A 72089-nucleotide genomic window follows, 5' to 3' on the forward strand; every position below is an offset into this window, starting at 1 on the left:
ACACACACACACACACACACACACACACACACACACCACAGCCATACTTTCACATTTTTTAGCAATCACACTCTAATAGTGTGATGAAATGCTTTGCGTGAATCTCTTATATCTAGGGTAGGACTTACTTCCACAGTACACATACTGAGAGGGGTGATGAGTTATGAAGCCTTTATTAATAGATTATTTTCACATGTTAGTCTTTCGTACCAATATAATTCTCACTTCTCGTTTATTTCTTCCCATTCTGAACTGGCTGGGAAGATTTGCCTAACATATTTGTGTTATTAATGAAATGCATTGTAGAAGATTCTCTCTCTCTCTCTCTCTCTCTCTCTCTCTCTCTCTCTCTCTCTCTCTCTCTCAAAATTTACAGCTTCCTTCTGTCATCCTTTTTTTCTTCGTAGCAACGGATTGTCTGTTCCATCTTGCTTAAAGGAGAAAATACCACTTGCGTGGTTAACAAACCTTTGTTATTCTCACATGTTTGTTCATCCTCTCATTACCTCATCTCATCCGATTTCTCAACTACATTTTTCTCCGTGCATCATTATCATCATCTTTTAATCAACTTGATACCAGCAGCACCAGTCTTCCTTGCTCTCCTCTTTCCTACCTTCAATTTTGTGCTTATACTTTCATTCCCTTCTTCCTGTCATTTGTTAACATTAAATTCTTTTCTCATGTCTCCCTCTCTTCCTTCATATGGTACCTGTTGTCACTCTGTGGTTATGTATCTTTTTTTTAAATTAATTTTTCTTCTTCTTCGGATATTAGCGTTTGTTCTTACGTCTGTATTTCATTTATTATCTAATAATTTCCTGGTTCACTTTCTGCCAGGCCATAGCTTATTGTTCCTCCCCTCACTCTTAATACCTGTACATTAGTCCTCTTTAGTTTAAAATATCATACGTGTGACGAGATTGGAATTAAAATAACTCTCTCAGTCCCAATGCAAAAATAATTTTCAAAATCATAAAGCATTTTTCCTAATTAAAACTGGCCATTCCTATTCCTAATATTCCCTTGTACTGATTTCACCATCCACCATCATCTGTGCATCATATATTCTCATAATTTATCTTTCCACTTCCCTACCTATATATTTCTTCAGAGTCCCTATATAATATTGTATGCATTTTACTTGGGCCTTAATAACGTGTACATCATCTTTACTCTTTACATCGTCTCTGCCATTCACCTTCTTCCTTATCCTCTTGTTATCTATGTCCTCCCTCACTGGGCCTTAGAGGTGCTGGAGGTAAGAGCTCTCATTATCCAAATTTGCACAGATATTACCAGGAAAATTAATGCCTTGGTTCCACTGTCACCATCCTACTTACCCTCTCCACCCTTCCTGCCTCTCTTCTTTAGTGTAAATTTCTCACATCTCTGGCTTTTAGGTATCCATTCTTTCATTCATGAATCCATTCTCTCTCTCTCTCTCTCTCTCTCTCTCTCTGTCTCTTGTTTGGGAGATAACCGTATTTTAATTTTTTAGAGGCAGAACTAAGAGAAAAGAGGAGTATGATGAAAATGGAGGGGCGGTTAACGTGGCTGGAAAGGCTGCAGGAGAGACTGTGAACACGGTGATAAAGGGGAAAGGGAGAGATGGAAATTTATAAATAACATGAAGTTCGAGGGAAGATATGACGCAGAGAGAGAGAGAGAGAGAAAGAGAGAGGACATAGAAATACATAGGAAGTATATGTCTCAGAAGGCTTGTTGGTCCATGATGAGAGAATCCACTGGAAAAAAAGGCTAATTCTACTAAGATGTAACCAGAGTGTGCGAGAAAAGGATAGAAAATATAAAGGTTCTCCCCTATCCACTACAGTCTCTGGTAAACCATCAGAAAACAAATAAAATCAAACACCATGCTTGTTCGAAAGAACAAGCATGGAAATTTTATAGGAGAGGCAGAATTGGAACGACTATGAACTAAGTAATATCTGTTCTACAGATCTGTAAAAGAAAAGGAAATACAATCGTCGAATGTTCTCGTTATTAAGCTAACGTCCCACAATCGTCTGCATCACTTCAAATTGGGAATATATTAAGTTAGTTATAGTCTGTAGTCTCAAAATACTTGTCTGGTCGAATTTTATACGTATCAATAGTTTGTGCACTAACTAATGTTGCTGGTAGCCCAGTCCATTGATCCACTACGTGAATATTAAAGCAATTTTCCCTGTATTAGCGCTGCATATCGTGCTTTTGAATTTCACTCATTGTTTTTCTCCTCACAGCATCATTCTTTATTTCGAACAGATAGTCATATCGAACATTTTCAAATTTAAGAATTTAAGATATTTATACTGAATCTCATCTAAATAGTCGATTTTGTGGCTCTGTCTTCATCAGTAATGATTTGGGGTCATTGCTGCACAATGTTCAAGGTGTAGTCTAACTAATGATGTATAAAGCTGATAAATTATGATGAAATAATGAAATTCCTTGCAATTAAGCCGACCATTTTGTTTGCTCTGTTACTGGCTACTGTACACTGTTTTCTGTTTTTGATGTCACTGACAATAATTCCTAAATCCTTCTCGTCCTTTCCTTCCGACATTGGGGTATCGAACTTGCAGTGTTCATATTTCATGTTTTTGTCGTCATTTATCTACATCAAATGTCATCTGACATTTTCACTTTAGTTTATTAACTTGTCCAGGTCATTGTCTATAGACTCATAGTTTGCATTCGGAAATACCTTGTCTCCAGTTTTCGTGTCACCTGACATTTCGCTACCTTAAAAACGAATCCATTTTCTAGAACAGTGATATAAAAAGTGAAAAGACGTGGTCCTAAAACTGGCCATTGAGAAACTTTACATGTTACTTTTAGTCAGTCTGATGATTCGCAGTTTATTGCTAAATGCTGTTCGCAGTATGTTATCCAGTCATCAATCCATTAGCCTTATTTGCTTGAGAGGCCATGGGCATTTAGATTTTCTTGTAGTCTTAGGCAGGAGGCGTTATCAAACTCTTTTTGGAAATCTAGGTAAATGACATACGAGGGTATTTTGGTATCCCAGATATCGTGTATGCTTGTAAAAAAACTGAAGGAGACATGTGAGGACCGATCCGTTTGCAAGATTATAGTTAATAAGGAACCCGGTAAATTTATCTCTGACACTTTTTTCCCCAACATTTTACATAGTAACAACGTTAGGCTTGCTGGTCGGTAATCTAAGACGCGATTTTTAACATCCTTTTAGAAGTCGGTGATACATTAGTAAGCTACCATTGATTAGGCACTCTACACTCTACGATTTATTGAATATTTTAGATATAGGAAAGGGTAACTGTCTGAGGCATTCACGAAGTATGCGAGGAGATATTTGGTCCAGGCATGGTGATTTATTTCGTTCGATTACCTGAAGAGAATCTAACACTTAGTGCCCTTTTACGTCTTTGATAACTTATTGAGGGATGAGAATGTTTCCAATATTTCCTTTCGTGAAAACACTGTGAAATGAATCGTTTTGTATTGTTGCTATTGCCTGGTTATCATGGACAAGATTGCCTTCCGTGCTTAGTAGATCATCTGTGCTATTTTTTTTAATTTTTTTTATTTTTCTTACTCCTCACATAATAAAAAATTAGGTATGGATTTGATTTTGCTTTACGAGAAACTTTCGCCTTGTAGCCCTGTTTAGCTTTCCAAGTAACTTTCATCCGTTGCCGATGTAATTTACAATAATCGGTACTGTCGTCGTACTTTCGTGTACGTTTATATTCTCTATATGCTCTTCTCTTGCAATCAACGATTTCTTCAGTAATCTTCGACATCTTGGTCGGTTTATTATGGTGATAATTTCTTCCGGTAGTTCTCTGTAAATTTTTTCGTTCGATAGACATCAATCGATTAGTGAATATTTCCCACATTACTTCGAAGTTATTCACTTCCAGTAACTTCATCCAGCTGGTGTTGGAAATTTCCATTCTCATACTGCTGAAGTTAGCTTTGTTAGGAACTAAAAGACCTTGTATTTTGGTCCCACAGGTGATGTAACTTCAAGCCTAATTATATTATGTTCGCAACACACACCAAGTAAATTCGTTAGAACATCATCTGTTGTTTGGAGGAGGTCGAGAATAATCTTACCACACATCGGTGTTTTCACTGCCAGGCATATAATTGCATCGTCTGTCAGTTGTAACAACCTGTTCCTCTCTTTGCCTACACACAAATATTTCCAGTCAATATTCGGATTATTAAAGTCCTAAGTAATGCAGTATTTGTTTTCTACTATTGATTTGATTTCGTCTACAGTATTATAAAATGTTCCTTGTTTAACATGGGTGTCTGTATATTACCTGTGCATTAAAAAGAATGAGATTATTATTTTCTGTGGAAAGTTCATGATACAAAGAATGGTATGCTTCAGCATCCATTTTACTTACATGTATTGCACTATATGGTTCTTAGTGTACCTTAGGATTCCCCCGCCGATTATGTGCAGTCACGATTTTTCAAATATAATTATAGTTTCGTTAAGATACACAAGGGTTTAAACATGATTCTGTAATCAAATTATGTCGGGATTTTCAACAGTTGCATAAGTAATTAATTCGTCTCGCACTGAAATTAAATTTCTTCCATTCATATACATTCTGTTCATGATATGGTTGATCTAGTAGGCATGTGAGACACCAAAATTATCCCTGTTTGATTGTTTAAATTCTAAGTCGATATGGCAATACTCCTACAGGCAGCTGACGTAGCACTGTCTCCTTCCCCACTAAGCCCCTGACGGGTTACCTCCACGTGAGGTGAAGTCAGATCCATGTGACTGTCCTGGTGAGGTGAGCTGACCCCACCTCATTTACCCTAGCCACATGGACCTCAGGGAAGGACTATCAACAGTTACACCATTAACTCTCTCTCTTCCCACCTCTGTATCACTACCTAAACCATGTATCTCACTGTCATCTAGAATCCTACCTAACCTAGCCGTTCCTAACCTAGTGAGGTGAAAGCTGCCTCTGCCATACAAACTACTGGCATGACAAATTGTCCCAAACATCAACTGACATCACACCATCCTTCTCACACAGACGCTTTAGCTTACAGCTGACTACTACCATTCTTCTGAGAACTATAGAACCAACGTCAAATCTTGGTAACAAGCCACATACAACTAACTTCCCAATAAGGTTCCCATCTCCTCTGACTTGCTTGAAGCGACACCATTAGTCCCTGCCACAGAAACAAAGACTAAGCCCCCTGAGGTGTTGCCATGTCATCATTTCTCTGTCAAGTCCTGTATCCTACATCCAGGAAAGCAAAATGCTTCCCCCAAGAACCTTTAGCATAAAACTCCTTCTGGTGGCTAATCAACGAATCCCCGACATGTATGAGGTTAGAATCATCCTGCACTTCACCTTCTAGAACATGAAACCAATTCCTTATAATTACACCTCCATCAACGTTTCTTAAGTTAACCAAGTGTCCTCCCTTTACTGACTGGAAGCCATCACTATTATCTTGCCTGGTCTCAGCTCTAACTGGCCAAGTTTCTAAGTTACCTACCTTCCGTAACACATCTGCTTCCACTTCGTCTACATGCACTGCCCCAGCACTACATTCCAGCCTCATTCTCCCAACAGTTGAACCTGGCACTGAACAAGTCAGATGCTTTCAGTGTTTATCCTAATTTCAAAAATAATCCTACTAGCTAACTCACACACACACTCACACACACACACAAAAAAAAACACATACACACACACACTCACGCATACTCAGCTTCATCTTTCACAATGAAGTCTCCGATAAACTCCTTTGAACGTACACTGCAGGAGAATCGATAGGCGGGCGCAATTATAACTTGGGCTTGGGAGAGCTCCAAGCACATCTCCTGGGCTGGTCAGAGAGAGAGAGAGAGAGAGAGAGAATGTGTGTGTGCAAATTAATTTCCATAGTTTTGATCTGATGTGTACCAAACTTGATGGATGAAATTGATGTGACCTGTTGTTATCAGAGTAATAGTCGAAGACGGTGAAGAAAACCCACACTTGTAGACGGAGAATATATTTACCAAACAGTTTCGGTGGACGCTGCCACTATCTTCAGTGGTCAAGACGGAGAGAAGGAATTGGTCATTCCTTCTCTCTCTCTCTTAACCACTGAAATTGGTGGCAGTGTCCACCGAAACAGGTAAATATATTCTCCGTCTTCAAGTGTGGGTTTTATTCACTGTCTTTGATTATCACGCCAGAATGATTCATCCAGACATAGTAGTCGAAGGTTACAGCCTTCCTATGATCTCCATACTTTCAAACGCAGTTTGTCCAGGCATCTCGAAATGAACGGATCTTGAATTTGGCTCTCTTTTGTATTGTTTTTGCTTTTTCTTGGAAGGAACGGTTTGCGGGCTCCTGGCCTTTGGTTCCATCTTTCTTATAAAAAAAAAAAAAAAAAAAAAAAAGGCCACTTGACAAGGGCAACTTAATATTTTTATGTGATTCAGGTCAGTCAAAGGCCAGTGTCACAGGCAAGATCAAAGCTTCGACAGTGAAACACAAGTAGCTTTGATTCAATTTGTACCAATTTTGGTGGAAGAGTTTAAGTTCAGGCATCGATGAAATAGTAAAATTTAATTTGATTTTATTTCGGTTTTGGTACAAGTCCGTCGCAAGCCAAGGTCACAGGGAAAAGTTAAATGTTCGTTCTTTAGGCCAGCTGTAAGACGCAGGTTTTGGAATCTCTTGAGTATTCGTTCACTTTATTATTATTACTGTTGACAGAGTCACCATCATCCGTATTTTAATATTCGTTTTCCTAACTGATGAAGCTAGTGTAATTCGAGTACACGTAGTTCAGTGGATCGCAGATTAGGTACTGGGTGGATGATAGGCTAATTTGACACAGTGTTGGAGACTTGGGTGTGATGAGAATGAGGGCTTCAAAGGTTTACCCTTTACATCCTCGCAACCACTGTTGTATCCTAAGCTGAGTGAAACCTGGCGGTGACAATTATACGTTACGGACATCGTACGGAAGAGGTTATCACCCTCACAGTAAGTCCGCCTTAATCAGATTAAATCTGGGGGGAGGAAGAAAGAATTCACCCCTTTCCGCGGTGATTGTTAGAGAATTTTTACTACAGTCAGACAGTTATATTCAGTTTTAAAGATTTTTCGTGGTGAAGGAATTGGAAAATCTTCGTCAACCCTCTCATGACAAATGTCTCTCCCAAAGCTCATAGTAATACTTCTTCGGTAGCAAAAATAAAGTTTAAGAGACACCACAGTATTGAAGGAATTTTGGTCACTTGTTTCTTGAACTTTTCTTTTACTTTGATTGTAATTCATTTTTCGTTGCTTTCCTCAGTTATCCATTTTTTTTTATTACGCTTTCCGTAAACTGTACATATTATTTACCCGCCGTTTTCTCCCACTGACTGGATATCACTCCTTCAGCCTTTGTTACCCTTCATCAGTAACAACATTCTTTTTTCTGTTTCCACGTTCCTTTTGTCCTGTCCTCCCAACATGCAGTTCATGTCCTTCCTTTCATTCAGTGTTTTTATCTCCTCAGTGTCTTTTTCCAAGTGCAGTCAGTCTCTCTTTTACCTTTATTCCTTTTCCTCTCCTCGAATTACTCTCTCGTCTCTGTTTATTTCTCATTAATTAACATGTATCTCTTTTTTTTTTTTCTCCTCTAATCCTCCTTTCATTAAACATCACCTTCTGTTTTGTCATAGTTCCTCTGCCCCTTCACCTACTTTTTTTCATTTTTTTTTTTTTTGGTACATATTATTCTCCATTTCCATATTCACACATTTTCCTCTTTCCATTACTTACCTTTTCCTCTATATGTTACATTCTCCCTATCTTTACAGATCTCCTTCATCGTTTATAAACATATTGGATGCATGTTTTGTTGTTCTTCTTTTCCCTCACATTTCAGTTCCTGTTCTCAAATTGTGACTACTGTCTCGCTTATCTTATTCATCAAAAAAAGTTCCATGGTTATATTTCTCGTAACTCTTTTCCAGTGTGTTTTTCTCCGTTCATTCCTTTCTCTTATTTACTAATTTTAGACAAACACTCGCCCAAATGTTACCAGATCCTGTTCATTCTCGCCTCATTACTCTGTTCCTTCAGTTTCTCAATATCCTTTCATCTCTGAATGTCTCGGCCCTGCAGTCTCCCCTCTCCGTTCTCTTGAACTTATTTTCTTATCCATTTACTCCCTCATTAAATGTGTACCTAATCTCTTCCTTTCATATTTCCCTCCCTCCTCCCTTACTTCCTCCTGTCTTTTGTTTCCTCCAGAGTCCTTGCCTCGTCCCTCTGCATCGCCCCCAAAGGTCACAAATGAATCGTGGGAGTGGAGGCAAGTTTGAGTGTGTGTGTGTGTGTGTGTGTGTGTGTGTGTGTGTGTGTGTGTGTGTGTGTGTGTGTGTGTGTGTGTGTGTGTGTGTGTGTGTGTGTGTGTGTGTGTGTGTGTGTGCAGGTCATTTCTTCCGCATTTATCAGATCAGGTGAAATCACCTGAACAAAGAAAGCATTGGGTCACCAAAATAGCACCATCTGCTGCACTAGACAGTTCAGTATCATCCCTGCAACTTGATGTGGCTAAAGCATAGATAAACATCTACTGTCATTAGAGAAACAACGTTAAAGGGTTTTGTTTCAAATCTTCAGCCTGTACTGTGAACGTGGTGCTCGCAGGGGTGAGGAGTAACTGTCACATCATTAGTCTGTCCACCATCCTGCCACCGAGCCATATATTAAGTAACAAAATGCAATTTTTCACGCCCCAGAAGCTGTGTCGAGTGAGACAGTGATCCAATACGCCATTTGGGTTTCGGGAAATCCTATTCAAACGTTTCTGGCTGTTATTTAAATACCGTGTCCCTAATTAAGCCTAAGACATGGTTGATTCAGTGTGATTCAGTCTGCTGTATACTGTCCTCTGGTCAGGGATTGAAACCTAGTATGTCGTGACCTAAGTTGTCGGTGTTCACCGAAACGGAGGGTGTAAGTTGCTGCCCTACATCATGACCACCAGACGTCATCCGAAGACGAGATAAAAATAAGTGGGAGGTTAACCTGGGTGATTACTGAGAGAGAGAGAGAGAGAGATTGTTCTGATGGGTGAAGTGATGGAGGTAAATATAATTATCATGAAAATTTAAGTATCTCTGAGATTCGGTGTGATTAGGTAAGCAGGCAGCACTGTAATAAAGCACTTCTACTTCAAAATCTATCACCCATAACGGAAGGTTAATTTTATAAAGTATTGTTACCAGGTCTTTTTCCTTTTCCAAGGAGGTTCCGTTTTCGAATGAGCTTTTTGTCTGTCTACTAATATATTTGTCTGTCTGTCGGTCGGTCTTTCTATTAGCAACATTATGCAAATAATATGCAATAGAATTCCATCAATTTGGAATTATGACCGAGGGCCTTAGAGGAAGAAGCAATAAAAAAATGCTAGGAAAACAGTAATAGGTGAAAGTCAGAGACATAAAAAAAATGGGGAATGTTGTTCCTTGGAGGTGGCACGATATCTCCGAGTGCTCTGATCTGTGATACATATTGGCCAGGCGTCCAGGGATGGTGGTGGAGTGGCTTTGGGTGGGAGGAGCTAGATCTGTACAATCCCACTCTCCACAGTTCCACTCCTTTCGTTTCAAGCTTTCCTAATAATCAAGTAACCATCATATCAAATGCAATGTACTGAAGGGAAATGTGTGGGATACACTGGAAGAGAAGGAAGGGAATGCACCAGACGGATGAGGTATTATTTTTAGTAGTGGTAGTAGGGGCGCCCACCATCCACCCATTTAGTGTAATGGTACTCTGTTTTTAGGGCAGCTCTACACTGAACGGCAAGACAAATGATTTCCTGTAAACCAGAAAATCATTTACAACGCTGGCTGGTAACCTATTAACTAACCAACGCGTGTTCCCTACTTGACTACAAGTGGATTGGCGGAGGGTTAGTGCCTCTCCCCGGAAAACAACAGACTAAAAATTCGAACAAGAAGCCTCGGACCTTGACTAACCAACAGGTGACGACTAAGGACCGAAAAAAGGACATCATGCAAGCAGAGTGAAAGAAGAGTTCTGGACAAACATGGAAGCGTGCATGGAAAAGTTTGAAAGGAATGAGAGAGTGTTTTTCTTTGGAGATATGAATGGAAGAATAGGGAATGTGAAGGTGGATGGAGTAGTCGGTGAGTGGGGTGTGCTTGCAGAAGTGGATGAGAATGGCAGTGTTCTAGTGGACATTTTTACCAGGAGGGGGTTGGTGATTGCCAATACCCATTTCGGACACAACATGATCCAAAAGTATATATGACGAGTGATGAGAAGGGTGTGTGGTGCACTGGATGAATAGAAGGCAATGATTGATTATGTGTGTGTGGATGATAGAATGAGAAGCCGTGTAATGGATGCAGGAGCATATAAAAGTTGGAGGAGTGGACTTTCTGACCACCACTTGGTGGTCGTGAAGGTCAAGGTTGAAATGAAGTGGATGAATAGAGGAAAGGAAGGACAGGAGGAAGTAGTTCTTACAAGGCGGGTGGAAAGGTTACAAGAGGATGAAGAAAAGGCAGAATATAGGAAGGAAGTGGAGGGGCGATTGGGTAAATATGAGTTGGAGCAGATGGGAGACGTGGAAGGTGTGTGCAAGATATTCATGGAAGAAGCCTGTGCAGCATGTGAGGTGGTGTGTGGGGTGAAGAGAAGATGAAAAAGGGTGCAAGGAACAGCATGGTGGAAAGGAGAGGTGAGACAAGCTGTGGCACAAAAGAAGAAAGCATATAGTGAGTGGATAGAAAAAGGGGTGTGGAGGAAGTTGAGAGAGAGAAGAGAGAGTTATCTGTAGACGGAAGAGAGAGGTGAAAATATTAGAAAGAGAGAGTAAGAAGAGAGTGGATGAGGAATTTCGAAGGAAGTTGAGTGGAAAGTGGAAAGAATGTAAGGAAATGTTCTGGAAAGAGGTAAAGAGAGAGTTAGACAGGGTATTGAAGAAGCTAGTCGGGGATTGAAAGATAAAAATGGTAGATTACTAGTGGAGAAGGGAGAAAAAACGAGCAGATGGAGAGAACACTTTAAGGAATTGTTGAACATATAAAATTTAAGTAATACGAGTATAAGTGAATGGGGAATGGCTTGGAGAAGGGGGGATGTGGGAAGAGAGGAAGAAATCAGTGTGATGCAAGTTGTGGGAACAATGAAGAAAGTCAAAATGGGATAAGCCCCAGGAATTGATGGACTGTGTGCTAGAATGGATGTGGAAGATGTGCAGATTGGCCTGGGAGGAAGGTAAAGTCCCCGAGGATTGGAAGTCAGGTATAATCATTCCCCTGTACAAAGGAAAAGGGGAAAAGAAGTGTGTTGTAATCATAGACGCATTTGTCTTCTTAGTGTAATAGGAAAAGTATATACAATAGTAGGATACTTATTAACAGAGGTAGGGGAATAACAGAGGAATTAGTTGGAGAAGAAGAGGGAGGTTTTAGGAAGGGAAGAGGATGTGTATATCAGATATTCATTCTTAGCTCTTTAGGGGAAAAGTTTCCAGAGAAGGGAGAGAAGTTGTATGCGGCCTTCAAGCATTTAGAGAAAGCATGGATAGACAAGGACTGTGGAAAGTATTAAGAACATATGGAGTAAATGGGAAGTTGTTGAATGCCGTGAAGAGTATGTATGAGGGTGCTAAGGCTGCAGTGCGTGTGGACAGTGAACTGAGAGAATTTCTTCCATTTGAAGGTTGGATTGAAATAAGGATGTGTCATGTCTCCAATGCTGTTCCTTCTGTATATGGATGGGGTTATAAAAGAGATAGAAGGTAGGACAGCGGATGTTGGAATGGCCCTAATGAGAGAGGGCAATGTGTGGAAACTCTCTGCACTGTTGTTTGCAGATGATACTGTGTTGTTAAGTGAAGACGAAGGGGAGCTGCAAGGCTTGGTGAATGAGTGTGGGAGAGTGTGTAAGAAACGGAATCTAACGGTGAATTTAGGGAAGAGTAAGGTTATGGTCTTCGAGAGAAATGAAGTCACTGAGACTCTACTGATCTACCAGAAGACCCGCCCATATGTCGTAAAAATACCCCCGCTAATACCAATACACCAGTCCTGTATGAGACAACCCTAGCGTGTATTCAATATCGACGGTGGATGTTGGGGCAGAAGTGGTGACATGTAGAGGTGTATGGTATGTAGGAGGACTACCGGGCCGTGGGAGCAGGCTGTGAAGCCTTTGCCCAGAGTTGGACACATAAACAAAAATAATAATAATATAAAGTGAGGTTCGATGAGGAGGAAAAGGAAAATGTGAGTGCGTTTAAGTATTTGAGTAGTGTGATGAGTAAAGATGGAAATTTAGAGGATGAAGTGCTTGAAAAGGTATAACAAGGAAGAAGGGTTGCTGGTTCTTTGAAAGCAGTGATAAAAAACAGGGAAGTGAGCATGGAAGTGAAAAAGTTACTGCATGTCAGTATTGTGATAACAACTCTAACGTATGGAATTGAAATTTGGACCCTGTTGGAGGGACACGAGTCACGAGTGAGGGCAGTGGAAATGAGTTATTTGAGAGGAACATGTGGAATCACATGGAAGGAGAGACTGACAAATGAGGAAGTGAAGGAGCGTTGTGGTGTGGATGTCGATGTGATAGGAAGCGTTAGGAGAAACACAGTGAGGTGATTTGGTCATGTGGAGAGCGAGAGACTGACGAGGAGAATGTATGCGAGTGAGGTGGAGGGGGGAAGAGGAAGAGGGAGGCCAAGCAAAAGATGAAGGAATGGAGTGGAGAGGTATATGAGAGATGGGGGTGTGAGCTGGGAGCAGGGCAGTGAAATGGCAGGGAACAGGGCGACATGGAGGCGATTAGTTTGTTGCCACCCCCTACGGGATTAAGGCGTCTGGCAATGGAAATAGGGTGAGTGATGACTGACTGGGACAAATGAAGGAGAGGAGGAAGCTACTGTACAGCGCACAGGAAGAGGATGATAGAAGTATTAGCCGATGTAGATAATAAAAAAGAAAACAAAGAAAAGATAGGGCATGAGAAGATAGATGGGATAGGGAAAGTTTGAGAAGATTTATGAGGCATATAGAGAATGAAAAAATATCAGGGGTATATAAAGCATGGGAATTTGGGTGGGATATATAGACTTTCTGAAGACATGTTGAGTATATAGGCTATGGGAAAATGGTGCGATATATATTCAAGAAAAGATAGGTGGAGGTTTATAGACTTTGAGAAAGTAGGTGAAGTGCATAAAATATGAGAAGATGGATAGGGTATATCGAGCAAAGGAAGATACGTGGGGGTAAGGGGGGTTTTCAAGAATACTCCCCCAGTATCCCTGCTTGTCGTAAAAGGCGACTAAAAGGGTTGGCGGAGGGTTAGTGCCCCTCCCCGGAAAACAACTAACTAAAAAAACAAACAATAAGCCTCGGACAAGGACTGACCAAATGATAACGACCAAGGACCGGACAAAGGACATGGTAATTGGAACTTGGAATGTAAGGGGAGCGAATGATGAGGTGAAAGAGACAGAGATTGTCCAGGTGCTTGAGGGTGCGAAAGTGGATGTATGTGGAATAACTGAAACAAAATGGAGAGGAGAAAATGTGAGAGAATGGGAGTATGGATGGGGTATATGTGCAGGAGTAGGTGAGAATGAGAGGGCAAAGGAAGGAGTATGTATAGTTGTGAGTAAAAGATGGAAAAGGAGCCTAAGACAGTATGGATCCGTTGGGTCAAGGATTGTGTGGGTAAAGTTGAAAGTTGGAATACAAATGTGGGCGATTGTGTGTGTGTATGCGCCAATGCAAGATCGTACTAGAAGAGTGAGAGAAGAGTTCTGGCCAAATGTAGAAGTATGCATGGAAAAGTTTGGAAGGAATGAGAGAGTGTTTTTGATTGGGGATATGAATGGTAAAGTTGGGAATGTGAAGGTGGATGGAATAGTTGGTGAGTGGGGTGTGCCTGCTGAGATAGATGAGAATGGGAGTGCGTTAGTGGACATTTGTGCTGGGAGGGGGTTGGTGATAGCCAATACCCTCTTCAGGCATAAAATGATCCACAGGTACACATGGCGAGTGATGAGAAGGGTGGATGGTGAACTGAATGAAAGGAAGGCAATGATTGATTATGTGTGTGTGGATGAAAGGATGGGAAGTTGTGTAATGGACGCAAGAGTGGACTTTCTGACCACTACTTGGTGGTGGCCAGAATTAGAATTCAAGTAAGATGGAGGAATAGAAGAAGGGAAAGACGAGAGGAAGGAGTAGTTGCAAGGAGAGTGGAAAGATTACAAGAGGATGAGAAAAAGGCAGAGTATAAGAGAGAAGTGGAGGAATGATTGTGCAAATATGAACTGGAGCAGATGGGAGACGTGGAAGGTGTGTGTAGGTTATTTACAGAAGAAATATGTGCAGCATGTGATGTGGTGTGTGGAAGGAAGAGAAGACAGAGGGGGGTGCAAGGAACAGCGTGGTGGACTGAAGAGGTGAAACAGGCTGTGGCACAAAAGAAGAAAGCATACAATGAATGGATGAGAAATAGGGGCGTGGAAGAAGCTGAGAGGCGGAAGAGAGAGTTATATGTAGAAAGAAAGAGAGAGGTGAAAAGATTAGTAAGAGAGAGTAAGAAGAGAGTGGATGAGGAATTTGGAAGGAATTTGATTGTAAAGTGGAGGGACTGTAAGAAAATGTTCTGGAAAGAGATCAAAAGAGTAAGACAGGGTGGAAGTGAAGTTAGCAGGGGAGTGATAGATAAAAATGGTAGATTACTAGTGGAGAAGGGAGAAAAGTGAGCAGATGGAGAGAACACTTTAAGGAATTGTTGAACGTAGAGGATGGAAGTAGTGCGAGTATAAGTGGCTGGGGAATGGTTGGGAGAAGGAGGGAGGTGAGAAGACAGGAAGAAATCAGTAGGATAGAAGTTGTGGAAGCAATGAAGAAAGTTTAATCGGGGAAAGCCCCAGGAATTGATGGAGTGTGTGGTGAAATGCTGAAGCATGGGGGAGAGATAGTAGTAGAATGGATGTGGAAGATGTGCGGATTGGCCTGGGAGGAAGGTAGAGTCCCGGAGGATTGGAAGTCAGGTATAATTATTCCCTTGTACAAAGGAAAAGGGGAAAAAGAAGTGTGCGGTAATCATAGGGGCATTTGTCTTCTTAGTATAATAGGAAAAGTGTATGGTAGGATACTTATTAACAGAGTTAGAGAAAGAACAGAGAAATTGGTTGGAGAAGAACAGCGAGGCTTTAGGAAGGGAAGAGGTTGTGTAGATCAGATATTCATTCTTAGATATTTAGTGGAAAAGTTTCTAGAGAAGGGAAAGAAGTTGTATGCGGCTTTCATGGATTTGGAGAAAGCATATGACAGGGTGGATAGACAAGGATTATGGAAAGTGTTAAGAATATATGGAGTAGATGGGAAGTTGTTGAATGCTGTGAAGAGTATGTACGATGGTGCGAAGGCTGCAGTGCATGTGGTTGGTGAACTAAGTGAATTTTTCTCTTTGAAAGTTGGGTTGAAACAGGGATGTGTCGTGTCTCCATGGTTGTTCATTCTTTACATGGATGGGGTAATAAAAGAGATACAAGGTAGGGTAGTGGATGTTGGAGTGGCCCTGGTGAGAGAGGATAGTGTTTGGAAACTCCCTGTACTGTTGTTTGCAGATGATACTGTGTTGTTGAGTGAAGACGAAGTGAAGCTGCATGGCTTGGTGGATGAGTTTGGGAGAGTGTGTAAGAAACGGAATCTAAAGGTGAATGTAGGGAAGAGTAAAGTGATGGTCTTTGAGAGGGGTGAAGTCAGTGAATGTACAGCGAGGTTGGATGGTGAGGAACTGGAAAATGTGAGTACGTTTAAGTAGTTGGGTAGTGTGATGAGTAAGGATGGAGGTTAGGAGGGTGAAGTGCTTCAAAGGGTACAACAGGGAAGAAAGGTTGCTGGTTCTTTGAAAGCAGTGATAAGAAACAGGGAAGTGAGCATGGAAGTGAAAAAGTTACTACATGACAGTATTGTTATACCAACTCTAACGTACGGAAGTGAAGCTTGGACGTTGTTGGAAGGACACAAGTCAAGAGTGAGAGCAGTGGAAATGAGTTATTTAAGAGAAACCTGTGGATTCACATGGAGAGACAGGCTGGCGAATGAGGATATAAAGGAGCGTTGTGGTGTTGATGTGGATGTGATAAGAAGCGTTATGAGGAATACACTGAGATGGTTTGGCCATGTGGAGAGGATGGAGGGTGAAAGACTGACGAAGAGAGTGTATGTGAGTGAGGTGGAGGGTGGAAGAGAGAGGGGGAGGCCGAGGATGAGATGGAGGGATGGGGTGGAGAGGTATATGAGAGAGGGGGGTGTGAGTTGGGAGCAGGGCAGTGAAAGGGCGGGTGACAGGGCGACTTGGAGGCGATTTGTTTGTGGCCACCCCAAACGAGATTGAGGCGTCTGGCAATAGATAAATAGATAGATAGATCAGATTTTTTTTTTTTTTTTTTTTTTTTTTTTTTTTTTTGCCTATCGACCATTGAGGCCGAAGCCTCTGGTCATTAAGGCAAATATATATATATGTATATATATACATATAGATCAGAGGATAGATGAACGGTAATGAGAATGTAAAGATAAGTGGGATTCAAGAGCTGGGATATATAAAGGAAAAGAATGCTAAGGATACGTGGGCTGGTATACTATGTGATAAAAAAGAGGGACAGTTAAAATGAATGTTTGAAAGGGATATGAAAAAGGAAAGAATAATGAGGTTTGAACTGGACGATATAAAAATGTGAATGTCTGACTGGAAATGATAAAATCAGAGAGAGAGAGAGAGAGAGAGAGAGAGAGAAGATCAGGGTGTAGGGAGGTGTTAGAGGAGGGTGTGAAGGTAATCGTGATGTTTAAAGTCACAGAAGCCTGCAAACATAGCACAAGACCTCTTTGACCCTCACACTTCATAATGTATGATGATTTACACACAGCAAAAAAACTATCGTTACAGGGGGGTCCGATGTGTTTCATACTGAACAACCTGGCTGTCTCGCTAGGGTTGGTAAGCCTGACAGTGGGTGAGTTGCCAAATAGAACGAGGTAGAAATATGCATGGGAGAAGCAATGGATATAGCTTATAATAAATATGCAACAAACACACGCAGGGATACCAATGGAGGAGGCTGTTATCAAAAAACCTTCATTCGTGTGTCATTTTATGTCGCGCAGAAGGTGTAACGATAGTTTTTTTGTTGTGTGTACGCGGCTGCTTGTACGGAAGGGTAGTGGAAGAGGGAAAAAAAGAGTACTTTGGTGGTGGTAATGATGGGGATAATATAGTTTAAATTTGTGATATCGTTGGTTCTTGTAGAGCTTAGGAAGTAAGAATACTGGTGATAGTATTGTGGTCCTTTAAGTGGTGACTTGTGATGCAGTTAAAGTTTGAGGTAGCGGTGCTACTTGTGAAGGTTATAGAATAATAATAGTGGTGATAGTTATTGTTTTGTTATACTGATGATAGTGTTGATATAATGGAATGCAGTACAGCAGTAGTTTTCCTTATTTTAGATTTTATTAACTTTTGGTGTTGAATTTGCTTTCATTACTTTGGTAAATATATTTAATGCTCTAGGCGTCCATTTTATTACGATGGAGAACTTGTGATAAAAATATTTATTTTGCAGCTACAGAGTTTGAGTGACGACGGCGTATAGGGCTGCATGTGCATCAGGTGTGTGTGTGTGTGTGTGTGTGTGTGTGTGTGTGTGTGTGTGTCAACTCTTGCACCCCTGCATATGTACCCTCGTGTCATACTAGGATCAATAATTTGTTCTCTGCCTCCACTTACAGTTTGAAGGGCATTTGACATAGATGTTTTAGGTGTTTTTGAGTGTTGTGTTATATTTATTTGCAATACTGAAGTCAGAGTATTTACTTCTTTTTCCTCTCATTTTCTGAATTAGCCAGTATTTAACGGTTGTCTCTAGTACATCCTTAGTAGTGCTGTATCATAGCACGATTCTTTGAAGAACTCCCTGCGGGTTTCCTTTCCTTACTACATGTAACATCACATCCACTTTTTTTTTTTTCCTCCATGCATCACCATCCTCATCTCTTGATCAAGCTCACTGCCATCAACACCAGTCTTCTTAGTTCCCAGTCTTCCAGGCACTGTTATCGCCCACCTTTAGATGGCGGAGCGATATTGATTTTCCCTGCCTCTGTGTGTGTGTGTGTGTGTGTGTGTGTGTGTGTTCCCATCTCATGAACAGCTTGAGCTATCGACATGAGGCCTTCAGGGTATCAAGATATGGCCAAAATCTTGGCCAAGTTTTAAAATGGGCACTCGGGTTTCAGGTCAAGGTCACTTAAATGGCTGCCAAGGGTCAACTAGCTTTTATCGCCCGCCTTTAGCACCATTATCTCTCATGAACGGCTTCAGCTATCAACATGAAACCTTCGGGGTATCAAGATATGACCTAAATTTTGGACTTGGCCAACAGTATATTCTGGTGGGCGATTACCCTTCGGCTCCCGAATGCTTTTCTTGCATTTTTAATGTTTCTTCCCCCTTGTCCACCATTTCTTCATAACCTTCATCTCCCCTCTCATGTGTTTCCTATCTACTTTCTGTTATTAATAATTTCTCTCGATAGTTTTTCTGGTCATTTTTTTCCTAATTTTTCTTCCAGTATCAACATTTTTGCATCTCTCTCTCTCTCTCTCTCTCTCTAAGGGTGGTTAACAACACATAGGTAAAAAATAAAAGCCTAAAAAGTACTACTCCATGAGGCTGCCCCAGTTCCATTTGGCAACTAGATATCACAGGAAAAATTTTAGCAAATCTTCACAAATTTTAGAAGTTGCACCAAAGTCAGATTCTGTGTTATATATATGAAATTTTGAGTGTGCGGTTATTTGGGTAGCCTACTAAAGTATTAGCTTAGATGTTATGACTTTTTTACTAGATCTGTTTTAACCCGCCCCGTCCCGACGACGTATGGGTACGTCACCACGATTTGCATTTGCCAGTCCCGGCGACGTACCAGTACGTCGTGCAATTGCAAGGTACTTAATTTGCACAATTTTCAATTTTCGCACGTGATTTTTCGTATGTATACACGGGACACCTTCCTCTATTCCTGTACAAGATACCAAGCAGGGACAATGCCTTACACTGCATAACCTCCCCCCTCCCCCCCTCACGCCATTGTCTTGGCAAAGGACCTGTTACCAGTGACCTGGCTAGTAAAGTTATTCAGGGCCAGAGTGATTCCCCAATCGATGACAATGTGGAGGACAATGTTTACATAGCATTAGAAGAAGAAACAGCCAGAAATAATGATCAGGTAGTGTGGCAAAAATAGGTCAGGTATGGTGATTAGTTAGTGAGTGAAACAATGCTTATAATGCCTTTATTACTGCTTGAAAACCAATATACTGTCATACTACATATACATTCGTACCAAGTAAATAAATAAATACCGTTTATGAGTGGATAAAATAGTTACCCTCCCATAGAACTCGTTTTCTTTGGTGCCAGCATGTTAGAAAACCCACTCAGGTAAGGAGGAACTCCTACCTGGATTGGGCACTTTAAACCTCAGGTGAGCGATTTCTCTATGAATTTTCGATGTTTCTCACCAAAAGCGAAGGTTTTAGCCAAAAAAAAAAAAAAATCGAAAATACCTCGGGACTGGGGGATGTCGGAGGTGCGGAAAACCTCGGGACGTGACGGGTTAATGATTTTAAACTAAACCTCTGCACATGCAGCGTTAAGCTGCCAACTGTCCAGCTGCAGCTGTTAGGCTGCTTTTGTGATCTATGCATCACGCTCTGAAATTCTTTAAACTGGAGTTCAGCTGTGAATAATCATCAGGATCATTTAACCCGTCACGTCCCGAGGTTTTCCGCACCTCCGACATCCCCCAGTCCCGAGGTATTTTCGAATTTTTTTTTTTTTGGCTAAAACCTTCGCTTTTGGTGAGAAACATCGAAAATTCATAGAGAAATCGCTCACCTGAGGTTTAAAGTGCCCAATCCAGGTAGGAGTTCCTCCTTACCTGAGTGGGTTTTCTAACATGCTGGCACCAAAGAAAACGAGTTCTATGGGAGGGTAACTATTTTATCCACTCATAAACGGTATTTATTTATTTACTTGGTAAGAATGTATATGTAGTATGACAGTATATTGGTTTTCAAGCAGTAATAAAGACCATTATAAGCATTGTTTCACTCACTAACTAATCACTATACCTGACCTATTTTTGCCACACTACCTGATCATTATTTCTGGCTGTTTCTTCTTCTAATGCTATGTAAACATTGTCCTCCACATTGTCATCGATTGGGGAATCACTATGGCCCTGAATAACTTTACTAGCCAGGTCACTGGTAACAGGTCCTTCGCCAAGACAATGTCGTGAGGAGGGGAGGGGGGAGGTTATGCAGTGTAAGGCATTGTCCCTGCTTGGTATCTTGTACAGGAATAGAGGAAGGTGTCCCGTGTATACATACGAAAAATCACGTGCGAAAATTGAAAATTGTGCAAATTAGGGATCTTGCAATTGCACGACGTACTGGTACGTCGCCGGGACTGGCAAATGCAAATCGTTGCAACGTACCCATACGTCGACGGGATGGGGTGGGTTAAAATCTATTATGTGCTGGTGAGTACAGTTTTTTGACATCAGACAAGTTTAATGCTTCTGTCAAAAGCCGTTCTTTTTAAAAGCTCTTTTTAACATTGGTTTAGTCATTCCAGTTGAGCATGTGATAAAGATGTCGGAAACTCGCAGTTCCCCCTCAGTGTGGAATGGACTTTCCACAAAAATACATGTTTTTAAGAGATTATTGTTCTATCATTATGTAGAAAACAACACTGTCAGTGAAAGTGCCAAATTTTCTATCAATGCTACAGTCATATAGCGGAAGAAAGCCAGAGTACCAGGAGAAAGGAATGATCAAACTGATTGAATGTGTTAAAAATTTATAAGGAGTATGGTCTGTTCAAAGAAGCTCCCCTAAGAAAATCTGAAAATCAGAGGTTAAAGGAACAAATGTTTCTACATGATTTCCTAAGTCTTTTTGACATATCCAGCAAAGATGCTGTTCAGTGAAGAGGATAAAATCTTCCTGACTATGGAGCATGAAGACCCATCATGTGGCAGCAATAGTTCTGTTAACAAAAACTTCGTAGAAACGGAAAATGAAAGCAAATAAGAACTGAGGAAGAAGAAGAAATAAAAAGGAAGCAACTTCTAAAAAAAAAAAAAAAAAAGAAGATACAAGAAATCTGATAGCATTGAAGGGAGTGAAGATTCAGAATCAGATGATCCTTTTGTATCAGATGGATCAGCAGAGCCCAGAAAATCTGGAAAGAGCCTAAATACAGCTGTGACACGACATGTTGTATCAACATTAGACAGGATTAATCTCTATGATCGTAAGACAATGATTCTCACCAGTGCTTATGCAAGTGCTCTGGGTCATGATGATCTGTCATTATCAAGAAGTGCTGTACGTCGTGCTAGGATTAAAATTGGATTATTTTTTCTACAAGGAAGCAGGAATCAAAGGCCAGGAGCCCGCAAACCGTTCCTTCCAAGAAAAAAAAAAAACAATACAACAGAGAGCCAAATTCAAGATCAGTTCATTTCGAGGTGCCTGGACACACTGCGTTTGAAAGACTGGAGATCACAGGAAGTAGGAAATACAGACAGTGGGAGACAGTTGCACAGTTGACCTGTTGCATAAATGAAGGACTGGGAGAAACAGTTAACTCCTGCATTGGAGAGCTGGACAGAAAAGGGATGAGAGATTATTGCTAGACGGGTGCTACGTGTCCGTCGTAGGGGAGAAGGGATCAAACAGATAGTTCAGAGGAACCGTGATCATTGAAGTAGTGATAGAGAAGATATAAAGATGCAACAGTGTGGCGAAGAGATGGAAGTTGAAGGGAGCCAGTAAGAGGAAGAGAGTTAACGAAATGAAAAGCCTTCGACTCCACCTTGTTGGGAAGAGCTTTATGTGGGGAGCCTCCCCACACAATAAAATTGCATTCTACACAGGGGCAAATAAATCACGTTTAGAAAGTAAACAACTATGAAGGGGTAAAGAAGGTATGGAGTCGGCTTAGTACACCCAACCTCTTGGAAGCAGAGTTTACAAGAGAGGTAGTATGATCTTTGCAAGATAAATCCCGAGAGAATGAGACCTCAAGTACGTTTAACCCCTACACCGCGGGCTTGTTTACCAATGACTTGCGTGTGCCGTGGGGTTATTTGGGCTCCGACAGACTCTCAAAAAATATTTGCCAAAAATCAGTTATTAGTCCTAGAATAATAAAATTACATATGCTTATGGCACATACCTTCAGCTTTCTCCTGGAATGATTGTTAAGCCTTCGTCAGTTACCGTAGGACTTGTGGAAACCTCTGAAGTAGGGTAACGAAGTCTCCACTTTACACTTCCCGACAACCCGTAATATGATTACCACAGCCAGATACAAACACTGTAAACACTATTCTACAATTTTCAAGTAGTTTGGGATCCATACTAAAAAAAAAAAAAAACACTGTGAAAGCAATGGAAATTACGAGCGCGTCTGATCGTCGCACTGGCACTAGTTCGCTCTTAGTAGTCTGTCATTTATTATTCATAAAACCCCTCACACTTTATATTTCTATTACTATATAACACTTATATATATCTACAGTCTTTATTCATAAGTTTCCTTCAGTAGTATTAGTTTATTGTCACTGTAGGGATTCAATTTCTTTCAGTAAAATACGTAGCATTCACTTTCTCGTCCTGTATACTGGCATTGAGAGTGAATGTCACTTTCATCTTCACTCTCATAACTCATAGCATTCAGACATGCTAGAGTGAAACTTTCACTTTCATTACTCCTAGGGTATATACTTGTATTCTTATAATACTACTCATTTACATTTCTATTTACGTTCTCTATTTTATTTACGTTATTTACATTTCTATTTTATTTACACTGTGTTGTGCAGTGTCACTTGAAATAACTTATAAAACTGTTTTCCATTGTTCACGTATATTTACATTCATTACTTTCACTTGCTGTTTACACATTATTTACACATTATTTACAATTACACTTGCACTGTTTTGCTCAATAGAAAGATCGTAGTCACTCTTTTATCAATTGTCAGCCCTTTTACCTCTTTCCACACGAGGTTTAGTAGGGGGTAAAGGTCACAGGGCCATTTGCATGGGGGTGAAAAAAGGCCTTGAAGTCAGCAAGAAGAAACATACGTACTCTCACTTCGGAAGTTGAGAGTAACCTGATAACGGAGGGCTAGCGTGGAGGCCTGCTAAGGGGTTATTCAGGGTTACCAATATTACTTCTTGAAACAGCTAAGTCTAGCACTGATATGATTGGCAGGAAATCTAGACAATACATTATAAATTTGGTAGTTCCAGGTGAATGTAAATATCACTTAGGCTTCTCCCTTCCCTCCTTACATGTATATTTATTTCGAAAACAGATTAGAGGCCTACTTAGGAGATATATTTTCAGAGCTACCAATGTTAGATCTTGAAACATCTTTGTTTAGCACTGATATGATTGGCAGGAAATCTAGACAATACATTATAAATTAGGTAGTTCCAGGTGAATGTAAATATCACTTAGGCTTCTCCCTTCCCTCCTTACATGTATATTTATTACGAAAATAGATTATAGGGCATGTTTCAAGGGGAAAAAAACAGCGAAAATTAGCGAACGAGTGCACGTGAGGTGTTGTCAGGTGATAATTAGCCAATTCCAGGTGTTTGGCACTCTCACTTACCTTATTTCTTTCTTGTATATATTATTTGGTATAAGAATAGGACATAGGGCTTATTTCAATGGATGAAATCAGTGAAAAATTCCAGGGAAGATTTACTTAGCGTAGCACGGCCGGGCAGGCGAGAGGATAGGGTAATGGAGGGGGGGTAGGGAGGGGAGTCAAGAACGGGGAGAAATGGCTAAATTGTCAACAATGGATGGGAGTACAGATGAGATTAGGAGTGCTGACTAGTGTTGGACATTGGCAGTACTGATAGATGAACAAGCCCCCACTTGGAAGCCAGGGTGAATTCAAAATAACACAGAATCACAAAAGCGACGCCTCGCGGTATGATCCCTTGCTCCCAAGCGTCACGAAAGTGACACCCCACGGTTAAGGGGTTAAGGATGATCCAGGATTGAGCTGCATATCATTAAACATTAGTGGGTACTCTTGTGGAAGATTTTGGCGGGTTGATAAGTATGAGAACTGAGTCTTTGATGCTTTAAAAACAACAAGATTACTTTTGCCCTAGTAAGAGATACGAACCAAGTAAGACATTAGGTGTGCCATAGCCTCATCCCTTGTTTGTTGAAGTAACTACTGAGTGGGACGTTGCAGGAACTAAATGGAAAGGTGAAGGATGGAATCATCAGCAGATGAGTGGATAGGGTTAGATGTCCAACTTAGAATGTCACTGATGAATAAAAGGAAGAGAGTTGGTGATAGGACAGAGCCCTGAGGAACAACACGAGTGATAGACCCTGGAGAAGATGGATGGCTGTCTACAACAACAGCTATAGAACGACCAGAAAGAAAGCTATAGATAAAGGCACAGATAGGATAGAAACTATAGGAAGGCAGTTTGGAAATTAAAGATTTATGCCAGACTCGATCGAAAGCCTTTGAAATATCAAATGCAATGGCAAAGCTTTTGCCAAAGTCCCTAAAGGAGAATGACCAGGAGTCTGAAAGGTACCGGTAGGTGAGAAGATCACTGGTGGAACATCCCTGATGGAACCCACACTGACGATGAAAAAGAATGTTTTGATAGGAATGATCCTTTAAAATTTTTCTGTTAAGAATAGACTCAAAAACTTTTGAGACACAGGGTGTTAAAGCAATTAGGCGATTGATAGCAGGTTGGGAATGATCACCCTTCGTTGGGACAGGCTGAATAAGAGCAAACTTCCAACAAGAAAGAAAAGTAAAAGTTGTTAGACAAAGGTGAAAGAGTTTACCTCACATACTGAGTCACATCTTTTTTATGTTTCCGCCCGGAATCGTGCTAAGTCTGTTCTTCGTTCTGCTAAAAATAATTTCATTTATACTAAATGCTCTCAACTCTCCAACTCGAATTCTTCCCGCTCCTTCTGGCACCTTGCCAAAAGCTGTTCTAACAATTTTATCTCATCATCCTTCCCTCCTCTTTTCTACTCTGATGGTTCTGTAGCTATTTTTTCTACTGATAAAGCAGATCTCTTTGCTCAGACTTTCTCCTCCAATTCCACCTTAGACGATTCCGGTGCTGATCCTCCGTCACTTCCCCCCTCTGACTTCCTCATGGCTGGCATTAAAATTTCATCAGCTGATGTATTTTCCGCCATCACAGGTCTCAGTACTAACAAGGCATATGGGCCTGATGGAGTCCCTCCTGTTGTCCTCAAGAACTGTGCTTCTGTGCTTACACCCTGCTTGGGTAAACTCTTTCGCCTTTGTTTATCAACTTCTACCTTTCATCCTTGCTGGAAGTTTGCTCTCAATCAGCCAGTCCCAAAGAAGGGTGACCATTCCCAACCCTCTGACTATTGTCCAATTGCTTTAACATCCTGTATCTCAAAGGTTTTTGAGTCAATTCTTAATAGAAAAATTTTAAAGGATCTTTCCTATCACAACCTTCTTTCTGATCGTCAGTATGATTTCCGTCAGGTACGCTCCACTGGTGATCTTCTCACCAACCTTCCAGACTCCTGGTCATCTTCCTTTTGGGACTTTGGCGAAAGTTTTGCCATTGCACATGACATCTCAAAGGCTTTCGATCGAGTCCGGCATAAATCTTTAATTTTCAAATTGCCCTCTTACAGTTTCTATCCTATCTGTGCCTTCATCTCTAGCTTTCTTTCTGGTCGTTCTGTAGCCGTTGTTGTAGAAGGCCATCGTTCTTCTCCTAGATCTATCAACAGTGGTGTTCCTCAGGGCTCTGTCCTATCACCAACTCTCTTCCTTTTAATCATCAATGACCTAAGCTGTACATCTAACCCTATCCACTCATACGCTGATGACACCAGCCTTCACCTTTCCATTCGGTTCCCAAAAGCCCATCTCAACATTTACTTCAACAAACAAGGGATGAGGCTATGGCACACATAATGTCTGACTTGGCTCGTATTTCTAACTGGGGTAATAATAATCTTGTTTTTAATGCATCAAAGATTCAGTTCTTACACCTATCAGCCCTACAAAATCTTCCACGGGAGTACCCACTAATGTTTATTAATATTCAGCTTAATCCTGCATCATTCTTGAACATACTTGGAGTTTCATTAACTCGGGAATTGTCTTGGAGAGATCATATTACATGTCTTGTAAAATCTGCTTCCAAGAGATTGAGTGTGCTAGGCCGACTCCGTTCCTTCTATACCCCTGCACAGTTGTTGACTATAAACACAGGTTATATCTGCCCCTGTGTAGAGTACAACTCTTTTGTGTGGGAAGGCTCCCCACATACAGCTCTTCTCAATAGGGTGGAGTCAAAGGCTTTTAGTCTCATTAACTCCCCTCCTCTTACTGGCTCCCTTCAACATCTGTCTCTTCACTGCACTGTTGCATCTTTATCTCTTCTCTATTGTCACTTCAATGGTCACTGCTCCTCCGAACTATCTGCTTGTATCCCTCCACCTGTACAATGGGCACATAGCACTCGTCTAGCAGCAAACTCTGATCCCTTTTCTGTCCAACTCTCTAATGCAAGAGTTAACTGTTACTCCCAGTCCTTCATTTATGCAACAGGTCAACTCTGGAACTGTCTTCCTCTGTCTGTATTTCTTGCTGGCTATGATCAGTCTTTAAAACGCAGCGTTCCAAGGCATCTCAAAATGAACAGATCTTGAATTTGGCTCTCTTTGTTATTGTTTTTGCTTGTCGTAAAAGGCGACTAAAAGGGTTGGCGGAGGGTTAGTGCCCCTCCCCGGAAAACAACTAACTAAAAAAACAAACAATAAACCTCAGACAAGGACTGACCAAACGATGACGACCAAGGACCGGACAAAGGACATGATTATCAGAACATGGAATGTAAGGGGAGCGAATGATGAGGTGAAAGAGAGATTGTCCAGGTGCTTGAGGGTGCGAAAGTGGATGTATGTGGAATAACTGAAACAAAATGGAGAGGAGAAAGTGAGAGAGAATGGGAGTATGGATGGGGTATATGTGCAGGAGTAGATGAGAATGAGAGGGCAAAGGAAGGAGTATGTATAGTTGTGAGTAAAAGATGGAAGAGAAGCATAAGACAGTATGGATCAGTTGGGTCTAGGATTGTGTGGGTAAAGTTGAAAGTTGGGATACAAATGTGGGCGATTGTGTGTGTGTATGCGCCAACGCAAGATCGTGCTAGAAGAGTGAGAGAAGAGTTCTGGACAAATGTAGTAGTGTGCATGGAAATGTTTGGAAGGAATGAGAGAGTGTTTTTAATTGGTGATATGAATGGTAAAGTTGGGAATGTGAATGTGGATGGAATAGTTGGTGAGTGGGGTATGCCTGCTGAGATAGATGAGAATGGGAGTGCGTTAGTGGACATTTGTGCTGGGAGGGGGTTGGTGATAGCCAATACTCTCTTCAGGCATAAAATGATCCACAGGTATACATGGCGAGTGATGAGAAGGGTGGGTGGTGAACTGAATGAAGGAAGGCAATGATTGATTATGTGTGTGTGGATGAAAGGATGCGAAGATGTATAATGGATGCAAGAGTTTATAAAGGATGGGGGAGTGGACTTTCTGACCACTACTTGGTGGTGGCCAGAATTAGATTTCAAGTAAGATGGAAGAATAGAAGAAAAGAAAGACGAGAGGAAGGAGTAGTGGCAAGGAGAGTGGAAAGGTTAGAAGAGGATGAGAAAAAGGCAGAGTATAAGAGAGAAGTGGAGGAACGATTGGGCAAATATGAATTGGAGCAGATGGGAGACGTGGAAGGTGTGTGTAGGATATTTACAGTAGAAATATGTGCAGCATGTGATGTGGTGTGTGGAAGGAAGAGAAGACGGAGGTTTGGTGCAAGGAACAGCGTGGTGGACTGAAGAGGTGAAACAGGCAGTGGCACAAAAGAAGAAAGCATACAATGAATGGATGAGAAATAGGGGCGTGGAAGAAGTTGAGAGGCGGAAGAGAGAGTTATATGTAGAAAGAAAGAGAGAGGTGAAAAGATTAGTAACAGAAAGTAAGAAGAGAGTGGATGAGGAATTTGGAAGGAATTTGAGTGTAAAGTGGAGGGACTGTAAGAAAATGTTCTGGAAAGAGGTGAAAAGAGTAAGACAGGGTGGAAGTGAAGTTAGCAGGGGAGTGAAAGATAAAAATGGTAGATTACTAGTGGAGAAGGGAGAAAAAGTGAGCAGATGGAGAGAACACTTTAAGGAATTGTTGAACGTAGAGGATGGAAGTAATGCGAGTATAAGTGGCTGGGGAATGGCTGGGAGAAGGAGGGAAGTGAGAAGACAAGAAGAAATCAGTAGGATAGAAGTTGTGGAAGCAATGAAGAAAGTTAAATCGGGGAAAGCCCCAGGAATTGATGGAGTGTGTGGTGAAATGCTGAAGCATGGGGGAGAGATAGTAGTAGAATGGATGTGGAAGATGTGCAGATTGGCCTGGGAGGAAGGTAGAGTCCCAGAGGATTGGAAGTCAGGTATAATTATTCCCTTGTACAAAGGAAAAGGGGAAAAAGAAGTGTGTGGTAATCATAGGGGCATTTGTCTTCTTAGTATAATAGGAAAAGTGTATGGTAGGATACTTATTGACAGAGTTAGAGAAAGAACAGAGAAATTAGTTGGAGAAGAACAGGGAGGCTTTAGGAAGGGAAGAGGTTGTGTAGATCAGATATTCATTCTTAGATCTTTAGTGGAAAAGTTTCTAGAGAAGGGAAAGAAGTTGTATGCGGCTTTCATGGATTTGGAGAAAGCATATGACAGGATGGATAGACAAGGATTGTGGAAAGTGTTAAGAATATATGGTGTAGATGGGAAGTTGTTGAATACTGTGAAGAGTATGTACGATGGTGCGAAGGCTGCAGTGCGTGTGGATGGTGAACTAAGTGAATTTTTCTCTTTGAAAGTTGGGTTGAAACAGGGATGTGTCATGTCTCCATGGTTGTTCATTCTGTACATGGATGGAGTAATAAAAGACGTACAAGGTAGGGTAGTGGATGTTGGAGTGTCCCTGGTGAGAGAGGATAGTGTTTGGAAACTCCCTGTACTGTTGTTTGCAGATGATACTGTGTTGTTGAGTGAAGATGAAGGGAAGCTGCAAGGCTTGGTGGATGAGTTTGGGAGAGTCTGTAAGAAACGGAATCTAAATGTGAATGTAGGGAAGAGTAAAGTGATGGTCTTTGAGAGAGGTGAAGTCAGTGAATGTACAGCGAGGTTGGATGGTGAGGAATTGGAAAATGTGAGTACGTTTAAGTAGTTGGGTAGTGTGATGAGTAAGGATGGAGGTTAGGAGGGTGAAGTGCTTGAAAGGGTACAGCAGGGAAGAAAGATTGCTGGTTCTTTGAAAGCAGTGATAAGAAACAGGGAAGTGAGCATGGAAGTGAAAAAGTTACTACATGACAGTATTGTGATACCAACTCTAACGTATGGAGGTGAAGCTTGGACGTTGTTGGAAGGACACAAGTCAAGAGTGAGAGCAGTGGAAATGAGTTATTTAAGAGGAGCCTGTGGAATCACATGGAGAGACAGGTTGACGAATGAGAATATAAAGGAGCGTTGTGGTGTTGATGTGGATGTGATAGGAAGCGTTATGAGGAACACACTGAGGTGGTTTGGCCACGTGGAGAGGATGGAGGGTGAAAGACTGGCGAAGAGAGTGTATGTGAGTGAGGTGGAGGGGGGAAAAGGGAGGGGAGGCCGAGGATGAGATGGAGGGATGGGGTGGAGAGGTATATGAGAGAGGGGGGTGTGAGTTGGGAGCAGGGCAGTGAAATGGAGGGGGGACAGGGCGACTTGGAGGCGATTTGTTTGTGGCCACCCCAAACGGGATTGAGGCGCCTGGCAATAGATAGATAGATAGATAGATAGTTTTTTCTTGGATGAACAATTTTGTGGGCCCCTGGCATTTGATTCCTTCTTTCCTGCATTAAAAAAACAAAAAATGCAGCATGTAAGCACAGAAGCATAGTTCTTGAGGACAACCTGCTCCTGTCACCCCTAAGTGCTCCTAAGGTGGGTCCTCCCTCACCTCAGCCAGGTGTTCTGTGGCCGGACCGATGCGGCTGCTCTGTGTTCTACAGTGGGAAGGAGGAGAGTAAGTAATCAAAACCAACCTAAATACATATATTTACATTTATTGCTACAAAAGTACATATACAGTGAAAATACTGTGGTATATATATATATATATATATATATATATATATATATATATATATATAAAATGGGTAAAAATGACGTAGGTTCATAATGGTACCACCCATTAATTTTTTTTTTTTTTTATGTGTCCGACTCTGGGCATAGGCTTCACAGCCTGCTTTCAAGGGCCAGTAGTCCTCCTATGTACCGCACACCTCTACATGTCACCACTTCGGCGCTAACACCCACCGTCCATATTGAATACATGCTAGGGCTGTCTCATACAGGACTGGTGTATTGGTATTAGCGGGGGTATTTTTACGACATGTCGGCGGGCTTTCTGGTAGATCAGTAAAGTCTGATTTTATGAAATTCAGATCCTTAAACTGTTCCCTGCCCCAGCGGGATTTGAACCCGGGTCCGTCAGCACTGCAGGCCAACTCTCTACCGATTGAGCCACACTTGACTAGCTGATACTGTTTTTTCCACTAACATACACTAGAGGAAGGTCTCACGCACCTGCCTGCCACGAATCACCCACGAAATTTGAAAAATGTGCATGCAATGTGCCTTGCAATTGCAAATTGTATGATGTATGACGGCGGGTCCACGGCAGCTACCATGTACTATCGTACGACGTATGATGTCGGGAGGGTACTGGTTAATGTCAGCTGTGAGGAAGTCAGAAGGGGGGAAGTGATGGAGGAAAAGCACCGGCATCGTCTAAGGTGAAATTGGAGGAGAAAGTCTGAGTGAAGAGGTCGTCTTTATCAGTAGAAGAAAAAGCTACAGAGCCATCAGAGTAGAAAAGAGGAGGGAAGGATGATGAGGTAAAGTTGTTAGAAAAGGTGCCAGAAGGAACAGGAAGAGTTTGAGTTGTAGAGTTGAGAGCATTTAGTACGGATGAAATTATATTTAGTAGAGCAAAGAACAGACTTAGCACAATTCCAGACAGAAACATAAAAAAGATGTGATTCAGGGGCGGGTTAGCTCTGGTACCTTTAATAGGCCCTCTCCTTGTTGTGGAAAGCATTAGAACAAGTGTGATTAAACCAAGGTTTTTTTGCATTAGTCAAAGGATATGAGAAAGGGATGTATGCTTCCGTGCCCAAGAGAATAATCTCCGTAATGCTCGAGGCACACTCAAATGGCTCCCAGCCATGGAAGCAGTACTCATTCCATGGAAAATCAAAGTACTGCCTTAGGGCTTCCTAATCAGCAGCTCCAAAGTGCCACAACCGACATTACTTTGGAGGCTCCATAGTCCATACTGGAGCGATGGGACATGTTAAGGTAATAGAGAAAAGATTAACAGTGTAAGCAGAAAGATTAGTAATGTTGTAAAGAAGAGGTCAAGTATGGTGGAACTCTCTTCAGTGTGGTCAGGGATACGGGTAGGGTGCTGTGCAAGCTACACTAGGTCATTAAAGAGAAAAAATGTAGGCTTGTTCATCAGGTGGTCAGTGAAAGAAGAGAGAAAAAGGTGATGGTGAACACTGCTATCTCCTAGAATGGAGGTTTCAGAGAAAAGAGAAATGGATAGAATGTGTTCCATCGTAGTAGTAAGATAGTCGAAGAATTTTTCATATTCAGCAGAATTAGGGGATAAGTAAAAAGCCAGATTATTTAGTCAAAGAAAGACAGGAAAGCCGAAGCCAGAGAGTAGAGAATTCAGATGAATCAAGTTCAGGAACACGAGTGCAAGATAAGTCCTTGTATACATATACACAACAGTCACCTTTGGCTTTGAAATAAGTATAAAGTAGGAGAATAAAGAGAATGGTTTGCCATCAGTTGCCTCAGACAGCTGAGTCTCAGTTAAGAAGAGAAGGTGAGGTTTATAGGAGAATTGTTGCTCAACAGAAAGTTAGAGGAGAGGCCATGAATGTTGCAGAAATGAAGAAGTGAGTCAGACAGTGATTCCGGGCAGCTCGTTGGGTCATCTCTGGGAGATAGGCAGATGGTGGGGGCATTAATGGTCCTCCCCTCCTCGCATGGGCTCTGAGGCTTGGTTATGAGATGCCATTTTGGTTTAAATTTTGAATAGGAAGTGTAGTGTGTAATGTGCATGTAGTTTGATGTTGACAGAGAAACTTGTATTGGAGACCATGCTGATCTACTCTCTGTATTACTGAAACACTGGAAAAGTACAGCCAAGGGAGATTGTCAGGAACTAGTCCCAATGGGTGATGAACCTGCAGCTACCTCTCCCTGGCATCCGTTCTCCATCCACCTTGGGAGTACTGCCCTGCTCGACTGGTGCTACAGTCTACTGCCTGCAAAGACTGAAGATAGAAATCATCCACAGATTCGTCAGTACCCCTTTTACTGCAGTGGAATGGGAAGCTCTTGCCTGATTTTACAGTTATCAGATCTGAACAAGTGGACAGAGTTGCCATAATGGTAACAGGATATGAAACAGGAAAACTACTTGGTGTAGGCTACCAAAGGCAAATCGCAGTACTGGTGAGGAACAAGCCAAAGCCTACATTTAGCTGCTAGAAGATTGAGGCCTGAATTCACATGTCCAAGACTTGGTATTTGATACTACAGCTTCAAATACAGGCTTATGGTCAGATGCATGTACACTAATAGAGACATCTCTTGGAAATGAACTGGTATGGCTAGCCTGCCGTCACCACATAGTTGAAGTAGCTTTATCAGATGTTGTACCTGAAGTCCTTGGACCGCCCTCTGGTCCAGAAATGAAGCTATTTTTATTGTTTTCAGAAATGTGGGGAAAGATCAATGAAGAAACTTTTCAAGCTGGTCTAGAAATGAAGCTGTTTAAACGTTTTCAGAAATGCTGTGGCAAGATCAATCAAGAAACTTTTCAGCCAGGAAATGAAGATATAATTAGTTCCCCCCAAGAATCTCTGCATAGGGAAATGATAATATACTGTACACATGTAATAAAAGCAGGGCATCCACGTGAAAACTATAAAGAATCTGGGGCTGTGTCGCATATTTCTAGGCATTACACCAGATGGAGAATACAGATTTCGTGCTCCTGGTGCCATACACTATGACCGTTGGATGACAAAAAGAATATATACATTGAAAATGCTGCTCTTTTGAGATCGGTTTAAGCTCACTGCTTGCCAAATAAAAAGCTTCCTGAAAGTTGGACAATTTGTTTCTCTGATATATGCTAGGTTCTGGCATGAAGCTCCAATCCCACAAAGGCCCCTTTCAATTATTTGAAGTTAATTAACATACTTCAGTCATACCCTGATGTCAGTATTAAAGAGAAGGTCTTGAAAGCAATCAAGCGACATCTCTGGTATTTGTCTGAACACCTAGCACCAGTGGCTCTGACAATTCTGTACGCAAGGAAGCATTGGCTGCAGTGGTTGCAAACTTAAAGAGACCACCAATACCAGACTGCGCACATCACATCCCAGCCACATAATTTGACACTGGTCATCCTTTAGAAGCATATATTACAAGCAGGCCAATGAAACTCTTTACCCTGGTAATTGTAGAAAGTGAAGAGTTAGAATTTCTAGAAAATGACTTTGCCATCTGGCTAGCAGATGACACTTATCTTGCCATACAGAAGAAAAAAAAAAATCTGTGGAGTAAATGTAGTGTATGATTGTTCAGAAAGAGGCACTGGTCTCAGTTAGCCTAACGACGGTACACTTAAAAAAAAAAATTAAAACCAGGAACAATTTCTGTTACAAGCAGTCAGAATTCAGAATAAACTGATCAACTGTACCCATCTTTTAATATATCTGCAGTCTTGCCCCAAGAAAGTATGTACATCTTTCACTGAGCTCAACATACCTAAAACTTTTAAACTGTATAATAAGTAAATTAAGATGTTGTATGTGCATACGTAGTAAGTAAATACTCAATATGTTATTCCATTATTACAGAACACCTAGGCATAGTGAACTCACAGTCATTAATACATTTTTGCTTTATACAGAGTTGAAAGTTGTTAATAATTTGTTAATGATGAAATCACATTTATACATTAATTATTTATGTAGTGTTAAAAGTTGTTAATACAACGCTAACATTTGGTTTAAACAGTGTTTAAAGTTACTTGAATTTTCTTCACTTTTTGTATAGTATTCCAGTATAGCCTTCTTTTGTGCAACCTTTGTAATTGTATTGTTCTAATCTGATGAAATTTTTTCCAAAGGTATGTCTTGTCAAAAGGAAAAAGGGCATCCTTGTGAAGCAGCAATTTTTCGTTCTTTTTGGACCACCTTCATATATATATAGATAGATAGATAGATATAGATAGATAGATAGATATAGATAGATAGATAGATAGATATAGATAGATAGATAGATATAGATAGATAAATAGATAGAAAAATTGATAGACTGATAGATATAGATATAGATATAGATATGTATATACCGGTATACCTATCTATATATGTCTATCCATCTATCAATCAGTCTATCTGTCTATATCTATATCTATATCTATCTGTATCTATCTATATCTGTCTATCTATACACACACACACACACACACACACACACACATATATATACCGGTATACCTATCTATCTATCTACATGTCTCTCTCTCTCTCTCTCTCTCTCTCTCTCTCTCTCTCCACACACACACACACACACACACACACGAGCAGCATCAAGAAGCCCTGAATCTCTTTAACCTAACTAAATGGAAGTCACAAAGAGATTTAATTCAGGTTTTCAAAATACTCAAAGGACGCTATCATATGATCACTCAGAATATACTGTAGGTAATGGGCATAAAATGATTGCCAAATGATTTCAGTCACATGAAACTAAGCATTTTTTCTTTATTAGTGTTTGAAATATATGGAATAAACTGCCCTCAAATGTATTGTACTTTGATATACTAAGCTCTAAAGGTCGCTCTAATTAGTATATGTCATCTAACCTCCAGCTGAGTATGTTCACTTCTTAATAACTATTTCTCTGGTGTGTGCGTTTTCTTTTTCGTTTTTCAAAGTGTGAATGATTCTACTGCAGAACAACATCGATAAATATTGCTGACTGTATGTTACTCTCCCTTTTAGGTAGATAGTGTAGAATAAAATTTCCTTTAATAAAATTTCCTTTCTCGCTTTCCTATGAAATTTTTATGACACATTTTCAATGCTGCATGGTGGTCCTTCTCTATTCCCTGCCTGCTACAACTGGAAGATTGGGTGGGTGGGGAAAGGGAAGGCTTCCTGTTTTACTATCCTTGTCTTTAGTTGGAAGATAAGTTTAGTTAGTTATAACTTTCCGTATGCCAAACACTACGAAAGGATCAACAGATCCGTTGATGATTGTTTTCTATTGTACCCCTTTGAACTTCCGTTGCTTTTACTCTTCCCCCTTTTGTTCTTCATTAACTCATGCATTTAATCTATTGCTTATACCTTTCTCACTCCATCAATCTCTCCTGCTCTTATATCATCCCTCCTACATAACCAGTCCCTCTGAAGCTCTCTTTCTCCCTCTCTTCCTCAATATTTCGCTTCTCTTTTCTCGTCTCTCTCATTCACGCTCCTTGCCTTGCCCAATTGCGCCACAGCTGAGGGGCACACTCGTCGAGAGTGATACCAGGTGTGTCCTGGTGATGATGACGATGATGAGAGAGAGAGAGAGAGACGGGAAGCTGTTAGATGAGTGTGTGAAGGTAATCATGGTGTTTCTAGTCATTGGAGCCACCAAGCTCGACAGAAGTCCTCCTTGACCCCCCAGACTCAATAGGATGCTGCTATGCAGCTGCTAGTATGTTAAACACCTGACACTTCATACCTAAACCTTCCATCTGCCATTAGACCGGCTGCTCTTGGACCTGATTTTCCCATTCCTGCTCTATGAGACAGTTGATTGTGAACAGCCATCTGCATTAGAAAGTAATAGGAGTTGATATAACGAATGTGAAGTTTATGAACATTATACAGTCAGTACTACATAACACATCACAGTGTCAAGTAAATGATTCAGCTAATAAACTCTTCTACTCAGGTATTGCGGTTTAGACTAAAAACAAAGACCCTGCTTCCACTAGGGACATTCTTTCTTGGTAGATGTCACCTGGGGAGTAATCCACACCTTATTTTGCACAAGAGAATGACCCGGTGCATTGCACCTATAATATTTGGATTAGAGGCTGTCCTCACAGCAGAAATTTATGAACCTAGAAACTGGAGGTTCTTTAGTGGGTTGTCAAAGAAAAATTTAACTCACCACGTCCCATTGACGTATATATATGTCCGAATGTTTTGTCACTGTGACTCCCATTGATGTATATAAACACGCCGCAATGCAAGATCCGTCATTTGCACGTTCTTAAAATTTTGCACATGATTTTTGGTATGTATACATGGGACACCTTCCTCTACCTGATGTAAAGTGGGGACAATGCCTTATCCCGCGTGACCTCCTCCCCTCCGCACGCCATTTTCTCAGCAACTAACCTGTTACCAGTGACCTGGCCAGTAAAGACATGTCGCGCCACAGTACGAAATTCAAGGCCAGAGTGAGTCCCCAATCGACGACAATGTGGAGGACAAAGTTTACTGTGTTAGAGGAAGAAACAGTCGGAAATGATGATCAGCTAATGTCGCCAAAAAAGGTGAGGTATGTTGTTGTGCTTGGTGAGTGAAGCAACGCTTATATTGCCTATATTACTGTGTGAAAAGCAATATACTCTTGTACTACATATAAATTCATACCAAATAAATAAATAAATAAATACATAGTATGAGTGGTTTGGAGTAGTTACCCCTCCCATAGAACACATTTTCTCTGGCGCCAGGCCCCATAGAAAACACAGACAGGTGAGGGTATTGTTACCTGTACCGGCATTTTAAACCTAAAGTGAGCTATTTCTCTATGAATTTTTTATTTTTCTCACAAAAAGTGGAGGTTTAAGTCCCCCAAGAAAAATAAAAAATCTGCGAGGGTTGTGGGAGATCACTGGTTAAAAATCTGCTGGGATGAGGCGGGTTAAAAGTTTTTCTAAAGAACAGAGACAGGCTTGCATAAGTTCCGTGTGATCATTCTATCTATCTATCTATCTGTTCAGAAGCGGAATTCTCGAATTTTTCATGACATGTTCAGTGTTGCCAGTTAGCCTGCTGTTCGTGAGTGGAGGAATTCTGTAAAGATATGCATTACATTTCAAGTTCTTTTTCTCTATAGTGTTTTATTTTCTTTATGTAATTGTTAAATTGGCAAGAATTAAGTGCTGGGAGGAATGAAAAAAGTGTTTAAATGTCGTTCGCTTAGAATGGATGTAAAGAGCAGGCTGTATGAGGGTGTTGTGGTACCGACTGCATTATATGGGGCTGAAACATGGAATATGGGTGTAGCAGAGAGGAAAAGTTTGAATGTAATGGAGATGAGATGTCTGAGGAGTATGTGTGGAGTGACGCGTATGGATCGGGTGCGAAATGATGAAGTGCGAAGGAGAACTGGAGTTGTTCGGGAGATGGCTGGCAGAGTTGAGCAGAGGGTGTTGCAATGGTTTGGGCATATGGAGAGAATGGATAATGAGCGATTGGTGAAAAAGATAACTAGATCTGATTTGAGAGGTGTAAGGCTGAGAGGAAGACCACGAATAGGATGGATGGACAGTGTGAAGAGAGCGCTGGATGCGAGAGGGATGTCTGTTGAGCAAGGAAGAGTGGCTGTGCGTGACAGAAATAAATGGAGAGAAATTGTGAATGAATAAGTGATGACGCAGCCCTGAGGGGATATTCTCCCGCATTTGGTCTGATCAGCTAGTCAGGTCAGGTGCGGGTAAGGGGATGGGTCTGTTATGATGTGGCAGGGGTAAACCAGTTCTGCTGTCGGGCCCTGCTGCGGATGTCACTGATTGCATTGCCCAGTTGACCCTTGTGCGGTGTGGTGCGGTGAGGATCTGTCCGTTCTCCCCTTTGGGGCTAAGATGCGAATGAATGTGTTTGAATGGATGAGTAAATGGAGAGTGAGTCATCCTGTCTCGGCTACCTCCCTTTCCTTGGGGGAAGCAGCCTAGGTATATAGATAGATAGATAGATAGAATTGTTAAATTATGTAATTTTATCTCAGTTTGTATGCTAAATAATTTACAGTGTTATGTAATGTAAGGAAACTGGATATTTTGGATATCTCCGAGTTGGTAACTGTTGTAATGATTGCTCCTTCAAGAATGCACAAGAACATTGGAGAAGTAGTAGATTACCCTAGAATTTAGGATGCTTATATTAGGATGTTGAAGAGACGCAGTTTCAGTCAGTTTCAGTTCAGTTTGAGTGTAGTTCACTGTCAGTGCAGTGTTGGTGCAGTCATTGAAGACTGTATAACTCCATTACTTGTGAAAACAGTGAAGTGTAGTTGGCAAGAATTAAGTGTCATTATTTGGAAAATAAAGGCAGTGAACTTAAGATGCCAGTGTTTATTTACGTATCCTGAGCTGATCCTATGTACAGTTCACTGAAAGGCTGCCTCTAGGAAGAACAACTCACTGGGCAATGTCCTTCCTATGCTGAACTATTGCTATTGAGGCCTGTGGCAGTGTGAGAGGGGGACATAACAGTGGTGTCAGGAGAGGGATCATTAAGTGCTGCAGTGAATCAAACCTTCGACATAGAGGCAGAAGGTGTACAGACGAGAAGCCTGGCTAGGCAGGACGAGGTGTCATTGGCTGCAATCTTGAAGTTATGGCAAGCACAAAGTGTACAACTACAGTCACAGAATGAAGGACAGAAGGAAATCAAAAAACAATTGCAAGCACAGACTGAACAACTAGAGGCACAAAGTGAAGAACAAAAAGGACGATATGAACAGCTTCAAGAGGCATTACAGAAGCAACAGAGGGAATTGCAGCTGAGGATGCAAGGACAGCTAGATTCTTCCATGGGGGAAATGAAGGAAGAACAGCAACAGTTTAAGCTCTCCCCTCCCGCACAGGGGTACCAGATATTTGAGTGTCTGGCTACTACTTTACTAGTGGTTGTCTCACGCATTGAGGTCCGAACTGGCAGGCAAGTGTATAAGGCGGAACCTACCTCTGGTGTACATTTTGTCTCCTCTATAATTCTTCTACTTTCATATATTTTTTCTTCATTGGTGCTGTAGAAGTAGAGAGAAACCCTGCAGAAATAAAGAAATCCCCCTGAATATTGTGCAAAGAACATTATTCCTCTCCAGTGCATTTACGAAAGTTGTTATTTCAGATCAGGTGAATGGACATGATCAGTGAAAGAATCAACTAACCAAAATAGCACAATGTGTTGCGCTACATACTTGTGTTCATCCAGAGAACTTAATTAATGACTCTAAAGTATGGATAAAGTTCAACGAGCATGAGAGAAACAACGTTAAAGGGCTTTGTTCCCATTCTTCAGCCAGTATTACTTACGAGGTGCACGCACGGGTATAACAAAATTGTCATATCATTATTCTGTACACCATCCTGCAACGTGTCATGTAGCCTATTAGGTAACAGTATCACGATTTCCCCTTTCCAAAAGCTGTATCACATGGGGTAGTGATCTAATTCACCATTTAATTTTCGGGTCATCCTATTAAAAGGTTTCTGACTTCGTTTTAAGTACGGTACCCCTAATTAAGACTAGGACGTGACATAGTGTGATTCAATCTGTTGTATACTGTCTCTTTTTCATATTGTTATTCCCTCTGTTCAAGGATTGAAACCCAGTATGTCGTGACCCAAAGTATCAGTGTTTGCAGAAGCGAAAAGGATTAAGTTGCTGCCCCACATCCTGACCACCAGACTACGTCTTACGATGAGATGAAGGTGAATGGTAGTTCGCTAAACTGATTATTGAGAGATGGATAGATAGTTATGGAGACAGATATATATATATATATATATATATATATATATATATATACAGTAATACAGTATATATAGATAGATATATTATATATATATATATATATATATATATATATATATATATACAGTAATACAGTATATATAGATAGATAGATAGATAGATAGGTAGATAGATAAATAGATAGATAGATAGATATAGATAAATAAATAGATAGATACAGATAGAAAGAAAAGGTTTAAGAGAGAGAGAGAGAGAGAGAGAGAGAGAGGGGAAGGGTGATGGAATGAAGGAGAAAAATGAAAGAGGTAAAAGAGAGAGGACAGGAAAGGCCAGGTGCAGAGAAGTAGGTAATGATGTGAGGATAGACAGGAAATGATGAAAGATTAGGCAGATAACGCGACTGAACGAGGAGGATAAAAGTCTGGTGAATATGATAGCGGGGGGAGGAGGGAGGGAGGAAATATTGGGAGAGCGAAGGGTATGAAAAGGCAGGAGAGGAGAAATGGTGATATACAGGAAAAGATAAGGCTGAGACGCTTGAAAATGAAAATGAAATGATATGAGAAACATAAGGGTGTAGAACGAGCATGAAATGGTGAGCAACGAAAAATTATTAAGTCACTAAATGTTGGACAGAAATGAGAAGGATCAGAAGATGGAGAGAGAGAGAGAGAGAGAGAGAGAGAGAGAGAGAGAGAGAGAGAGAGAGAGAGAGATATGGTGTATTAGGTGAAGTTATGGAGTACATTTGAACCGTTGTGAAAATTTTAGCTTCTTTGAGATTCGGGGCGATTAGGTACGCCCGCAGCATTGTAATAAAGCACATCTAAGAAAAATTTGTCTCCCATATCGGTGTGTTTATTTTGGAGAGTACTGCTACCAAACAGACTTTTTTTTCTTCCAAGCAGTTACGCTCTTGACTTAGCTTTATGTTTGTCTGTGTGTGTATTTTGTGTATTAACAACATTTTATGGATAATGCACTGGATAGAATTTCATCAAATTTGGAATAATGATTGAGAAGCTTCAAAGGAAAAATTATTAAATTTTAGGAAAAAGGTGGAAGCTGAAGATCACAGTCATGAAAGAAAAATTAATGGGGAATGTTCTTCCTTGGAGGAGACATGTGGTCTCTGAGTGCACTTACCTCTGGTTACTGGCCACTGACAAAAACAAGTCGAGCCTGATAGGACTGAGGAGTGGCTTTCTGTGGGAGGGAAATTATCTCTACAATTTCGCTTCCAACAGCCCCGCCCGCTTTCGTTTCAAGCTTATGTCCTGATAATGCAGTAACAGTCACATCAAAGTGAAGGTAACTGAGAGGAATTGTGTAGGAATACTGGAAGACAGAGAAGCGAAGGAGCAGACGGACATTGTATTTTTAGTGACGGAATAGGGTGTGTGAGGATTGATTGTAGCAGAGGAGGGGCAGGGGACGTAACAGGGCAGATGAAGAGGAAGAGAGAAGTACTAGGCCGTGGAGATAATAAAAAAAAATGAATAAATAAATAAAACATAAGCACGAAAATGGGATATGTAGAGTTTGTGATGGAAGGTGGGCATGACAATATATCTAGGCTATAGAGAGGATGAGAATTTGGGTCCGGTATATAGATTTTATAGAGATAGTTGGAGTGCACAAAGTATGGCAAAACTGTGAGGTATACACAAAAAAAGATAGATGTGAGTATTTAGACTATGAGGAGATAGGATGGGTGCATCGGATATGAGATGATAAGTGGAGTAGCCTATAAGGTGTCCAGATTTGTTGGAGATAAAACCGGGATGGATATATATATATATATATATATATATATATATATATATATATATATATATATATATATATATATAAGGTAACTATATAAGGTAACATGTGAGCGACAGCGACTGCTGCTGCGCTACATTTCACCCTGAGGCTGCTAATCAAACATTAACTTTAACGTCTCAAACGAAAACCAGGGGGAGGCGGTGGCTGAATCGATAGAGAGGCGGCCTGCAGTCCTGATGGACCCAGGTTCGAATCCCGGCTGGGGCAGGGAACAGTTTAAGGATTTGAATTTCATAAAAATCAGACTTTCCTGATCTACCAGATGACCCGCCGACATGTCGTAAAAATACCCCCGCTAATACAAATACACCAGTCCTGTATGAGACAGCTCTAGCATGTGTTCAATTTGGATGGTGGGAGTTAGCGCCGGAGTGGTGACATGTGGAGGTGTAGGAGGACTACTGGGCCTTGGGATAGGCTACTGCCCCTGAAGCCTTTGCCCAAAGTCGGACACATAAAAAAATAAAAAAACATGCCATACGGTACGGTGAAAGGCCCGACCAAAGTTACCAGTTAGTATTACAGGTTTTAAATTAATTCAGTATTTAATTTGGTTTGGATTATGCATAATTTTACCAATTCATCATAATTTCATAAAAGAAAGTCATGTTATATCTACTATAATAGTATTTTTCTAAAAGCAGGAAAATTCAGATAATTGTCTCAAAAAGCAGGACTTTTAGTCAATTAAAAAAGCGGGACAGACGTCAAAAAAGCGGGACTGTCCCTCATAAATGCGGGACTTTAGTCACCATAGGTATATAGAGCATGAAAAGATATGTGAGTATTACAGAGCATGAGAAAATGGTGAAAAGTGAGCGTGAGAAGGTTGGCGGGGTATTGAAAGCATGAGAAGATACTTTGTGTATTTAGAGCACGAGCATTATGGAAAATAGAGCATAAGAAGAGAGATGATGAGCATACAGAATGCGACGGTATGTGGGAGAGATGAGGGAATAATTGGAAAAAATAGGACGAAGGATACAGAGGTGAATAATTAAGTGATAAAAGAGAGGGTAGAAGAAAAGCAAAATGTATGAAAGGAATATGAAAAAGGGAAGAATAGTGAGGTGAAAAGAGGGCAAGATAAGAAGAATCTTTGATGGGAAGTAAAAGAGTCTGAGAGAGAGAGAGAGAGAGAGAGAGAGAGAGAGAGAGAGAGTACACATGAGTACAAAGGAGAGTAAACAACAATAGACCTGTTGGTTCTTTCTCGGTTGTTTGGTATGGGCGAGCTTATAACTACCAAAACAATTCCATCAATCTGAGAGAGAGAGAGAGAGAGAGAGAGAGAGAGAGAAGGGGGGGGGGAGTGTCATCCGAGGATGTGAAGGTAATTCCAGTGTTTAAAGTCATGGAAGCCAGCAAGCGTGGCAGAGACCTTCTTGACCCCAACACTTTACGTGCTGCTGCTACACGGCTGCTCATTCGGCTTGGTAGTGGAGGAGGGTAAGAGGGTTCTTTGGCGATGGTAGTGTGAGTGCAGATATAGTTTAAGTTTGTGGTGACGGTGTTCGATGTGGGGCTTATGGAGAATGACTAGTGGTGGCAGTATTGCGGTTATGAAAGTGGTGACTGGTGATGCAGTTAAACTTTATGGTAGCGATGCTTCTTTGGAAAATTATGGAGTAATATTCTTGGTAATACTTTTGTTTATTATGCTGATTGTGGACTTGGTACTTTTAAAGGTATTACAGTAGTAATTTTCCTTATTTCAAACATTATTTACTTTGGGTGTTGGATTTAGATACCCTTACTTTGATAAGTATGTTCAATGCTGTCGGCTAACGTTTTAAAATGATGGTTATAAATCTGGAAGGAGTTAGGGTATGAAGATTTATTTGGTCGTTACAGAGTTTGAGAGATGATGGCGTGTAGACCTGCGAGAGTATAAATGTGTGTGTGTGTGTGTGTGTGTGTGTGTGTGTGTGTGTGTGTGTGTGTGTGTGTGTGTGTGTGTGTGTGTGTGTGTGTGTGTGTGTGTGTGTGTGTGTGTGTGTGTGTGTGTGTGTGTGTGTGTGTCGACTCCTGCACCTCTGCATGCCTACCTTCGTGTCATACTAGGATTCCACTTAATGTTTTCTGTCATTCTCGTGACAGCTCCACTTGCGCATCGTGGGGGGATAAAGCATAGATGTTCTTGTTGTGTATTGTGTTTGTGTTTTAGGCTTGAGCTAAATCAGAATGCTTACCTGTTTTTACCTTCATTTGTTAACTTACCAGTTTTTAAAGCTTGTCTGTAGAACATCTTTATTAGTACTGTATTAGAACCGATTCTTTACAGAACGCTCTGCGTGTTTACTTCTCTTTTTATAAGATAATCTCACATCCACTTATTTTTATCCTCCCTGCATCAACATTATCTTTCATCAAACTCACTACCATTATCACCATTCTCCTTTGCTCCCCGTTTTCCACACACTGTTCTTAATGTTTTTTTCCACTTTATCCTCCATTTATTTATAACCCTATTCGTCCGTCATGTGTGTTTCCTATCTTCTTTTTGTTTTTAATAATTTCTCTTGACAGTTTTTCTCCTGTCATAATTATATATATATATATATATATATATATATATATATATATATATATATATATATATATATATATATATATAAAATATATATATATATATATATATATATATATATATATATATATATATATATTATATATGTAATGTATGTATATAAAATATATGAATTAGTATGATTTAAAAAGGTAAATCTTCAGCTAAGTTCTCTCCACAAGATTGTATTTATGTCTCTAGTGTGGACAATACTCGGGCAAAATGTAGGTCACTGAGTAAGTATTTAGGGGTCACCCCACTTGTCCCTTTTTTGGAAATTTGGGAAAATTCTGCACTTAGACCTTTTTTTTTTTTTTTTTTTTTTTTTTTTTTTTAGAAAGCTGAATAACGGAATATATTTTTGGTTCTCGAACAACCAACAAGCCAAATACACAAGAGCAAAGGAGAAAAAAGCATTAGCTCTTAATAATGGGGCCATCTTTACCATTTCTTCTTTATTTGAGTCGCCTTCAGTGGTGTTGGCATCTGTTTTCAGTGGAAGGCCAAGAGTTGCAGGAGGTACCACTTCTGGTCTTTTTTTTTTTTTCTGGTCAAAGTGTCATTGTAATGTTGGATGAAAACAAGACCTCGCTTGGCAACATTATTGATGACCTCCATCTTCAATGCACGCTCTGTAAACTTCCTGGAGTGGTAGCCATCTGGCCATCCCTATGAATCCTTCTGAAGGAACTGGCGTGTCTCCTCCTTACCCCTAACCAAGGCATCAAAGGTCAATGTCCTCTTTGCAACGAATAATATCATGTAATTTTCAACACCGGCTCAGGACTGTTGATAAGCTGGGGGCAGCCATAGCTTTTGGGGTGTTGGGAGGTTGTTGAACCATTCTTCTTTTGGTATCGGCATCGATTCTGTTACCGAAGAAGGCTAGTCCAATCAGATGCTCCGACAATTGCCACAGGTGGTGGCTTAGCGCTTTCTTTGCCACTTGTCCAGCTCCTCCTTGGGGATATATCTCCATATGAGACAGTATTTCGAGATAACTAAAAGGAGTTTGAGTCCTATCGGCTCTTCATGCCAGTATTTCACATAAATCAGACTGACAAATAAAGCCAGTTGGGTTTCGTTTTCTTTCCTCGTGTGGTGTGAGCTAGAATTGATGTGGAAAGTGGTAAATTGTAAGAGCATAAATCCCCTTCGCCATCCACCTGGTGTGGTGCATGGGACCCAGAGCTTAGATGATGAGATGACAAACAGCCTTTACACCCAGGAAGAGCAAGGACAGTTGAACGAACTCCTTGTTGTCACTAGGTTGGCTTGCCTGAAAAGTGTTAAGTAGGCGAGAATTCTTTTCTCATCTCTTGGAGCTGAGGGTCCTCAAACAAGCTCTCTAATCCTGAGACAAGTATTTCATGTGAGAGAGATGGCTATTCCTTTTTAAATCGCTTGAAGAGGCATTCCAGGATTTCCTGCTGTACCAAAGATCGAAGCAAAGACATGAGCTAGTACAACATCAAGCACATGATGCCAACAGACAATCCATACAAGCTTGTGTCCCAACACTTCATCAATTTTGACACAGGATCCATGATGTAAACCCGCGTTGGATGCGGTTGTATCGAAGACCAGGCTGCTTCATGTTCCATTGTCTCATAGTTTGGAGGCATGCCTAGGCCTGAGTTTCTCCAGTTTTCTGCTCCATCTTTGGGCACCGAGCAGCTTCTCCTGTGCGCTGTATGTGATAAGGACTACTATCCAAACCACATTCATCTTTTTCCTTGAATATCAGGGAGAAGCTTCCCTTCTCAATGGAGAGGGACAATGTCTTCCAAAGAGAATGATTCTAGGTCTTCCCTTGCTGTCTGTTCACACTCATTTTCGCTGTAGCAATGAAGAGAGCTCCAAGTGCATGTCATGTTGGACGATCATGCCTCAAGGTGTGTACTACAGCTCCAGTTACAAAAATGGCATCCATGTTCGAAAAATTGGTGCAGTCTATTGCTTTGATTTCTTCTGGGGACTTGAAAATGTTTGTACCCTCAACTTTCTTGAGACCCTTTGGTGGAGGAACTCCAGATGAATAAGGAATTCGAACTGATGGTCGATAGTCCTCCTTGACTTGCAAAGAAAGGGAAGATGTGGATCAGGGAACAATTGTTGATACTCCTGCATCTTCCAACTCGTTCTGCTTTGCTTCATACCTCGTCTTCGTTTTAGCTTCCATCTCCATTCTGGATGACGTTCTCTCCTCTCCTGCAGTCGTTTCCTTATCAATGCTGGCCATGCACCAATAATTGCCATTTTCCCACTACATAGACAGGAATCCTCGGTCCTCTTCATTGACGACTGTGCTCATGGCATCTCTGATTTTGATGTTGATGAGTTCTTGGATGTCGGCTTTGGAGATGCCTTCATTCATTCTGCCGCTGTCTCGCTGCTTGGTCCTGTGGTTTTTGAGTACTTGGTAGTAGTATAAAAGCTTTGAACCCGTTGATTGCACAATTATCTTTTTTCAAAAAATGAAGAGATATTTTTTTTAGTTTGTGTTTATTATAAATTTGAAGATTAACATCTAGGGCATCATCTGGTAAAAATCTCTCTCTCTCTCTCTCTCTCTCTCTCTCTCTCTCTCTCTCTCTGTCTCTCCGTCTTGGCATAGCACCATGCGTAAGTTTGTGTGGGGGTGTAGTGAGAAAATGAATATATATATATATTTTTTTATATTTGTTTTTTATGGACCTGAAGATAAACATCGAAGGCATCATCTGGTGAAAAAAAAAAAAATCTCTCTCTCCGTCTTTGCGTGGCATCATGCATAAGTTTGCCTACGGGTGGATTAGTTAGCGGTGATGCATGGCCACTGGAAGGTTAGCACAGCCTGAGCTGTGGCTCACAATCCATGGGTTTCAACTTCCAGATGCAGGAGTCCATCCATTGAGTTATGATCCGAGCTCGGTCCCAACTTCCATCACCCCATGGCATGCCTGGTCCCACGGGTGGAGATAGTTTGCCCTTGACTGATGTGGTATTGTGCCAAGAAGAGGGCGATCAAACTTATATGGAGCCTTGACGTGGATAAACTTCCAGTTGGCTTTTTTCAAAGCCACACTTGTGAGTTTGATCTCGTTTCAGCCATTGGTCTTTGGGGATTAAAACAAGTACAGGGGTAAAAAAATGTCACGTGTCATCAAAGCAATTTAATGTTTCTGGAAACTGTCCGCCTGCCAAAATAACAGAGCTACAACTCCCTAAATGCTCACTGAAGGGCACGCAACCCTCGCCTCACTCAAGTCATTCAAAAACAAAACATTTGTTCTTATCCTCATTTTGAATAGGATTTTTGGTAAGATTATACTCTCTAAATTCCACCAAATGGCCAATTTTATTCCCACATTTCACTTACGTCCTTTTTATCGTGATTGGCAAAATACTTTGCCCATTTGAGATGAAGTTCTAGACCAGTGTTCTTCAGCTTTTCTAATTCTGTGTACATTACCTGACGCCTTGAAAATCACAAGCCCATAGGAAGACTAATTACCACATAAGTGCATGACTCTTTCACTTTAGTACTTTATACTGTATCTAAATGCCATAAACATTAAGATACAAATAGTGTGTCTCCTTTTTGCACATAAAGAAAAATATACCTCTCTGCTAGACAGTAAATACCTGAGGCAATACAATTAAAACAACACATTTAATCAATAATAACTAAAAATCTGGCAATTATTTATTTTATGTTTATAAAGAAAATACAGTATATAACTGATGCATATACTCATATTTAATGAGAACAAAAGTTTAATGCTCCAGAAACTTGTAACTTGCAATTAAACTCACTAACGAGCAAATGTTTGCCTAACCAATAGCCATAAAATTACACCTTATTGAATTGTCTTATTGTACTATCTAATAACATCACAGTATTTATTGTGAACAAAAATCCGACATATTTTAGCTATGATTTAAATGCGGTTCTTATATTACACTTAGTTTCTCCGTAAAAGCTCTTTCTGTACTGTGCCTTACTAGGCATTCTATTCATGCCATTTACCCCTCTGTGAACCCCAAAATGTTCATGTCTCCTTTGAAAAAATTAATGCCTTCATGGGTTCACCATGTACCCTGGTTGACTATCACTGGTCTTGTCTCTCCTAACAAGCTGCCAACGGCATGATACCTTTGACACAGGCACTTTCAACAACTGCCAACGGCGCCTCTTATGGATGTGCCAGGCGACAGTTGTGGTGTTTAACGTCACGTTTGACTGGCTGTGGACAGGCCCTGTCACTCTGTCCATCAGTGAGAGGTATGTTTAGAAACACACCTCGCGTAGAAGGCAGGTGCTGATCACATACAGAATCGCCTGGCACATGAGGACATGCGCATACAGACATACTTGTCGACTGCATTTTTTTGTCTCCAACATTCGTTCGAATGTACGTAGGTATTTTCAGCCCTGTAGAAGTACAGTAATATTTGAAAACTGGGGCAACATCTTAATATTCACTGATTTGGCAAAAATTTTGCACACAACATTTACATATTAAGTGGACAAAAACCACACTTATAGAGGCAATCCACGAAAACTTAATAATTTGCCTTATGGATCTGGACCACCCTAAAATATATATATATATATATATATATATATATGTTCATTATATCATCATGCGGACCGCCTTCCCCACCCTAGGGCAGGGTGAGGAGTAGCACGTCCTGACAACCTAAGTGTGCCCAATCCATCCACTCATCATTCAAACCCCCGGAATCCTGGCTGTATCTGATATGCCAAAAACATTCACCACATTCTGTAGCTTCACACAAACGTATTCGACAGAGTCAATCCAGACGCTATCATGTGCCAAATCCCTGATCATAAATTTCTTCATGCAACATTCATCCAACCAGCTCAATCAAGATTCAGTCTCCTAGCCCCACGGACTTCCATACCTCTCTTCCTCACACTCTCATCCACCATATCCTTCCACCTTCTCCTTGGCCTACATCGCTTCCTTCCTCATTCAAATTCGTTCAGATATACCTTTTTCACCACACTATTAATATCCATCCTCTTCGCATGACCGTACCATCTCTGTACACTCTCTTCGATTCTGATGTCCACAAACTTCCTCTCTCCATATCTTTCACGAACCACATTATTTCGTATCCTATCCACTCTCTGTACTCCACATACATTCCTCAGCAGTCCCGTCTCCACTGCTCTTACTCTTGACTGTTCATTTTCATGCCAGACCATAGTCTCACAAACATATGTTAAAGTTGGCACTAACACCTTTTCATGTAAGCCTCATGCAGCTGCAACACTCAAGCCTCTGTTTCTTATCAAGGCCTTCATAGCACCAACTAACATCCTTCCTTGTGTCACTCTACTTTCCACTTCTTTTGCACATTTAGCTCTCTTTTCTATCACTGTAGCCAGGTATTAGAACTCTCTCACCAATGCCAGTCTCTCTCAAATCACTGTAACATCACAGTGGGATTCACCTTCTCTCTCAATAACCATCACTTTACTCTTTTCTACATTTACTCTCGAGGCACGACGCTCACAGACATTAGCAAAACTCTGCACTAGTCTATCAAGCTCTTGTGTGGTATTTGCATGTAGTACTGCATGATCAGCCTACAACAAATTTGAAATATTCCATCTATCACCTTTCATTACTAACGCCATCCCCCTCTCCATTACTCGTGTTTTTACTTCTCTCATCCCCCCATATATATATATATATATATATATATATATATATATATATATATATATATATATATATATATATATATATATCTTGAACAACCACGGAGACATCAAACAACCTTGTCGCACGCCCGCACTGATCGTGAACCATGCACTTATAGATGCCCATTTACCCTTACACATGTTTGACTGCCATCATAAAAACTCTTGATAGCACCTAGCAGCTTACCATCAACACCATACATGCGCTAAACCTTCCACAATCATTCTTTGTCTACTTTGTTGTATGCTTTTTCCAGATCCACGAATGTCATAAACACCTTTTGGTCCTTCTTACAAGCCTTCTTCACTATCTGTCATACCTCCTCCTTTTTCCTCTTCACTTGTCTCTTTACGTGCGTCTTGCTCTCAATATATCCAGATCTTATTTTTAATGAACCCCTCTCCTGTAACCACTTTAGCCACTTCATCCTCTTTTCTTCCACTGCTTTCTTAACGTCTTCATCCCACCATGCCATACCTTTCTTCTTTGTTGTTACTCTTGCCACACCACACACCGCTTTAGCATTCCTAACTAAGTAATCCCTATATGCATTCCACAGGCTGCCCAGATCCATTTCATTCCAATTCACTGATTCTAACCCCTCCCCTACTTTGGTCCTGTATCCATCTGCCATTTCTTTGATCCTCAGCTTCTCGACTTTCAGTCTTTCTCCCTGACTGCTCCTCTCTCTCCTGGTCTGCCTCACCCCTCTCAGCTTGATCTTGCACACCACAGTCATATGATCTGACAGACCTCCACATAGTCCTCTCACGACCCTCGTATCAGCAAGCATTCCAAGCATCGACCTCTCTACGAGCACGAAATCAATCAGGCTCCTTTCAACACGATACCCATTCCCTCAATACCATGTAAATTTCTGTGCATCTTTTTGTTTGAAATACCAGTTACAAATACACAACCTCCTTTCCTGACATATTCAGTTGCTTCCCATTATCATTTTCTGGTACTCCATTACAACCCATTATTTCATCATCAGGACAAGTGCCTACTCTTCCATTCATATCTCCCATTACAATCACTTCATAGCTCCTAGGCATTTCTCCCAATGCTTCATCCAGTGCATCTCAAACCTGTCTTTCTCTCTCACACTCCTGTCATCACATGGTGCATACGCTTTGATCACAGCCAATTTCATTTTCTCATACCTGAACCTGACATACATACATCTCGAGCTGACACATTTGTAATCTCTCATTCCATTCTGCAACACCTCATTCATCAACAAAGTAACTCCTTCCTTGCATCTTTCTCGCCCATTCATGCCCGATCATACACATTTCACACTCTCTAACTCATCCACTTCACACTCTTTCATCTTTGTTTCACAAACTGCCATCACGGATTATCTCGCACTCTTGAACACATTCACCACTTCCACTGTCTTGCTTTCCTCATTCACACCTCTTACATTCCACATGGCCATACGAATCTGCCCATTTAGTTGGGGCCCTGGACAGGAATTGGGCCACCTGAGGCTCTCCAAAACATTTGCCATGATTGTGATTTTAGGTAGGGGAATCTAGGGGACTCTTAACCCGGCCGAAACCCTCTGTTATATGGTTACCACCCAGCGAAGTAAATGGTCTCCTGGGTACAGGAAACTATTTGGCTTGCCACTCAGTGTAGAGACCATACTGCATCCCTACATTGAGGAAGTGGATGAAGGGCGTCCCCATCAACCATAATAATAATAATAATAATAATAATAATAATAATGATAATAAATCCATCCATCTTCCAATCCTATGTTGCCTCATGAGGAGCGTAGGAGCCCCGGGCTAGGCAAGTTGGTCCTGACATTTAAAATGAGAGTGACCAGCTTCACTCCTCCCTGAGTGGCATTACCTGAGCAATAAACCCCAACCACCCCTTGGATATAAACCTTCACTGGCTCAATCCAGTTGGATTGCCATAATTACCCACTAAACCACCAGGTGCCAAAATTTGGTTACATGGTTACCACCCAGCATAGTAAATGGTTTCCTGGTGTACAGGAGACCATTTGGCTTGTCACTTAGCGAAGAGTCACCCACAGGCAGAATCAAGAAGAAAGAATGAAGGAAAGAAGGACAGAAGAGGATGGAAGGAAAGAAGGATGAAGGAGAGAAAAGGGCAGACGTCCTAGAGCAGCACTACGTCGAGTGAGTGGATGGCGAGCACCTCCACCTACCACTAATAATAATAATAATAATAATAATACAAATAACCGCTTTCATATTCAAGGGATTAACCCTTTCACGCGTGGATAAGTTAATAAGTTTTCTGGGATATGACGCGTGGGCTTTTCTCCACTCCCCCCCCCCCCCGGCTGCCGCGCGCTCCAAAAATGTGTATTCTCGGCGTACTTTCACCACCCAAACATATTTATTTTGCCACAAAAACTCACATATTCCTATTCATCGATGTTTGTTCTACAGGCTAAGCAAACAAACAAACAAAAAAAACACTATATGTACGTTAGGGCCCTCGGAATAAACATTTGGGATCATAGATTTCACTTCCTAACATTATAAGTCGAATGTTTACTAATCAATCTCTACATGTTATACCATCAATCGAAAGAGAATTTTATTAGCTTTCGAATGGGGGAGGTCCCAGTTTGATACGTGGTATTGTAAAACCCATTTCCGACAGACAACGGGGAGCTTTAGTGAAGAACTTTTCTTGGCACTAATGTTTTTATTTCATCGTCCTATGCAGAATTTCACTCGCTTTCATTTGAGTCAAGAACGGTGATCCTAGGCCTCATAGTTTTCGAGAAAAATGCAAAAACTACGGCGTTTTTTCCTGCACGTTGACCCACTGTCAACTGCGCTCACTTATATTATTCTCCCGTAGCGCGCTAACACTTTTATGCTTGCTAGCTACATTTTTTTTGGTTTTATACCAACACCTGTTTTATATAATTACTTCTGTTTTGTTTTTAGTCCTCTCAGAAACCACACATGAACACTAAATCTGTTGCTAGCATCTGAAACTGAAGCTGTACTTATTTCCCTGTCATTTGTGTTGAAGTAAATAATATATATGAAAATATACTGACATAAACAGTGGTAAATAGATTAAAAAAAAAAAAATATCATGTACTTCTCCAGTGGCGGTGATCTTCCTGCAGGACCAGATCGGTTGGGAGGTGAGGAGTTTTGTACTGTGTGTGTGTGTGTGTGTGTGTGTGTGTGTGTGTGTGTGTGTGTGTGTGTGTGTGTGTGTGTATGATTGCTCCACTAGTGAAGGTAATGCTTGGTATGGTACCGATCGAAACAATCACCCATGCAAAGCAGCACATCACATACAGGACACATGTTCCTTGTGTCCTTCCTCATCCCCAGCTTGAAGCACAAGGTACACTGAGCCTCTTCTTGCCAGGGATCCTCGCCCAGTGGTGGCCCAGAGTGCGATCCAACATCACGTCATCGTTAATCACCTGGCGACGCTTGCTTGGATACCTTCGTGCTCTGTGGTCCTGTCGTGCGGGAGCTGCAGGCCCAGGCACGGGTTCGCCCGACAGACCAGCAATTGGAGGTGGTGGTGGTACTGACACCTCTGATGGGCCTCCTGCAGGTGGTGCTGGTGGTGATGGCGGCACCTGTGATGGCTCTGCTGCAGGTGGTGCTGGTGTGGGGTGTCCTGCAGGCTGTGCTGGTGCTGGTGGTGGCTGGACCCATCCTGGCACAGGTGGTAGTGCCTGTTGGGTGCCAGGTGTTGCTGGTGCTGGCCGCCGGGTAGGTAGGTCTGAGGTGTGGTGGAGTGTGTGTCCAGATGCCGGCCAGTCCTCTTCATGGAAATGCAGAAGATTGTAGATGATCTGCTCCACAAATTCAAGGAAAGATACTTGCACATGTCCATACTTCTTGTACAAGGCAAACGCGTTGAACAGTGCCAGTTGGACGAAGTAGAATGTGATCTTCGTCCACTTGACAGTTCGGCATTGGATGGGATAGTACCCGACCATCTGATCGAAATGAACCACCCCACCCAAGTACCTGTTGTACTCCTCCACAACTACAGGCTTGTGAACAATCTTCTCTAAACATATTGTACACCTGTCATTACCCCACACCTTTCCTCGAACCCTCCTCAGAATGGTGACCGGAGTGTGGAAGGTGGACACCATGTTCACAATGCGCTTGTCCCTCGACAGCAGGTCTAGCACATTGTCTTTGTGCTTGTGTGCCATGTAGGCTCTTAGGCCTGGCAATGGCCTGCAGCTGACGTGGTGCTCCTCTAGGCAGCCTTAGGGTCCCACACACGTAGAATTCTTCAGTGAAGAGTCATTTGCACAGGGCTACAGAATTGTGATAGTTGTCCATGAACAACTTATAGCCATGGTCCTTCATTGGTTTCACAAGGCCCAACACGGTGTTCTCGAGGGTATGCTGCACCCCTGTGTAGACCTTGAGGTTCCAGATGTAGCCCAAGGATGACTCAGCCAGCACGTTCATCTTGATTGCATACTTGGTGGGCTTCTGGGGGTTGTACACACGGAAGAACAGCCGGACCTTCCACCCCAGAGAGCCCTCATCCAGGCTGAGCTGCTCCTCGGGTAGGTACACTGATTGGAACTGCTGAAGGAGGTACTCCATGACCGTGCAAATGCGGATGAGCCGATCTTGGTTGTCCCAAGGAATGGCGAGTGAGTTGAAGGCATGGAAGTGCTTGAGGATGGCGGTGAAGTGCCTTCCACTCATTGCCCACCAGACCCTAGGGTAGTCATGCAGCTCAGAGCTCTGCCAGTAGTGCCTGATGGTCGGCATGTGCACGACCCCCAGGAAAAGATATAACCCCAGGAACTTGGCCATCTCCTCTTCATTGCAGCAGAACAGGCATCCAGCTAAGTCCCCAGGAATGTGGCATACCGGTGGGTTTCCACGGTCAGGTATGACAACAACTCCTGTGTCAAAAAGAGCTGGAAGAACTGCAGGGGAGTTGTTGGAATATCCACCTTGATCCCTGGGGAGCCAGTGAACGACCCGTGGTTCGGTGTGAACGGGTCACTGCTCCATCCAGGATCCTCTTCAGCGGCGGTTATGGCAGTGGCAGTGGGTCAGCCTGTTGACACCCTTCGGACTGCCCTTCGACCCATTGGACGTCCCTTGTGTCCAGGCAGCAGACCACTGCGCCCTCGTCTGGGAGGGGATGCCTCGGACGAGGACAAGGACGAGACAGAGGGCTCTGGGGACACCAGTCTCCTCGGCCTGGCCGGCAAGGACGTCACCATAGCATCCTGCATGGCAGAAGCGGGTGGAGGGGCCATCACAATGAACGATGGCCCGGTTTCCGGTGACACTGGCTCGCCAACGGGGGCAGAGAGGCCTGGAGATTGGGAGCCGACAAAGAGAGCGGTGGGACCGGCAGGTCCTAGAGGTGGGGAGGGTTCTCCGGTGAAGTCGGCTGATGATGGTGGTGTGGTCTCCCACGATGGAAGGTGGTAGGGCAGCTCCACTTGCTGACTGGATAGTGGCAACTCAACCTCCTTCATCCCAGAACAGTCGCTCTCAATGTCGCTCTCCGACTCTACCTCATCGAGGATCTTATGCCACTCATGCAGTGACAACCCAAGTTTCATCTTTGGAAGACTGCTGTCGTTGCAAGCCACCTGGAAAATAAATTGCTGTTGGAGGGATTCTGGACCCTGCGGTAGTCCAATGCTGTGGTAGGATTGTGAGCTGAAATAAAGGAGTCAAGATATTTTTTTCACAGCCAGCCATGAACTTGGCTCAACACTGGCACAACGCAAGGGTTCATGATGTACCTGTATGTCCTTGAAAAACATTGTCTCCTACACCTGACTTAGCACACAGGTAGGGGCCACTAGCACATGGTTACCTCATTCATTTTCTTTGCACATTACACATAACCAAATCTATCATTTTTATGAGATACACAGTACATTTCACCACTAATATGTAAATGGACCTGTTTCGTAGGCTGTTACCTGTGCGCTAAGGTATAGCAACTGGTGTTTCCCTTACGAGAACATGCTGCAGTGGGTCATATTTCACTGTCTTATCACATAAAACATAGCCAAATTTATCAATACATGGGATACACAGTATATTTCACAAAAAAAAAAAAAAAAAGGTAAATGCAAGTGTTCCTAACCTCACGTTGCATTTCGCTACCTTTGTGCTACGTCAGGTGTACGACACACACTCTTCACTACAAGCACGTGGGTCAGTTTTTCACTGTCTTTTCACATAAAACATACCAAAATTTATCAGTACATGGGATACACGGTATATTTCACCACAAAAAAATGCAAATGCACGAGTTCCTAACATTGCATTGCATTTCGCTACCTTTGTGCTAGCTCAGGTGCACGACACACTCTTCATTATGAGCACGTGGGTCAGTTTTTCACTGTCTTTTCACATAAAACATAGCCAAATATATCAATACATGGGATACACAGTACATTTCACCCCCCCAAAAATGTAAATGCATGTGTTCCTAACCTCGCGTTGCATTTCGCTACCTTTGTGCTAGCTCAGGTGTACGACACGCACTCTTCATTACGAGCACGTGGGTCAGGTTTTCACTGTCTTTTCGCATAAAACATAGCCAGATCTGTCAATATATGAGATACACAGTATATTTCACCAATAAAATGTAAATGCACATATTCTGTAGGTCAATTACGTGGCCCATACCTGGGTGGCAAGGTGTAGCAGACGATGATTTCTAGAGGATCATGTGGTTCACTTTCACTTTCTTTTCACATAAACAAATAACAAAATATATCACTGTATGAGATACACAGTATATCACACCATTTACAATTACGTATCTCACGTTGCATTTCGTTACCTTTGTGCTAGCTCAGGTGTATGACACACACTCTATTACAAGCACGTGGGTCAGTCTTTCACATTATTTCCAAAAAATACATAGCATAATCTATCAATATATCCCATTTGCCCAGTGTCCTCAATATAGGACAGGACTGGGCATTTTCAAAATCTGATAAAGAAGGGAACCCCCGGGTAAGGACTTATGAGCTTCGCGACTATGAGCTGATAGGCAGAGAGCGGTATGCCTAGCACCCTTCCGGCAAAATCCCTCATGCAGGACTTTTGGGACCCAATGGGATATGAGATACACAGTATATTTCACCAAGAAAATGTAATTACACATCTTCCGTAGGTCAATTACGTGGCCCACACCCAAGCGGTAAGGTGTAGCACACGATGATTTCTAGAGGATCACGTGGTTCACTTTCACTTCCTTTTCACATAAACAAATAACAAAATATATCACTGTACGAGATACACAATATATCACACCATTTACAATTACATATCTCACATTGCATTTCACTACCTTTGTGCTAGCTCAGGTGTACGACACACACTCTTCATTACAAGCACGTAGCTCAGTCTTTCAAGTTATTTCCGCATAATACATAGCATAATCTATCAATATATCCCATTTGCACCCAGTGTCCTAGGACAGAACTGGGCATTTTCAAAATCTGATAAATAAGGGAACCCCCGTAGGGACCTATGAGCTTCGTGACTATGAGCCGACAGGCAGAGGGTGCTATGCCTTGCAACCTTCCGGCAAAATCCCATGCACAGGACTTCTGGGACCCAATGGGATATGAGACACACAGTATACTTCACCAATAAAATGTAAATGCACCCCCTGGGGGTAGGGGGGTTTCAAGAATACTCCCCCAGTATCCCTGCTTGTCATATGAGGCGACTAAAAGGGTTGGTGGTGGGTTAGCGCCCCACCCCATAAGAAGAACTAACTAAACAAGCAAATAAAGTGCCTCGGACCAGGATAGACCATACGTTGATGACTAAGGAATGGACAAAGGACATTCTTAGGGTGGGGACGTGGAATGTGAGAGGAGTGAATGATGAAGCGAGAGACAGATTGTGCAGGTGCTTGAGGATGCAAGAGTGGATATATGTGGATTGATTGAAACTAAATGGCAAGGTGAAAAGCTTGGGAGAATGGGAATACAGTTTAGGAATATGTGCAGGAGATAATGAGAATGAGAGGGCAAGAGAGGGAGTATGTCTGATGATAAGCAAGAAGTGGAAATTGAATATAAGAGAGTATGGAACAGTGGGTGCAAAGATGGTATGAGTAAGGATGAAAGTAGGTATACAAGCGCAGGCGATTGTGTGTGCGTATGCGCTGACAGAGAACTGAGTGGCAAGAGTGAAAGATGAGTTTTGGGCAACTGTAGAAGCATGTATGGACAAGTCTGAGTGGAGTGAAAGAGTGTTTTTGATTGGAGACATGAATGGCAAAGTGTCAGTGGGGTGTGCCAGCTGAAGTAGATGGGAATGGTAGTGCTTTATTGGACATCTGTGCTGGTAAGGGGTTAGCAATAGCTAACACCTACTTTTGGCATAAGATGATCCACAGGTATACATGGAGGGTTATGAGGAGGATGGATAGTGAACTTGTTGAGTGAGAGGCAATGATAGACTATGAGTTTGTGGGTGAGTGAATGAAAAGACAAGTGGTGGATGCAAGAGTGTGGAGAGGGTGGGGGAATGGAATCTTGGGCCATCACTTAGTGATGGGCAAGGTAAGGCTGCAAAGAAAATGGTTGAAGAGACGAAGGGGAAGACAGGATGAAACAGCTCCTGTGAGAAGAGTGAAGAAATTGCATGACAGAGAGAGAATGGCAGAGAATAAGAGTGTAGTGGAAGAAAGATTGGGAAGGTATGAGTTAGAGCAGATGGAAGGGGTGAAAGACGTATGTAAGATATTCACGGAAGAGATAGGTGCAGCGTGTGAGGTGGTTTGTGGAGTGAGGAGGAGATGCAGGGGTGTGCAAGGGACAGCAAAATGGAATGGTGAGGTGAAACAAGCTGTGGAACAAAAGAAGAAGGCATATAGAGAATGGCTGGTGAGTAGAGGTAGGGAAGAAGATGAGAGAGAGAAGAGAGAGGTACATGTAAGCAGGACAAGGGAGGTGAAGAGACTGGTGAGGGAGAGTAAGAAGAACGTGGATGAAGTGTTTGGGAGGGATCTGAGTGTGAAATGGAGGGAGAGTAAGAAACCGTTTTGGAAGGAGGTAAAGAAAGTAAGGCAGTGTGAAAGGGGTAAGAGTAGGGGAGTGAAAGCTAGGAATAATAGATTGTTGGTGGAGAAAAGAGAGAAAATGGGGAGATGGAAGGAGCACTTTGAGGATCTGTTGAATGTAGAGAGTGAGAGCAGTGCGAGTATAAGTGGTTGGGGAATGACTGGGAGAAGGAGAGATGAGAGGAGGGAGGAAGAGATCAGTAGGGTGGAAAAAGTGGAAGCAATGAAGAAGATCAATGTGGGAAAGGCCCCAGGAATTGATGGAGTGTGTGGTGAAATCCTGAGGTATGGGGGTGAGATTGTAGTGCAGTGGATATGGAAGTTATGTAGATTGGCTTGGGAAGAGGGAAGGGTTCCGGAGGACTAGAAATCAGGTATAATTGTTCCTTTATACAAAGGAAAAGGGGAGAGAGATGTGTGTGGTAACCATAGGGGTATTTGCCTTCTTAGTGTGACTGGAAAAATATATGGTAGAATACTCATTGATAACGTTAGGCATATAACAGAGGAGCTAGTTGAAGAAGAACAAGGGGGATATAGGAAGGGAAAAGGGTGTGTAGATCAGATATTTGTTCTAAGATGTTTAGTGGAGAAGTATCTAGAGAAGGGAAAGAAAGTGTATGCTGCCTTCATGGACTTGGAGAAAGCTTATGACAGAATAGATAGACAAGGTATGTGGAAGGTATTGAGAATATATGGAGTGGAGGGGAAATTGTTGAGTGCTGTGAAGAGTATGTGCGAAGGAGCTATGGCCACGGTGGGAGTGGATGGTGAGATGAGTGAGTTCTTTGATCTCTGTGTGGGACTGAAACAGGGTTGTGTGATGTCTCCATGGCTGTTTAATATATACATGGATGGGGTTGTAAAGGAGGTGCAAGGTAGGACAGTGGATGTGGGTGTGGCTCTAATGAATGAGGGTGAGATTTGGAAGATTCCAGTGTTGCTGTTTGCTGATGATACAGTACTGTTGAGTAAAGATGACTGGGAGTTGCAAGGTTTGGTGAATAAATTTGGGACAGTGTGTAGGAAGAGGAATCTGAAAGTTAATTTAAACAAGAGTAAAGTTATGGTGTTTGAAAGGAATGAAGTCACAGAATGCAGGGTGAGGTTGGATGGCGAGGATATGGAGAATGTGAGTGCATTAAAGTATTTGGGTAGTGTGATGAGTAAAGATGGAACCTTGGGAGATGAAGTGCGTGAAAGGGTACAGCAGGGAAGGAAGGTTGTTGGTTCATTGAAAGCAGTGATGAGAAATAGAGAGGTGAGGATGGAAGTTAAGCAGTCACTGCATGATAGTATTGTGATCCCTACCCTGACGTATGGAAGCGAGGCATGGACCTTGCAAGAGGGGAACAAGTCAAGAGTGAGAGCAGTGGAAATGAGCTACTTGAGAGGAGCATGTGGAGTGACATGGAGGGACAAGTTGACGAATGAAGAAGTGCAAGAGCGTTGTGGGATGGATGTCGATGTGGTTGAAAAGATTAGGAGAAATACACTGAGGTGGTTTGGACATGTGGAGAGAATGGAGAATGAAAGACTGACTAAGAAGGTGTATGTAGGTGAGGTGGAGGGAGGGAGAGGGAGGGGAAGACCGAGGATGAGGTGGAGGGATGGAGTTGAGAAGTATATGAGGGAGGGGGGAGTGAATTGGCGAAGGGTAGTCAAATGGTGGGTGACAGAGAGACTTGGAGGCGTTTGGTCTGAGGCCACCCTTTGTGGGATTAGCGTGTCGGGCTATAAATAGATAGATAGACAGACGTCTTCTGTAGGTCAGTTACGTGGCCCACACCTAGGCGGTAAGGTGTAGCGCACAATGATATCTAGATGATCACGTGGTTCACTTTCACTTTCTTTTCACATAAACAAATAACAAAATATATGACTGTACGAGATACACACTGTATCACACCATCTACAATTACATATCTCACGTTTCATTTCGTTACCTTTGTGCTAGCTCAGGTGTACGACACATACTCTTCATTACGAGCACGTGGTTCAGTCTTTCACGTTATTTCCATATAATACATCGCTTAATCCATCAATATATGAGATACACAGTATACTCCACCAATAAAATGTAAATGCACGTCTTCCATAGGTCAATTACGTGGCCCATACCTAGGCGGTAAGGTGTAGCTTTCTTTTCACATAAACAAATAACAAAATATATCACTGTATGAAATGCACAGTATATTTAACCAATAAAATGTATATGCATTTGTTCATTACCTTGCGTTGCATGTCGCTACATTTGTGCTAACTCAGATGTACGAGACGCACTCTTTCGTACGAGCAATTGGGTCGTCATTTACTGTATTTCACATAAAACATAACGAAATCTATCAATATATGAGATGCACAGTATATTACACCACAACAAGTACAAAAACATGGCCCTCACCTGTCTGCTAAGGTGCAGCAGATGATGTTTCCCATACCTGAAGACGGTGCAGTGTTTACGATTTTATTTCACAATATACATAATCAAATCCGTCACTTTATGAGACATACAGTATATTTCACCACAACAGTACATGAATATGCTCTGTATGTCACATCTGCGATATCTAAGATAAAGCAGACAATATTTTCTGACAAGAACATGATGCAGTGTTTACGTTCATCCACACACGCATGCGATAAACATATCCATACAACATTCAGCTTTATTTCACACAGAAAGCATATGGAATAAATATAACAATATGATAAAAGCAAATATCCCTATAAACCTTCTCTATTTCATCCCCTCCTGACAACGGTTGTAAGCCGTACGCAACTCCTGCCCTAGCCAATATTTCATCACATACACTCGTTGCACTATACTCCTATCTATTGCACAATAACACTATCCACCATATACTAGCATAAAACAAGGACTTCATCAACACCTTGCCAAATATTCCGTTCAAGACAACGCCGTGTCATCAGGCAGTTTCCCGCCTCCCCCTGCTAAACGTTTCACCATGTCCTTCCTCACTAGCTATTGCAAATTTTATTCACCAGATTCACTGTCAGTATTGTTCAATGGTTGAATACTCACATTGGGTGCAGTGTAGAGGGAGTGTAGTTGTTGGGACATGCCGAAAAACAGGGTAGGCCTAGCACAATCTTCGTTGGACCAATGGCTGATAACGACCAGGAATGATCCACAAAAACCTAATTCCCTATTGCAAGCATGAAATCTAATCATGATAGTGCCTAAAAAGTAAACACTAGCACTGTAGGTATAGCTGAATGATGTGCGTCCTAGGACGGGGTAGAGTATGACTTAAATACCCAGCCGCATGCTACCTTCTCCCTCAACATCTGATGTGGAACTAATCAACCTGTCCGGGCTGCCGCGCGTCTCGGGCGCTGAGGTTGCCAAGTAGTTACTTTTGACGAGAAGCACGGGAACCATGACGCCTCCAAAAATGACGCTGATCAGCCCAAAACTTTTTCTCTGACGAAGATTTTTATGCTTAAATGACGACAAACGCATCATCGAGCATAGTCGCAGATATACCCAAATGATGACAAACACGTCATTGTGGGCGGAGGGGTTAAGAGGAAACTCTGAGTGAATATATACAATATATATATATATATATATATATATATATATATATATATATATATATACATATATATACCTAGGCTGCTTCCCCCAAGGAAAGGGAGGTAGCCGAGACAGGACGACACACTCCCCATTTACTCATCCATTCAAACACATTCATTCACGTCTTAGCTCCACAGGGGAGAACAGACAGATCCTCACCACACCACACCACACAAGGGTCAACTGCGCAAAGCAATCAGTGACATCCACAGCAGGGCCCGACAGCAGAGCTGATTTACCCCTGCCACATCATAACAGACCCATCCCCTTACCTGCACCTGACCTGACTAGGTGATCAGACCAATTGTGGGAGAATATCCCCTCAGGGCTGCGTCATCATTTATTCATTCACAATTTCTCTCCATTTATTTCTGTCATGCACAGCCACTCTTCCTTGCTCAACAGACATCCCTCTCGTATCCAGCTCTCTCTTCACACTGTCCAGCCATCCTATTCGTGGTCTTCCTCTCAGCCTTACACCTCTCACATCAGATCTAGTTATCTTTTTCACCAATCACTCATTATCCATTCTCTCCATATGCCCAAACCATCGCAACACCCTCTGTTCAACTCTACCAGCCATCTCTCGAAGAACTCCAGTTCTCCTTCGCACTTCATCATTTCGCACTCGATCCATACGCGTCACTCCACACATACTCCTCAGACACCTTATCACCATTATATTCAAACTTTTCCTCTCTGCTACACCCATATTCCATGTTTCAGCCCCATATAACGCAGTCGGTACCACAACACCCTCATATAGCCTTCTCTTTAAATCCATTCTAAGCGAACGACATCTAAACACTTTTTTCATTCCTCCCAGCACCTTTCCTACTTCATTTATTCTAAACTTCACTTCTGCATCTATTCTTCCATCCACAGCAACATGTGACCCTAGATATTTAAAACACTCTTCCTCCTCAAGCAACTCGCCATTCAAAACTACATTCATCCCCCTACCATTTACCAACCTCGTGCACTTCATCACTTTACTCTTATTCTCATTTCCTTTCAAATTCCTCCTTTCACACACCCTTCTAAACTCCTCTACCAACTGTCTCAATCTCTCCTCTGAATCAGCCACCAGTGCAGTATCATCTGCAAACAGCAGCTGCTTCAGATTCCACGCTCCACCATCAACATTCACCAGACTCAGACCTCCACCTAACACTCTTACATTCACCTCCCTTACAACACCATCCATGTAAATATTAAACAACCAAGGTGACATTACACATCCCTGTCGCAGCCTCACACTCTCACGGGAAACCAAACACTCACAGCATTTCCCACTCTTACACACGCTTTACTATTTACATAAAAACTTTTCACCCTTTTTAGTAACCTACCATCAAGTCCATACAATCTTAAAACAGTCCACAAAGTCTCCCTATCAATTCTATCATACACTTTCTCTAAATCCATAAATGCCCAAAACACAACCTTGCCTTTCGCTAAATACTTTTCACACACTTGTCTCACAGCAAACACCTGATCCATGCATCCCCTCCCTCTCCTAAAGCCACACTGCTCATCACCAATCACTCCCTCTGTACCCTCTCTAACTCTCATAATTAACACTCTACCATACACCTTACCTACAACAGTCAACAGACTTATACCCCCTAAAGCTAGTAAATTCATGCTTATCACCCTTGCCTTTATACAACGGGACCACACAAGCACTTGCCCAGTCAATTGGCACCATACCTTTCACAAAGCACACATTCAACAGTCTTACTACCCAGTCAACAATAGTCACTCCACCACCCTTCAGGCATTCCACAGCACACCCATCCATACCTGCAGCTTTCCCTGTTTTCATCTCCTTTACTGCCTTCTTCACTTCCTCCTTCGTGATCAAAGAATCATTCAACTCTCCCAACACATTTATTCCTTGCACCCTTCCATCCGCCACAATCTCAGCCACCCTTTCCTTCTCTACATTTAACAATCTTTCAAAATACTCTGCCCATCTCTTCCTTACTGCATCCATCTCAATTAACATCCTTCCATCCTCTGCTTTTACTCGTTCTTCCTTCCCAGACTCTCCCTTTTGCACCGTTTTCACCTCCTTCCAAAACATTTTCTTATTCTGTTGAAAATTCTCTGTCAGCCGCCTACCCCACCTCTCATCTGCTACTTTAGCATCACGCACAGCCCTTCTCGCCCTATTCGTCCTTTCCTTACACCTCTCGTATAACACCTCATCCTTTCTCTGCAGCCACACTTCATATGCACGTCTCATCTCTGCAACAGCCATACTTACTTCCTCGCACCACAATTCACTTCCTTTTCTTACACCACCACCCACACGTCTCACACCACACACCTCTTCTGCATGCCCCACCACAGCACTCTTAAACAACTGCCATTCCTCCTCCACACTGCCATTTTCCTGATCTTTCACTGCATTCCACTCATCTTTCATTTTCTCCTGATACTCTATCATTTTATCTCTTTTATCCAAACCTCCTTGCCACACCTAACCCTCCTAGCTCTTACCCATCTCTTACCTACTCTTAACTTTCCCTCCACCAGGTAGTGGTCAGACATACCTCCACCCTTCCCTCTCAGAACTCTCACATCCAACAATCTTCCTATTATATTCCTAGACACAACCACATAGTCCATCAAAGCTCTATCAACAACCCTTCCACCCTCCTGTCTCACCCATGAATACTTATACATATCTTTCTTCTCAAACAGCGTATTTCCAATCACCATCTCCCGTTCAACACACATCCCTATCATTCGTTCCCCATTTTCATTTCTTCCAGGCACACCATGCATACCAACTACGCCTTCAGCTGCTACATTTTCCACTTTAGCATTCAGATCTCCCATCATTACCACATTCACATTCGCTCCAAAACTCTGCAGACGCTCATCAACATCATTCCAGAAAGTCTCCCTCTCTTCTTCGTCCCTTTCACTACCAGGCCCATATGCACTCACAAACACCCACAACTTCCGTTCTCGCTTTCACCCACATCAGTCTCGATGACACCTCCTTCCAATCACACACTGCTGTACTTCCAGACTCACTAACAAGGCCACACCTTCTCTTGCCCTTCCTCTATCAGCACCAGACAATCTTCCAGTCACACTTCCAAACATAGACTCACCCTTCCCTTTCATCTTCGTTTCACTCAAAGCTAACACATCCAACTTTCTTCTCACAAACATTCTCCCAATCTCCTCCCTTTTAAATCAATCGTACCACAACCACGCACATTCATAGACCCAATCTTCAGGGTACGGGGATAACTCCATCCCCCATCCCTTTCTCTGGCCTGTCTCTTTTTAGGAACTAAAAAACAGAGGAGGGGGTCCTTCGTCCCCTCACCCCGCCCCTTTTAGTCGCCTTTTACGACACGCAGGGAATACGGTGGCAGTATTCTTCCTAACACAACCTGGCTGCAGAGTAGTAGTACCACTCCACAGTGCGGCCAGATTGTGTCCCGCCCGCCACAGAGGGGGACACAATCTGTGTGTGGAGTCTCTATAGTTCAATGGTAGAGTGTGCACCTTGCACGCTGGTGGACGCGCGTTCGCCTCCCGCCAGAGTTGTAAAAACTTTGGGAAGCGTTCACTGAGCCATTGACAGCTTTGATGGACATAAGGGGTGCTCTGGTTGAACCAGTGTTGCATACTAGTATGCTTGCACCAAATTGGCTTAAGGCGGGCCGATTACACTTGGTTCACAGACTACACACACATCTAAAGCCACTACAATCACACTCACAAGCACTTCTCACCCTACATACAGAGTCTACCAGACAACCTAAGCCACTGGATAGAGATACATTGGCTATATCGTCCCTGCTTTGGCAGGGATAGGCTGGTCCTGCAGTGGACCACAACTGCTGCTGCTGCTGCTGCTGCTGATTCTTGAACAACCCCCCTACCCCCAGGGGTAGGGGGGTTTTTCAAGAATACTCCCCCAGTATCCCTGCTTGTCGTAAAAGGCGACTAAAAGGGTTGGCAGAGGGTTAGTGCCCCTCCCCGGAAAACAACTAACTAAAAAAACAAACAACAAGCCTCGGACAAGGACTGACCAAACGATGACGACCAAGGACCGGACAAAGGACATGGTAATTGGAACTTGGAATGTAAGAGGAGCGAATGATGAGGTGAAAGAGAGAGAGATTGTCCAGGTGCTTGAGGGTGCAAAAGTGGATGTATGTGGAATAACTGAAACAAAATGGAGAGGAGAAAGTGTAAGAGAATGGGAGTATGGATGGGGTATATGTGCAGGAGTAGGTGAGAATGAGAGGGCAAAGGAAGGAGTATGTATAGTTGTGAGTAAAAGATGGAAGAGGAGCATAAGACAGTATGGATCAGTTGGGTCAAGGATTGTGTGGGTATAGTTGAAAGTTGGAACACAAATGTGGGCGATTGTGTGTATGTATGCGCCAACGCAAGATCGTGCTAGAAGAGTGAGAGAAGAGTTCTGGACAAATGTAGAAGTGTGCATGGAAAAGTTTGGAAGGAATGAGAGAGTGTTTTTGATTGGTGATATGAATGGTAAAGTTGGGAATGTGAAGATGGATGGAATAGTTGGTGAGTGGAGTGTGCCTGCTGAGATAGATGAGAATGGGAGTGCGTTAGTGGACATTTGTGCTGGGAGGGGTTTGGTGATAGCCAATACCCTCTTCAGGCATAAAATGATCCACAGGTATACATGGCGAGTGATGAGAAGGGTGGGTGGTGAACTGAATGAAAGGAAGGCAATGATTGATTATGTGTGTGTGGATGAAAGGATGCGAAGATGTGTAATGGATGCAAGAGTTTATAAAGGTTTGGGGGAGTGGACTTTCTGACCACTACTTGGTGGTGGCCAGAATTAAAATTCAAGTCTGATGGAGGAATAGAAGAAGGGAAAGACGAGAGGAAGGAGTAGTTGCAAGGAGAGTGGAAAGGTTACAAGAGGATGAGAAAAAGGCAGAGTATAAGAGAGAAGTGGAGGAACGATTGGGCAAATATGAATTGGAGCAGATGGGAGACGTGGAAGGTGTGTGTAGGATATTTACAGAAGAAATATGTGCAGCATGAGATGTGGTGTGTGGAAGGAAGAGAAGACGGAGGGGGGTGCAAGGAACAGAGTGGTGGACTGAAGAGGTGAAACAGGCTGTGGCACAAAAGGAGAAAGCATACAATGAATGGATGAGAAATAGGGGCGTGGAAGAAGTTGAGAGGCGGAAGAGAGAGTTATATGTAGAAAGAAAGAGAGAGGTGAAAAGATTAGTAAGAGAGAGTAAGAAGAGAGTGGATGAGGAATTTGGAAGGAATTTGAGTGTAAAGCGGAGGGACTGTAAGAAAATGTTCTGGAGAGAGGTGAAAAGAATAAGATAGGGTGGAAGTGAAGTTAGCAGGGGAGTGAAAGGTAAAAATGGTAGATTACTAGTGGAGAAGGGAGAAAAAGTGAGCAGATTGAGAGAACACTTTAGGGAATTGTTGAACGTAAAGGATGGAAGTAATGCGAGTATAAGTGACTGGGGAATGGCTGGGAGAAGGAGGGAGATGAGAAGACAGGAAGAAATCAGTAGGATAGAAGTTGTGGAAGCAATGAAGAAAGTTAAATCGGGGAAAGCTCCAGGAATTGATGGAGTGTGTGGTGAAATGCTGAAGCATGGGGGAGAGATAGTAGTAGAATGGATGTGGAAGATGTGCAGATTGGCCTGGGAGGAAGGTAGAGTCCCGGAGGATTGGAAGTCAGGTATAATTATTCCCTTGTACAAAGGAAAAAGGGAAAAAGAAGTGTGTGGTAATCACAGGGGCATTTGTCTTCTTAGTATAATAGGAAAAGTGTATGGTAGGATACTTATTGACAGAGTTAGAGAAAGAACAGAGAAATTAGTTGGATAAGAACAGGGAGGTTTTTGGAAGGGAAGAGGTTGTGTAGATCAGATATTCATTCTTAGATCTTTAGTGGAAAAGTTTCTAGAGAAGGGAAAGAAGTTGTAAGCGGCTTTCATGGATTTGGAGAAAGCATATGACAGGGTGGATAGACAAGGATTGTGGAAAGTGTTAAGAATATATGGAGTAGATGGGAAGTTGTTGAATGCTGTGAAGAGTATGTATGATGGTGCGAAGGCTGCAGTGCGTGTGGATGGTGAACTAAGTGAATTTTTCTCTTTGAAAGTTGGTTTGAAACAGGGATGTGTCATGTCTCCATGGTTGTTCAATCTGTACATGGATGGGATAATAAAAGAGGTACAAGGTAGGGTAGTGGATGTTGGAGTGGCCCTGGTGATAGAGGATAGTGTTTGGAAACTCCCTGTACTGTTGTTTGCAGATGATACTGTGTTGTTGAGTGAAGACGAAGGAGAGCTGCAAGGCTTGGTGGATGAGTTTGAGAGAGTGTGTAAGAAACGGAATCTAAAGGTGAATGTAGGGAAGAGTAAAGTGATGGTCTTTGAGAGTGGTGAAGTCAGTGAATGTACAGCGAGGTTGGATGGTGAGGAATTGGAAAATGTGAGTACGTTTAAGTACTTGGGTAGTGTGATGAGTAAGGATGGAGGTTTGGAGGGTGAGCTGCTTGAAAGGGTACAGCAGGGAAGAAAGGTTGCTGGTTCTTTGAAAGCAGTGATAAGAAACAGGGAAGTGAGCATGGAAGTGAAAAAGTTACTACATGACAGTACTGTGATACTAACTCTAACGTACGGAAGTGAAGCTTGGACGTTGTTGGAAGGACACAAGTCAAGAGTGAGAGCATTAGAAATGAGTTATTTAAGAGAAGCCTGTGGAGTCACATGGAGAGACAGGCTGACGAGTGAGGATATAAAGGAGCGTTGTGGTGTTGATTTGGATGTGATAGGAAGCGTTATGAGGAACACACTGAGGTGGTTTGGCCATGTGGAGAGGATGGAGGGTGAAAGACTGACGAAGAGAGTGTATGTGAGTGAGGTAGAGGGGGGAAGAGGAAGGGGGAGGCCGAGGTTGAGATGGTGGGATGGGGTGGAGAGGTATATGAGAGAGGGGGGTGTGAGTTGGGAGCAGGGGAGTGAAATGGCGGGGGACAGGGCGACTTGGAGGCGATTTGTTTGTGGCCACCCCAAACGGGATTGAGGCGTCTGGCAATATATATATATATATATATATATATATATATATATATATATATAAATATATATATCTATATATATGTGTGTATATATATATATATATATATATATATATATATATATATATATATATATATATATATATATATATATATATATATATATATATATATATATATGTATATATATATATATATATATATATATATATATATATATATATATATATATATATATATATGCGAAACTTGCATGCTGAGAGAAACTGAATCTAGTGATGAACAAAATCCGGATGATCACGTACCATGATTAACTGGTGAAGCTTTGGTTTACACATAAACCATCTTCAGAACAAAAAACAATAAAAATTAAACCAATAGATCCTGTTCTTAAACTTGAATTGACAATATAAAAAAACAGGGAATCTAGAAAATTGCATAAAATAAGATATATATAACTTACCAATTAAAACCAGAGTAATTGCTAAGAAAAGTCGTGTGAGCCAAGGCATGGTCGTAGCTCTGCTGTGAGAAGAGACTCAGCTATTGCTCTCATCATGTCGTCCCGTGCAGTGAACAATATATAATATATATAGCCTCTGTGGTACAGTAGTGGAGTGTACGTTTTCGTACATTGGAGAACGTGGGTTTATTCTGCCAAGGTAATACACTTTGAGAGTGTCCACCCAGCCATGTACTGCTTTGGCGGAGATATGGGGTGCTGTGGTTTAACCAGTGTCACATACTAAAGTAAGCTTGCACCAAGTCGGCTAGTGCGGGCCAATTACACTTGGTTCACACTACACACACATCAAAAGCCACTCCAACATCAAGCACTTCCCACCCTAAATACAATCTCCACCAGACAGCCTAAATCACTTGGTAAAGACACATTGGCGTAGCCTATGGTCCCCACTTCGGTCGGGATAGGCCGGTCCTGCAGTGGACACTCAAACGGCTGATGATGATGATATATATACAGTATATATATATATATATATATATATACAGAGAGAGAGAGACATAAAAAATATATATATATGAAGGTGGATAGAGTAGTTGGTGAGTGGGGTGTGCCTGCAGCAGTCAGTGATAATGCCAGTGCTCTAGTGGACTAATGGGCGGGGAGGGGGTTGGTGATAGGCAAAACCTCCTTTGGCGCAAAATGATCCACAGGTATACCAATACACCAGTCCTGTATGAGACAGCCCTAGCATGTATTCAATTTGGACGGTGGGTGTTAGCGCCGAAGTGGTGACATGTAGAGAGGTGTATGGTATGTAGGAGGACTACTGGGCCTTGAGTGCAGGCTGTGAAGCCTATGCCCAGAGTCGGACACATAAAAAAAAAAAAATACGTGGCGAATTATGAGAAGGATGGGTGGTGAACTGAATGAACGGAAGGCAGTGATTGGTTATGTGTGTGTGGATGAGATAGTTTGAAGGTGTGTAATGCATGCAAGAACTTACAGAAGTTGGGAGATTGGACTTTCTTACCACCTCTTCGTGGTGGTGAAAGTCAAGGTTCAAATGCAATGGACGAGTAGAGGAAGGGAAGGCCAGAAGTAGTCTATACAAGGAGGGTAGAAAGGTTGCAAGATGATGGGGAATAAAGCAGAATATAGTATACAAAAGGATGGGGGGAAAAAAGGCATAATATAGTATATAGGAGAGAAGTGAAGGAGCGATTGGGTTTGATTTTGAGCAGATGGGAGAGGTGGACGATGTGTGCAAGGTATTCAGTGAAGACGTCTGTGCAGCATGTTAGGTGGTGTGTGGAGTTAAGAGAAGACGAAATGGGGTGCAAGGAACAGCATGGTGGAATGAAGAGGTGAGACAAGCTGTGGCGCAAAAGACGAAGGCATATAATGAACGGATGGAAGGCACTGGCGTGGAGGAAGTTGAGAGACGGAAGATACAGTTAAATGTAGAGAGGAAGAGAGAGATGAAAATATTAGTAAGGGAGAGTAAGAAGAGAGTGGATGAAGAATTTGGAAGGAATTTGAGTGTAAAGAGGAGGGAATGTAAGAAAATGTTCTGTAAACAGGAGAAAAGAGTTAGACACAGTGATAAAGGAAGTAGTCAGGAA

Source organism: Coenobita brevimanus, chromosome 38, assembly GCF_032717465.1.
Source record: "Coenobita brevimanus isolate Jiangsu-jjx chromosome 38, ASM3271746v2, whole genome shotgun sequence".
Taxonomy (NCBI): domain Eukaryota; kingdom Metazoa; phylum Arthropoda; class Malacostraca; order Decapoda; family Coenobitidae; genus Coenobita; species Coenobita brevimanus.